This window comes from Mustelus asterias, chromosome 17 (genome assembly GCF_964213995.1).
Source record: "Mustelus asterias chromosome 17, sMusAst1.hap1.1, whole genome shotgun sequence".
NCBI lineage: Eukaryota > Metazoa > Chordata > Chondrichthyes > Carcharhiniformes > Triakidae > Mustelus > Mustelus asterias.
In genome coordinates this window covers 52,832,578-52,904,666 of record NC_135817.1, presented here as the reverse complement: position 1 = coordinate 52,904,666, position 72,089 = coordinate 52,832,578, and the positions used below count along the sequence as shown (strand labels likewise).

General features: G+C 44.9%; 1 protein-coding gene across 1 annotated transcript; it reads right to left on the bottom strand.

Annotated features, from left to right (window-relative positions):
* Nucleotides 1-16,088: 16,088 nt before the first annotated feature.
* LOC144506481 (immunoglobulin superfamily member 3-like) lies at nucleotides 16,089-64,327 on the bottom strand. Its single transcript, XM_078232660.1, has 9 exons — nucleotides 64,142-64,327; nucleotides 51,847-52,224; nucleotides 48,523-48,930; nucleotides 42,750-43,130; nucleotides 40,266-40,670; nucleotides 36,606-37,007; nucleotides 34,412-34,828; nucleotides 30,082-30,498; nucleotides 16,089-19,537 (listed from the first exon to the last, which is right to left on the bottom strand). The coding sequence occupies exons 1-9, from the start codon at nucleotides 64,215-64,217 to the stop codon at nucleotides 19,338-19,340; spliced, it is 3,084 nt and encodes a 1,027-aa protein (XP_078088786.1). The 5' UTR covers nucleotides 64,218-64,327; the 3' UTR covers nucleotides 16,089-19,337.
* Nucleotides 64,328-72,089: the final 7,762 nt, after the last annotated feature.

Here is a 72,089-nt window from a genome sequence, read left to right as displayed (position 1 = left end):
TGCAGTTGAAGCCCTCGTCCATTTTTACTCTCTTGTTATCACATCACTCCGCACATTCACTCACCTTTCACATTGTACCCAGTCTTCACTTGCTACACAGTTTATCACCTCTCCATTTGTTCAATTGCTGTTCAGGTCAATCCTAAAGCAAAATGATCCATTTGACTCATAGTTAAGGAGGAGCAAAATGCAAAGCAGAGGATGAGTACTGGCCTCAGGGACTCCAAAATCCAAAGGAAGACAGCAAAGGGCAGTTCAAAAGTCAGAGCAAGGATCGGAGCTGCCTGCCATTATCTCTGACAAAGTTGCATTATTTTGCGCCAAGAAGAATGGCTGGGAACCATAATTTAAGAAATTATAATTTACCAAAGTGTTTGACAAAGGTTTACATTGTTAAGCTTCCTTTTGTATAATGCCAAATAAAATAGATTGATTCATGTTACTTCTACAAATTGCTCTTTATTGCATCCTGAGTGCTAACTGGCCCTTTCACATGTTTCATGTTAAATGTCCACACCTGAAAAGACTCCCTGGGTGGATGTTCAGTGGATGAAGGATTGTTTAGTGCAAAGTGGGGGGCAGGTCCTGGTTGTGGGAGCAGACAACAGAATTTAATTTCTTCACTTTCAATCTAATGTTAGTGAATCTCTTTTTCACCTTGTCCAGTGCCTCTATATTCTTTGTGTATTACGGAGACTGGATCTACTCACAGTACACCGTGTGGTCTAACCAAGTTTCTATACAAGTTCAATATAGCTTCTCCGCTTTTCTATATTAATCCCTCTGAGATGAAACCTAGATCTTTATCTGTTTTTTTAATATGTCCTTATCAACTTCTACTTTTAGTGACTTGCGTATCTGTTTCCCTTGGTCTCTCAGTTACTCTACCCCATTTAGATGCTTATTTTCTGAAACACATAAGGCCTTTGGCAAAAAAATATATTAGCTCACACTCATCTATGTTAAAGTTCATTTGGCTATCGCAGGCCCATTCTACAAGCTTACTAACGTCGCAACTCTTTCCTATTTAAAGTATACCCCCGGCCCCAATTTGGTGTCATCAATATTGTGCCAAGTCTCTAACACAAGACCTGTGTCAAGGAGTACATGTTACCGTGAGGGCAGTGCCCCCAACACATGCCTGCCATTTCAGATTAATGTTGAGGGGGGGGATTGGGTTAACTCTGAGTGGATTTCAGACAGTTTGGTGGGCAGGAGGAATTATGAGAAGGAGTTGCAAGATAATCATCAAACTCATCCCAACGTCTAATATTTGAGGCCAGGATTATTTTAACCATTTTTCATCCCACTGACCTGCCGCTTAACTGACAGGGGTAGAAAGAAGCAACAGGTTGATGTAGACTTGTTATAAACATATAGCTTGGATGATATATGCCTGGAGGCAAATTAAGTAAAGGGTTCAATAGGATCTTGCAATAGGGGAGTGGAAGGGAACCTGAGGCCACAACAACACCAAGTTTCATTTATATAGCAGCTTCAACATAATAATACATCCATGCTGCTTCACATGCATTATCAAACACAAATCCAACACCAAAGTACAAATAGAGCTTTTCAAGCAGATAGCCAGAAATATATGTCAAAGAAATAGGTTTTAAGGAGTGCCTTAGAATGAGGGGTAGGGAGGTGAAGAAATTTATTGAGTAAATTAAAGAGCTGGGCGGCACGGTAGCACAGTGGTTAGCACTGCTGCTTCACAGCTCCAGGGTCCCGGGTTCGATTCCCGGCTCAGGTCACTGTCTGTGTGGAGTTTGCACATTCTCCTCGTGTCTGCGTGGGTTTCCTCCGGGTGCTCCGGTTTCCTCCCACAGTCCAAAGATGTGCGGGTTAGGTTGATTGGCCAGGTTAAAAATTGCCCCTTAGAGTCCTGGGATGTGTAGGTTAGAGGGATTAGCGGGTAAGGTGTGTGGGGGTAGGGCCTGGGTGGGATTGTGGTCGGTGCAGACTCGATGGGCCGCTGTGGGGTTTCTATGATTTCTATGAGCTCAGGGCCTAAGCAGTTGGAGGCACAGCCACCGAGTGATTAAAATCAGGAAAGTTCAGGACTCAAGGTTAGAGATTTCAGAGGATTGTGTGGCTGTGAAGTTAGAGCTGGGAAGGGTAAAGGGTTTTGAAAACAAGGGTGAGAATGTTAAAGTCAAGGCATATGTTTCAACAAATTAGAAAGGGGAATTAAAGCTGGAGTACTTCTGTTCCTCCTGACCCCACAAAGAAAGGTTCAACACGTTGGATGGGATTTTCCAGCCCTTCCCCCCGGCGGAATCTCCCAGTCCCGCTGGAGATTTTCCAGCGACAGGAGGGGGTGAACCATACAAAACGCTGTAGACATTGGTGGGACTGGAACATCCTGCCGGCGGCCAATGGCAAGCTGCCTCCGCTTCCAGAAAACCGCTGCGAGAGGTCTGGAAAATCCCACACATTGGGATTTGCCTCTTCAACTTTTATGGGTGTGAGTGCTACAGCAAATTTCCTGCTCAGAAGTTCAGTGGAGTCCTATTAACGCAGTGGCAATGAATAGCTTGATTTAGGCGAGTGTCTCATCCACTGTCAGAACAATAGCTTTAATTTCCCTGCACGTAACTCACCACCTCCTCTTTAACCGACTCGAGTTAAAATTCCACCAGTAAAAATTGCCATTAGTGTTGACAGGATGGCCACCGGAGTTTTGACCATGTTATAGTAGGTTCCAATCTGTACCAAAAGCACTCTCACTACTGAACTGTTAAAGCATGATGTCAATGGTTGGATGGTGCATGTTTCACTCAGAAGCAAAATCCAGTCACTGCCAGGGGGTGTGCTAATGCTATTAGCTTTTTAAAGGATGATTGCCATGTGCTTTCATGTTATATGGTAGGCTATGTTACATGTCAGACCAGCATGTGTACTTACCTGTTCTGCTGTAACTTCTGAGGAGTTAAGTGCTACTTTTTGGCACATTGCACAGAAATCCCAAAGGATTAGATAGGGATTTGTCTGCTTAAAAACGCTGAAAAACAGCTGGCCCAATGGGTAAGAATATTGCCAGGTGTGCTGTTGTTACATAGACCATTAATCCTTGTTTGCACTAAGAAAGCTAATATAAAATAGGACAATCATTGTAATTGCTCTCGACACCTCTGACCAGGAGAGGAAAATCAGCCAGCATTCCCCTAATTGATGCCCATTAATGGCTATTGGAAAGTGTGCAGATACCTGGTGTAGACTACAGACATAACAATCAGAATTTATAATGACAACAACTGCAAAGAACAAGAACAAAGAAAATTACAGCACAGGAACACACCCTTTGGTCCTTCAAGCCTGCACCGACCATGATGCCCGACTGAACTAAAACCCCCTACCTTTCCAGGGACCATATCCCTCTATTCCCATCCTATTCATGTATTTGTCCAGATGCCCCTTAAAACTCACCATCATATCTGCTTCCACTACCTCCCCCGGCAGCGAGTTCCAAGCACCCACCATCCTCTGTGTAAAAAAGCTTGCCTCATACATCTCCTTTAAACCTTGCCCCTTGCACCTTAAAACCTATGCCCACTAGTAATTAACTCTTCCACACTGAGAAAAAGCTTCTGACCCTGTCCATGCCCACTCTGTCCATGCCCCTCATAATCTTGTAGGCTTCTGTCAGGTCGCCCCTTAACCTCCGTCGTTCCAGTGAGAATGAACCAAGTTTCTCCAACCTCTCCTCATAGCTAATGCTCTCCATATTAGGCAACATCCTGGTAAATCTTTTCTGTATCTCTAAAGCCTCCACACCTTTCTGGTAGTGTGGCCACCAGAATTGAACACAATATTCCAAATGCGGCCTAACTAAGGTTCTATAAAGCTGCAACATGACTTACCAATTTTTAAACTCAATGCCCCGGCCAATGAAGGCAAGCATGCCGTATGCCTTCTTGACTATCTTCTCCACCTGCATTGACACTTTCAGTGGCCTGTGTACCTGTACATCCAGATCCCTCTGCCTATCAATACACTTAAGGGTTCTGCCATTTACTGTATGGTGAATGATAACAATGTATAACGACCTGTATTATACAGCACCACAGGGGAGGTGTTGGCATAGTGGTATAGTCACTGGACCAGAAACCCAAGGGAGTGCTCTGGGGACCTGGATTCAAATACCACTCAATGGTGACCATGAAACCATTGTCGATTGTTATAAAATCCCACCTGGTTTACTAATAGCCTTCAGGGAAGGAAATCTGCCACCATAACTTGGTTTGGCCTACAGGTGACTGCAGATCCACAGAAATATGGTTGACTCTTAAAATGGCCTGGAAAGTTCAAGGGCAATTAGGAATGGGCAATAAATGCTGGCCCAGCCATCAATGCCCACATCCCATGAAAGAATTTTAAAAATGTAATAAAATGTCCCAGCAAGCTTCACAAAACATTATTAAACAAAGCCACATATGGTTAGATGGCCAAAGAGTCATAAAGAAGGAATGACCACTGAAGACTTTGCCACCAATGATGAGCGATTAAAATCAGGAATGGACAAGAGGTTAGAATGAGAGGAATGTAGATATTTTGGAAGATTGTGAGGAGATCACAAAGATAGGGAGGGGCTAAGTCATGTGGGGATTTGAAAATTAGGATGAGAATTTTACTATCAAGATCAAGGGTGGCACAATGGTTAGCACTGCTGCCTCACAGATTCCCGGCTTGGGTCACTGTCTTTGTGGAGTCCACACGTTCTCCCCATGTCTGTGTGGGTTTCCTCCGGGTGCTCTGGTTTCCTCCCACAGTCCAAAGATGTGCGGGTTAGGTTGATTGGCCATGCTAAATTGACCCTAGTGTCAGGGGGATTAGCAGTGTGAATTCGTGGGGATAGGGGCTGGGTAGGATTGTTGTCGGTACAGAGTTGATGGGCTAAATGGCCTCCTCCTGCACTATAGGGATTCTATAAAGATGCTGCTTGACCAATATAGTCTATGCGAATGATAAGGGAACAAGACTTGGTGTAAGTTAAGATGTGGACAGCTGAGGTCCTCAGGTTTACAACAGGGGAGACCAGCCAGGTGCTCAGTGGAATAATCAAGTCTATTTGTAAAGAAGGTATGAATGAAGGTTTCAGCAGCAGATGAGCTGAGACAGGGGCAAAGATAGTGGTGTTATGGAGATAGAAATAGCCAGTCTTGGTGATAGCATGAATAGAAAGCCAGAAGCTCATTTCAGGATCAAATGTGACACCAAGGTTTCAAACAGACTGGCTTAATCTCAGATTATTGCCAGAGAGAGGGATAGTGTTGGTAGCTAGGGAACAGGACTGATGGGGAACTGAAAACAATGTTTTTGCAGTGTTCAATGCGATTAAATTTGTGCTCATCTAGTACTGGATGTTGGATAAGCAATTTGATAGTTCAACATTTGGGCAGAAAATTAATTACTAACATTAATGCAGTGGGCAGAACTTGATGGGCCCACATTGGTGGGTTTGCAGGCAGTGGGGTGGGGGGGAGGCAATCTGAAAAAAATCACCTGGTGGCCTTCCCACTAGCCTCCCGCCTGCTCCCGACTTGTTTGTAATTTTATTGGGAAGGGGTGAGGCCTAGGGTGGCCACTCATCCTCTGTCCAATTGAGGCCTTTAAGCTGCCAGTTAATCATAGAGAGAGATGGCTACTTAATGGCCGCGTCCCATCCAGCAATATTGTGCTCAGGCCTCATGTGGGAACAGAGGCCTTTTATCCCTCATGTGGGATACCCCCTCGCTCACAATGAGGACTTTCCTCTCCTCCCCTGGCCTCAGTCCTCCCTCCCCTCACCAGACCTCTCCATCATTAACCTCCCCCCACAGGCCTCCTCTCAAAACCCCACTGCAATACCCCACAGCACTTAACTCCAAGTTGACTGCAGCATTTAGACTGATGGAATTAGGTGCAGTTCCAACATTGGCCACTGCTTCTGTTGACGCTGCTGGGATTACAATCAATTAACGCTTCCTGGAATGTTAAATTAGTAAGGAGCAGCCAGCATTGGCGGGAGCGTGTTTCCCGCCAACTCTATGGGTGAAATTCTGTCTAGTGGAGGATTCTAGAGTGATGGTACTGAGGGGGAACTGGGTGATATTAGCATACATATGATAATGAATATGTGATAACGAGCATTCCTTTTTTGGACTAATGTAGCAAAATGTCCTGTCACAGAAGCATTGTTAAACAAAAAGCCTGGCCAAGATATTACTGCCTCACCATGAGCATTTCCTCTCCCTCTACCCCTGCCATTTAAATGGCTGTTTGCTTTGGTGGGATTGTATATCCCACCAGGTGGGTGGGGCTGCAGAATTCTGGCCCCTGTGTCAGAAGGAAATATAAAATGATGTCTTAAATGCTCAGTCAAAGAGATAGGTTATGGGGTGAGTCTCAAATGAGGTAGGAAATGATGCTTGAAAGCAATCCTTTCTTACTCTGGCCAATCTTACAAAATGGTGACCAGAAGGCAGTAAAAGATGCAGTGGTAGTTTAAAGAAAGTTGAGGTGTGAATATCAGAGTCAGAAACTAAAGACTTGCGAGACAAATGTGCTCAGCAGCAAATGTTTGCTATTTACCTACCAATTGTATAAGCAACTAAGAAAGACAGATGAGAAATGAATGTCTGAAACTCACTGTGACTTGCCCCGAAGGCAGCTCAGTTGAAAATGTTGTCCAGTGTCCCTGGCGCTCAGTTGAAAATGTTGTCCAGTGTCCCTGGCGCTCAGTTGAAAATGTTGTCCAGTGTCCCTGGCGCTCAGTTGAAAATGTTGTCCAGTGTCCCTGGCAACAGCTCAGGACCGCAGTTTAACATCCCAAGTGGTCAGATGGCACCTTCACGGTGGATAAGGGAACCTGGACAATTTGAGAATAAAGAATCATAGAATCCCTGCTGTGCAGAAGAGGCCATTCTGTCCATTGAGTCTGCAACGACTCTCTGACAAGAATATCTTAGCCAGGTTTTCAGCAGGCAATTTGAGTTAGCATTACCCCCAGAGAACTTTTCATGCAATGAACTATTTTCTATGTTCCTTTGGGCACTGTAAGGGGTAAAATTGGTCAACAATAATAGTACAGAACAGGCTTATTAGTATCAAGTTACATTTGAATTTCACGATTCCAATGGAAAGTTGCTTGTGGTGGTGAAATTCGCTGTCAAATTGATAGCTGGTCATTTCTAATGGTGGTGACCTATTCAGAATCTAGTGATCATTCCGATAGCTTGTCTCTGCCTCTAAAGCTTGAATGTTTCCCTCTTTAACCTTCTCTCTCAGTCTATTTTAGTATGGTTTGTGAAGTAAATATAGCATCCATTTGTCTTCAGAAGTAAGCGATGCACCTTCCAGACCGACTTCATAGCCTCGGGTTTTCTGTTATTCTCACCAAACCGCACAGCTTTCACAGCAACAGAGGAGAGCTTTCTGCCTGCATATATTTTCCTAAATTAGGTCAGTTTCTTGACAAGGATCAGACATTTCCAATTAATGGCATATTTCTTTTCTTATTTAAACTTCTTTTTGTGAATATGGAGTGAAAATCAAGAATACTGTTGAGACAATGCCAATAATATTATCATATTTTGCTAATAGTAAAATACCCACATATTTTTGGCTTGTTTCATTAATTGCAGAGACATGCATATTCCCTGTTTGTCTGACTGTGTACAGCTTACAATGTCACAGTTTTAAAAACTGTTCGCCCTTTGAATCAACAACAAGTGAGATATTAAGGCACATCTTACTTCCATACCATCTCCCCATGGCTGAATCTGCCTCACCAGCTTCCCCAATCTAACTGCCTGCCTCCACCGTTACCGTGGGGTGACAGGCTGCTCGACTGTGTTCATGCCACTTTCTGCTCTTCTGCTCCACACCTTTCCAGTAGTCCCGCTTCCACTCCACCACCTCCATATTTAGTGGATCATCCTCTGCAATTTCTCCACCTCCATTGCGATGCCACCTACAGACAAAGCTTCCCCTTCTCTTTCAACATTCTGAAGCTAGGCACCGTACCCTCCATGGCACTGTGATCCTCCAACACTCCCTTCCCCATTACACAGAACCTTCCTATGCAAGCTCAGGAGATGCAACATCCCAACCTTAAACCTCCTCCCTTTCCTCCATCCAGATTCCTAAATATTCCTTCCAAGTCAAACAGGCAATTTACTTGCACTTCTTTCAATTTAGTACACCGTATTTGCTGCTTGTGGAGCTGTGTCCTCAGCCTCCTGCATAGCTCTAATGAAGGTCAATGATAGCTCAAGAAACAGCATCACATTTTTCAAGAGGCACTTTTCACCTTCCTACTCAACATTAGAATGATAGAATCCCTACAGTGCAGAAGGAGGCCACTCGGCCCATCGAGTCTGCACTGTCCACAATCTCATCCTGACCCTATCCCCATAACCCCATGCATTTATCCTAGCTAGTACCCCAAGGGATACCATGGCCAATTTAGCATGGCCAATGCACCTAACCCGCACGTCTTTCGGACTGTGGGAGGAAACCGGAGCACCCGGAGGAAACCCACGCAGAGAATGTGCAAATTCCACACAGACAGTAACCCAAGCCGGGAATCGAACCTGGATCCCTGGCACTGTGAGGCAGCAGTGCTAACCACTGTGCCACCGTGCCACCATTGAGTATAATCATTTCAGGTCGTAGCCGCTGCTCCCATTTTTACTTTTTGGAAAGTAGTTACTGGTCCTGATTTTGCTTTCTATCATTTTTGGCTTCTCTAACCCTATCTTTTTGGTTTCTTTACTTGTCTCGTTACCACCCTCTTTTGCTTTGCACTATCATTCTTTTTGTCATTTATATTATAAGATTCCACCTCTGACACCATGATGTATGTTGGCTGCGACTGGCAAAGGAACAGCTGCACAGGCATAGATGTTCCTGAACAATAACTGCTTCAATGGATGAATACTACCAGGTACAGATATACCAGACTGTGGGTGGGATTTTATGGGCCTGTTGTGGTGAAGGCGGGGCTAGAAAATCCAGTGAGCCTTTCAAAATGCCATTGACTTGAGAGGTGGGAGGGACAGTAAAATTCCACCCAATTGATGTCACTCTGTCTAACCATAAGCTTTCTTCTCCTCGACTCCTAGTCAGTGCCTCTCTCTTACATAATCATGTTTCGCCAGTCCCAAACATTAACCCTTTCAGCCCCAAACATTACAATTTAATGTCTCCAGCCTACACCTTATCCCAGATTTTCTCTTTTGTTCTTTCCTTCCTCCCCGAGTTGCTTAAAAAAGTTTTATCTCTAACATTTTCCAGATCAGACACAATGTCTTCAGCCTGCAATCATAGAATCCTACAGTGCAGAAAGAGGCCATTCGGCCTATCAAGTCTGCACTGACCACAATCCCAACCAGGCCCTATCACCATAACTCTATGCATTTTCCTAGCTAGTCCCCCTGACATTAAGAAGCAATTTAGCATGGCCAATCCACCTAACCTGCACATCTTTGGACTGTGGGAGGAAACTAGAGCACCCAGAGGAAACCCACGCAGATAGCGGAAAAATGTGCAAACTCCATACAGTGACCCAAGCCGGGAATCAAACCCAGGTCCCTGGCGCTGTGAGGCAGCAGTGCCAACTACTTGCCACCCATTCTCAAAGTTAAATCTATTTCTTCTTTCACAGATACTGCCTGACTTGTTGAGTATTTCTAGCATTTTCGGTTTTAATCCCTGTCACTAAGTAACTCATCTTTCTCTATATAAAGAAATTCCTGAATATGGGGGTATTAATCCCCCAAAATGATGGATTTGGTTTGGGTGGCAAGTTAAAAAGGTAAACAGCAGTGGAAGCACTGCTTAAGAATGCCAATTGTTTGTTCAATCATGTTTCATGGGCCTCATTGTCGACCAGCTTTGTAACTGTGCCCAAGTTTCTAACAAGAGTCATGTCCAAAGGAAATATTCCTTGTAATCTAAAAGCTTCCTGGAAGCTTAGCATTGTATTGGAACAAAGATGGTACTGGGGGCTGGCACAGGATGAGAGTCATGATTGCTGCCAGGATGCAGTGCCCAATGTTGCAAATTAACTGCATGTTGAGGAGTGAAATTCATTTCAACTGCCAAATTGGGTGATCACTCAAGACAATATAGGTGCAGTCTATGTCACCTTGCACCCTGGAGAAGTCTATCTTGCAGGCAACGACTAGTGTTCCCTTGTCCTAATTTGCTCTGCCCATGGGGAGAAAGAGATGTCAAGTGTTTCTCCTAGCTTGGAGGACCTTGCTGACCTTAATTGATACAGCATTGGCCTGTGATATGTTGATGCAGCCCAAAAGGAATCCATGGCATAAAGGTTATGGGTAAGGGGGACCTTGACAGTTACAGGGTGCCCCAGTCCTAGTCTGAGGGTGGAGTTGCGCCAGCACCAAATGGCACAGCTCGCGGACAGCTTCCTTTCTGCTGTGAAGCCGTCTCACATGTTTGTTAGTGAAGTTTATATAGGTGAAATGACGCACTTTCAGAGACTTCATTCGTGAACAAAAAGGAATTAATTTAGTGACCTTCAAGAGCAGCAGCATTTTTGCAGCTAGCTCTAAAATACTTCTGCTAGGAGAACTCCTCCCCCTGGGGAGGTTCCCCACTCGGAGTCCCAATTGCTCACTCATAGGGCCCTATTTTACCATTTGGAGTCTAAGGGCCGGATCCGGGCGTAATAGAGATCCGAGCCCAGAATCCTCTTTGCAGCCCGCCCATACACTTTTTGCCGGCTCCGGTCCGATCCGTGCAGTGGGCGGGGCTTAGCGCTGCCGGAACGATCGGAGCTCTGAACTGCGCATGCGCAGTTCGAAAAAAATCTGAAGCAGCGCGCCCGGGCGCGAAAGAAAAAAAACAGCAGAGAGCAGAGAGGGGGCGAGGATGGGGGGGGGGGGGGGGGGGGGATGGACTTGGGAGAATCTTGCAAACTGAAAATAATGTAGCATCTTGGGAAGATGTTTTTTTCCTGACGTCAGCCAGTAGCGCGCGGAAGGTTTAAAAAGCAGGCCGCACTATCCAGCGGGCAGCGTCGTTAGCGGGCAGTGGAGTGAGCAGGTAGCAGAGTGAAGGCTGAAGGGCTTTGGCTCAACGGGCTTAGGCGGAAACGGTCGAGGCAGGGTAGGTTTAGTTCTTAGTTGTTTCCTGTGTTATTTGAAGAAAGGGGAATTATGAGTGTGAGGCCAGTTTGTTGTTCTCGGTGTCGGATGTGGGAGGTCCTGGAGTCTCCTAGCCTCCCGGACGTCCATATCTGCGCCAGGTGCGTCGAGCTGCAGCTCCTAAGGGACCACATTAGGGAACTGGAGCTGCAGCTCGATGACCTTCGTCTGGTCAGGGAGAATGAGGAGGTGATAGAGAGGAGTTACAGGCAGGTGGTCACACTGGGGCCACGGGAGGCAGACAAGTGGGTCACGGTTAGGAATGGGAAGGGGAAAGGTTAGGTACTGGAGAGTACCCCAGTGGCTGTGCCCCTTAACAATAAGTACTCCTGTTTGAGTGCTGTTGGGGGGGACAGCCTACCTGGGGGAAGCAACAATGGCCGTGCCTCCGGCACAGAGTCCGGCCCTGTAGCTCAGAAGGGTAGGGAAAGGAGGAGGAAGGCAGTAGTGATAGGGGACTCTATAGTGAGGGGGTCGGACAGGCGATTCTGTGGACGCAGACAATAAACTCGGAGGTTCCCCTGCAGAATAGAACTCCGCTTCGGATTTTTATTCTGCAGGTCGCTTACAGCGCGGATCCGGAACGGGCCAGAAGACGGTAAAGTGGGATTTGGCAGTAGGGTTGGGCACGCGGTTCATTAAGTCGATTTAAATGCATGCTAATGCCCAACTTTACCGCGATTTCACGCCCGAAAACGGGCCTTGAATTTTTGGTAAAATAGGGCCCATAGAGTCGTAGATGTATACAGCACACCAAAGGTTCAGGTGACTCTTTGCTGTGTTACCTTTAGAGGAACAATCACCACAGCAGAGGAAGTGCTTGCTGAGTACACACTATAGATAAAGGGCCTGATTTTACCATTTCGAGTCTAAGGGCGGGATCCGGGCGTAAAACGGATCCGAGCCCGAAATCCTCTTTCCAGCGCGCCCATGTGCTTTTTGTCGGCTCCGGTCCGATCCGCGCTGTGGGCGGGGCTTAGCGCTGCTGGAACGATTGGAGCTGCGAACTGCGCATGCACAGTTCGAAAAAAATCCGAAGCAGCGCGCCCGTGAAAGAAAAAAAACAGCAGAGACAGCGGGCTCTCTGACACAGACCATCTGGTGGCGCGGGGGACCCAGATCACCCTCTGGGGGGTGGGATGGGAGGGGGAGTGACGTGTCATCCTCTGGGCGGGGTGGGATCCGTGCCAGTCTGCGGCCGATCCTCCTCCCCATCGGAGGAACGAATCCGTCCGCCGGAACCCCCTGCCTCCTCCCTCCCCACCGATTGGCCGCAGACTGGCACGGAACCACCCCCCCCCCCCCCTCCGAGGATGACACGTCACTCCCCCTCTCATCCCACCTCCCCTCCAGAGGGTGATCTGGGTACCCCCCCCCCCCATCCTCCCCAACCAGAGATCCATCAGGGAAAGGCAGAGGAAGGCGCTGCAGGATCTCAACGGACTGCAGGTCGGAAGGATGGTGGACGGAGACAAGCAATCGAGGTAGGTCGGGGGTGTGCTCTGCCGAGGGGGGCCTGCCTGCCAGGGGGGTCTGATTCCAAGGGGGGGGGGCTGCTGGGGTGGTTAGTGGTGGGGGGTCTGCGAAGGATGGTCGAGGAGTATGCGCTTCGGAGGTTCCCCTGCAGAATAGAACTCCATTTCGGATTTTTATTCTGCAGGTCGCTTACAGCGTGGATCCGGAACGGGCCAGAAGACGGTAAAGTGGCGTTCGGAGGTAAGGTTGGGCGCGCGGTTCATTCATTCGATTTAAATGCATGCTAATGCATTTAAATCGTCGCGCCGTCTGGTCGGGGCGCGGACTGGGCCTGCACCGGGATCGGCTGCCGGTAAAGGAGCGATCTGCTTGAAGTCGGGTGCAGATCACGTTTTAGGCCCGATGCCCGACTTTACCGCAATTTTGCGCCCGAAAACGGACGCGAAGTTTTGGTAAAATCGGGCCCAAAGTCTGCTCTTGAGGTATCCTTCTGCTCTTCCTTCTTATTGTGGTTACTCTTACTTCCTTCATTCCTTGTTCCTGTTCCCCCCCCAGACCACATATGGTGGTAGTCAATTTGTCTCCCATAGAAGGCGTCCAAAAACAATGCAACACCAACAAATAATCTTCTCAGTTATCAAACTTGACTTCTCTGGATTAGAAAACTAACAGCCTAAAATGTGAAAAAAACCAATGAACTTGTAAATACCTACATGGCCCCTCGAATTAACACTGTCGGGATTTCCTGGCCAAAAAGAATCATGGAAACCCTACAGTACAGAAAGAGGCCATTTGGCCCATCGAGTCTGCACCGACCACAATCCCACCCAGGCCCTACCCCCATATCCCTACATATTTTACCCACTAATCCCTCTAACCTACGCATCTCAGGACACTAAGGGGCAATTTTTTTACCATGGCCAATCAACCTAACCCGCACATCTTTGGACTGTGGGAGGAAACCGGAGCACCCGGAGGAAACCCACGCAGACACGAGGAGAATGTGCAGACTCCACAAAGACAGGGACCCGAGCCGGGAATCGAACCCAGGTCCCTGGAGCTGTGAAGCAGCAGTGCTAACCACTGTGCTACCGTGCCGCCCCAAAAGCTAGTGTCATATTGCCCTATTGAAATGCAATCTTTGCTTTTGAAACGGATGTGTGTTTGATTTGTCATTATGTTACGCTGTTCTCATGTTATATCTTGCCCAGGTCATCAGATGATATACCCCGGTGATAAATGTATTAATCACGCTTCTTGTTGCATGCTGCCTGAAGCTTCTGTTCAGTGTTATGGTCATGATTAAAAACCACAAACACTTCTGAAAAAACCCGATGGCCTGAATAAGAGGTTGTGTGATCTCATTTCTGTTCAGCTGAAGAACTCAAAACGGCAGATGTCGGTTACACCAACTATACCGCAACTAGCAACTGCATGATTTCAGACTAAATCTAACAACACGAAGGAAGAGGTTTTCTGCACAAGTTAAAATACAATACCAAACCAAAACGCAGAGAACATAACGGGTCAGTTTCTCTCTCCGTGGATAGAAGGGATTGCAATTGATATAAATTGTGCCTTTTCTTTCTCATTGGTTATTTTCATCCTGTGGTATTTAACAGATTAGAATATAGAAATGGCCAATTTGTGTGCAGATGCTATTTAGATCACCACTGAATATATAAGAGTCAGAGGTCGTTCTGAACTGGAATTGGGAGTTGGGCTAATGCTGCCCCCTTTACTGCTCTTTAAATGTACGGCTGGAAATCTGTCAATTTATTTTTACAGTACTTAGAGAACATGAACATGAAGGGAACATTGTGAAGTATTTTTTAACTGCTTCCATTGGTTAATAAAACATTGTCTGCTGAAAATTGGATATGATCCATTTATTGCAGCACGTAATTGCACCTTTTGACCAGGGGGATGCAGACAGCATGCAAACTATATGCTGCCTGCTCCTCTCCATGTTTGCGTTATGCCATCTAATGTTACATGCATTAGCGGGATGCCCACGTTTGTGCAATACTAGCATGAGCACAGGTTAGTTTTAAGAAATGTAGCACAGTGGTTAGCACTGCTGCCTCACAGCACCAGGGACCTGGGTTCAATTCCAGCCACGGGTGTCTGTGTGGAGTTTGCATGTTCTCCCCATGTCCCCGTGGGTTTCCTTCAAATGCTCCGGTTTCCTCCCACAGTCCAAGATATGCAGGTTATGTGGATTGATCATGCTAAATTTGCCCTTAGTGTTCCAAGATGTGTAGGTTAGGGGGATTATTGGAATAAATTAAGTTATGGGGATAAAGCCTGGGTAAGATGCTCTGTTGAGGAGTTGGTGCAGATTCGATGGGCTGAATGGCCTCCTTCTGCATTGTAGGGATTTTATGATGAGATTAGCTTTAAAGCCAACCATTGCCTGTTAGAGAAGAGGTGCATTTTGGATGCAGCGGGTTTTGGAATTAGACCTGAGAGTGTTTCTCAAACGAAAGAGAGAATAACGGGACAACAAACCGGAGAAGAAGCTACCGAGACCCATCATTTCCATTGCACTGCTGGCCTTAGTGAAGGAGGCAGAAGGGGGGAGGGAAGGTATTTTTCTTCAAGGGGCCATGAGACATAAGGGAATCTGAGGTCATTGCAAGGAGTCTGGGCTGGAGGCTCTGACTACAGTGCTGGGTGGTCACTGAAGCTCTTTCAACAGGCATCGCTGCAACCAGCTGAGATGGAAGTATGTTCCTGCCTTACGCACTCTCTCAAATCCCACTATGCCCCCAGCTATAATCTGGTATAGATTACAAGCTGCAGATGGTGTAACCATCTCACCTCATGTTCTAAACCACATCACCAGAAAATCCCACGCTGATGCCATGTGGGGTAATGCTTATGGATTTGAACAGATGCTCATGTGTGTGTGTGTGTGTGTGTGTGTGTGCGCGCGCGTGCACGTTTCAGAGTCAGTAATGCTAATTTGTTTGTACGTGTTTCAGAGTCAGGCCCAAAATGGCAGGTCAGGCATAAAATGAGTAATAGACTGATTGACATCACAGTCTGCCCACTCCACATGCTTCTGGTGCAGGCACAGGCTGGTCTCACCATCACCGTTGGTGATCGGCCTGGGTCAAGTTGCTGCGAGCAAACACCCCATTGTGGCTCCTATAACACTGAAAGCAGTGATGCTTTGGAGTTGTAATTTGCAGTCTACGCTGTGTTTAAGGGATTTGACAATAGGTGCTGGCACTGCAGCATTTCAGCCTGGATGTAGCACTCAGGTACTCCATCATAGTCATTCTATCATAATATAATTAGGCACATTTCACATAAAAGTAGCTGATCTGAGAGTCTAAATTGGAATGATGTTCCATTGAGAATGTTCCTTAATATATGCCCCTTCTCACTTGCCTTCCTTCAGGTAATGTAAAGCCATCCTCTCCAAAGTCAGTGACAATAATCAAATACCATCTTATTTTTACTTTATTTCTTTGTAGGATACAATTTTCAGCATTTTTCTTAGAAAACACAAAGAAGATTTGTAAATTTTAAATTAAAAGACATACAGAATGGAAAGCTTTCCATTAGAAGTTAACTTGTCAGAGTAAAGTGGTTTCGCTATATCTATATATAATATAGATTTTTAAAAATCTGATTTTACACACATGAAGCCAGACAAAAATAATAATAGCAGGAGATTATTTAATACAGCTTAATTCCACCATGGCAGTAATTATTTTTTTTCCCTCTCTATTTCTTCTGACAACAATGACTTTTGCAGACTTACAAGGGTTAATTTTAACTACTGGCAAAAGGCCACACTTTGACACACATGCCTCTTTTTGTGCAATCAGTTGGTGCGCTGCAGGTACCACATGTATAAAACCCTGTTTCAACTCAGCAGTTCAGAAGGGACAGGAAACTGACCAGCTTCTACACTGCCACTCAGAGGCTGGTGGGTGGATAAGAGGCCTTGAATGGGCTGGCAACAATCCAGAATTTGTTTTGTGTGAGAGAACCCAGGAAATCTCACAAAATGGAGATTAAACATTTCCCGGATAGTTTGGTGAGCAGCTTTCGACAATCTCCTGAAAGACCATTGGTAAGGCCACCTACAAAAAGGAGCATGTGTCATTCAGCCTCTGCCCATTTTTAAAAGTGAGGTCTTTCTTGCTTGCTGTGAAGGTCAAAAAGTGCCAGGTGGGATGTGCGAATGAAGCTCCATGCCCATAATTTGGGTCAATTTAAAATCTACCCAAAGATTTCATAAACACTGCAGCTCTCCCAATACCTAACTGACTTAGTGGTAATTGATTGTGGTAATGTCAATGGACTACTGACCCAAAGGCCCGGGTTAATGCTCTGGGGATGCAGGTCCAAGTCCCAAATGTGAATCCAATCAATAAAATCTGAAATTGAAAGCTAATCTCAGTAATAGTGTCCATTAAACTATTATTGATTGTCATAAAAATCCATCTGGTTCACTAACATCCTTTAGGGAAGGAAATCTGACTTTCTTACCCGGTCTAGTCTCTATGTGACTCCAGATCCGCAGCAATGTGGTTGACACTTAACTGCCCTCTGAAGTGGGAAGTCACTCAGTGCAAGGGTAATTAGGAATGAGCAAAAAAACCACACCTCATGAAAGATTTTTTTAAAAATTCAGTACGTATGAATTTGGACAGCACGTGTCAGAGGACTAACTGATCAAATCTATGTCTAATCCTGTTCTCATCAATTGTCTGTAGTAGGAATCATGAGAAACTACAGATGGTTCTGGTGCTAGCCTGGAAAGGGGTGACCATAAAAACATTAACGGTGTTAGTGATCTTCAATGCCATTCATTATACAGATTAGCTGTCGATGTCTTCTAGCAGATGGTGTATCTTTGAAACTGTCTCTCTGCCAGCCTGCAGCCTGAACAGACAGTGGTCCTCAGTCTATGCCATGCCCACACAGAGTTAGTAACATGATGGGCCTCCAGACAGTTGAATTTTAATACCAGCCTAGCTACTTGGCATGCCTTCTTTCATCTAAGAGTAATTTATAGCTGACATAGTACATTTTGAGCACTTTAAAAGCAACTCCCCATCATTGATTTTCCAGTGAAATGGCAACTGGCAGCGAATTCTGTAACCTTACTGCTCCTGGGCTACTGTGAAAGCTGTGAGAAAGCCCCTTTCCTATCCTCCTTTGTTAATTTTGTTTCTTGTTTCACTGTACTCTTGTAACTGGTTCAACTTTAGTTAAAGGGCTGGTAATTCTGTGCACAATATTTTATTTTACACACACATTCCCTACTTGTACAAATGACAAAAAAAAGGCTAATAAGGTATTCAAAACAATGAAAATAAGAAAAAGCTTATTCAGAAAACCCTTTGATATATCCAATCAAAATCTTGAAATAAATTGAAGATTCTGAATGGCCCATTCATTCCACCATATACACCTAAAATAAGATTTATAAAAAAAACCTACTTCTTTATGCGTGGTGAGATAAATGTCATCAGAGCGCATAAACACTCTGACTCCAACTGCACAAATATACAAACTGTCACACATAATACTGTCTCAGTAAAGGCTATTCCTGGTCCCAGAATATTTGCCACATAATTAAACTACAATTTCCAAGGATTGCTGAATGGCCTTGCCCTCACCACAACACATGTAAGGCCTTTAGCGCAATGCATATAGAAAATAATCCCCACTCCAGTCATATCCCAATCTGATGTTTCAGAAACAAACAAATTAAACTTGCCTGTCTTCTATCCGCCAACACAATCATCTTTCTGTCTGACATCACAAGATGCACACAAAACGTGAAGGCCATTTTCACCCATCTCCAGTATTCCATCCAGATCCCTGCTACCATCATTCCTTGCCCCAGCATTTGACTAGCATTTACTCTATCCGAGATTTCATTGCAAGTGTTGACCGTTCTTTGCAATGACCTCCTATGTTCCATCCCAAATTTGTCAGCACTTTTAGCATACATTTTACTGTCTTACACACTTAAGTGAGGACCCCTTTCAGCCACCTCCTTCAAGACTGAACTATAAAAGTTAATTCCGTCTCCTGTGCATCAGCTTTGTGGCCCTTCTTCGCACGACCTCCAGGATTTGAATGATTGCTTTGTATCCCAGTAACAAAACTGACCACTGTACCAAATGATGTGGTCTGACCATGCATCTTGTAAATGCTGAATAATATCCAGCAACTTAGTTCTCTGCTGATTGAGCAATTTGGTTCAGCATCGATAGGCAAAGGATTTCAAAACACAGAAAGGATTGGGAAACAAAATTGGTTGTGGAAAGTTATTTGTACATTTGAGGTTTCAATTTTGGAACTGTAAGGTACTGGGAAGAAGGACGTGCGCAAAAATTAAATGCTGGCAAACATAAGAAGCAAAGCAACAGTTGGGCTGTTTGAACCAGCAGAGAAGCTGAGCGTTCCACTATTTGTGGTATCCAGTGAATAACGTAGCTACAAGTTTCTTCCTAGTCAAGGTTCACGAATGCTAATTTAAAAGAAAATGATCATCACTCTGCAAAATTGAGTCAAGGCCCTCAAATTTTTGTTTTAACATTTTGTTTGGCTGGGAAACAATGTGAACATGTTCTTAACCGCAAGTGATGTTTTGCTGCTATTTGTGACAGTTCCTATAGCAACAACAGTGAGTTACAAAAATAAGGAACTATATATTACATTGTCTTCTTATTCACCCTTAGGATCATCAATGAATGTTTCGATTGGTGTCCAAAGACTCTTTTCATTAGGGATTTTCTGCGGTTTCTTTGGCCTTAGGAAAAAATAAAGTCCAACACTGATCAGAACTATGAAGACTATAAACGGGTAGACAAATAAGAAGTAGAAGAGAGACGCTGATGCACAGGCCTTTGAGTGAAGAGTAGCAACTAGAAAAAAAAACACAAAACGAGTTAGAAATGATAACATTCTTTGAAACATTGGAAACATAATCACAGACACATTCAATCTGGAATGGAGGTTGGAACTTTTGAACAAGTTTTTCCACCTGGCTAACTTTGAGCTGCAACTCCAGGATTTTCAACTGTACAGCAAAAACATCAATCAGAATATAACCCAAGTTATATCAGGACATGTTGTTCAATGGGAAAGTGTAAGCCACTAGGTTTATTATAAAAATGAAGGCAACTTTCCAGTTTTGAAATACTGCAGTTAAAACCACACATCAAGATCATCCTTGTCCCAGAGAGGAAGATTTTAGTTTTCAATACCAAATAAGAATTTGGACTATACAGAATATGTATTATTCTAATTTGCTGTTAAGCATTCAGTTTGCACACGTTGACTCAAGTTAGGTAACACCTTCCATATTCTAGTTCACTATTAAAAATTCCCAATAGGCCCTGCATTTTAATCTATCATTAAATATTAAAGGTTGCTCACACAGGGTGGCACAGTGCCAGAGACCCGGGTTTGATTCTCGGCTTGGGTCACTGTCCGTGCAGAGTCTGCATGTTCTCCCCATGCCCGTGTGGAGTTTGCACGTTCTCCCAGTGTCTGTGTGGCTTTCCTCCGGGTGCTCCTGTTTCCTTCCACAGTCCGAAAAGATGTGCTGGTTAGGTGCATTGGGCATGCTAAATTCTCCCTCAGTGTACCTGAACTGACACCAGAGTGTGGCAACTCGGGGATTTTCACAGTAACTTCATTGCAGTGTTAATGTAAGCCTACTTGTGACACTATAAAATAAACTTTAAACATTCTATATCACAGCGCTTCATATGTTAAGGATGAAAAGATTTCCATTTATAAAGTACTTTACCACATCCAAACAATCAATTTGTTTGAAGTTCTGTGCCAGTAATGGAGAGGTTATTTGGTGGATCTTCTTGTTCAGTGAAGGAAAAGAACTGGAGCAGCTACTTAAAATGTACCTGCACTTCCTGTTCTTTAATTTCATATGGTCTTGGTGACAAATGGTGGTAAATTTAGTGAAGAATAAGCGGGGGGAAAAATGTTCCTTTTCCTGAGAGAATCCTCAGGTGATATGGAGAGGACGTCGGCTTATCTAGATTTGCACTCCCTTCAGCAACTACATCAAGAAGTCGAGAAAGACATCGGGGTCTTAATAGACTCGACATTTAACATTTCCAACCAATGCAGAACAGCAGTCAGTAATAATCACAAATATATAAACCACACTTTCAGTACTATGCCTGATTTTAATAACTGAGGAATAAGGGAAGTATTTCTGCAGTAGGGGTAGGTCAAGAGCCACAAAGCTGATCCCCATTCTGGGGGTCTTGAGTGGAGAAAAGATTAGAGAAACATGGGCTTTTCTGTCTCAGTAAGCGATATAGAAAATTGAAGGTTAGGAAAAGTTCAGCTTACATATCAAGTCTGTCCCTTACCGCCCATCTAAGTACCATGACAAATTTCTCATTGAGACATCTACGTTGCTTTTCCCCCTCATTCTCTACACCAAACAATGTTTCTTCCTTCGTAATTCCATTCATCACTATCCTCCAAAATCGCTGCCCTCTGATCCACCCTTAATTTCTCTCCCCATATAAACTCTCCAACCCCTGTTTATGGCCAATTAGAAGCCTTACAGCTTGAGAGGAGAAACAGGCTGCAAGAGAAGGTAAGTTAGAGAGAGGACACATTGAGATTCTTGCACCCTCTCTCCAACTTCTTTCAGTGATTAAAAAATAGGTTCAATAGCCAGACCACCATAGTCTGTGGAGGTTGGAGGGGGTGGGGGCGGAGGGTGGGTGGGGGTGTGATTTTGGGAAGGGGTCTGGTGGTGGAGAGGCATTGTGGAGAGGACCCCCTCCTCCTCAGGGTAGCCACCAGTTGCTTCAGGCAGACAGACTGGGCCTCTAGACCTATCTAAAAAGTGTTGGCTCTCTCAGCCTGCCATCCCTTCCAAGTGCCTAAACCAATCCCTGCCAGTTGACCTTCTTTGATTAGCGTCATAATGAGCCTGCTCAGCTCCAGTCACCTGTGGCAGGTAGTCCCAGTGGCCTTTTATGTGGAGGTGAGATGGAGCTTGCGGGGCTTATTTATGGTCTTGTCTGCCTCTGACCCCAGGAGGGGCCAAAATTCCATCCCAGTTTTTCCCCTCAACAACTAACATGTGATGTCTTCTTATCTGATCCTTCACCTTTCCAGGAAATCTCTAATGACAAGTTGGGGCATTAAAAACATTTCAATATCCAATTACATAGCTGAATGGCCTTGTACCTTTTCAAATGGCCAATCACCTAGGCTCAGTTATCATTTCATCCTTGTTTCATGATTGCAGGCACCAAAGTTATTAATAGAAGGGAGAGGCTCAAAACTGGAGAAGCTGACCCTATGTATGTGTCCTCTAGCTGAAAATATGCCAGTGATGGAGGGTATAAAACTTCCCCTGTCTTTTAAGACTCTGGAAAAATCACGGGTTTGCAACTGTGTGGTAATGTTTGAGCAATGTGCATTCTGGAATATCTGCTTTTTCCAGGGGAGCGCAGAGCTCCCTCTATTAAAGATCCTAACTGCTGCTGTGGCCTCTTCAGAAGTACCACAGCTATGGTTCAAAGATCCATTAGTATGATCTTCAGGGAGTTTCCATGCTGGTGGGCCATCAGAGCAAACATCTGATGCAGAGCTGACACAATCCCAAAGCAGCCACGTGATCTGTTGACAGAGGCCATGGCAGGAGCAAGATGATAAAGAGGGTTTCTCAGGATGACTCAATGCTTGTGCTATTCAGTTGCATCAATCAAAGTACACCAGAGCCTGGGCCATCATAGAGACATATCACATTTGCATTTGCCTGCACCAGGATCTTTTAGAGGTACATGTTCCTTTAATTTGAATCTGCTGCTAGAATTTCTCCTTGTCCCTCTGGTCTTGCTTCTTGCTGAGTTCAAAGGGCAGCTATTTATAATTACTTAAATGAGTTGAAGTTGCAAGGACCACTAAAACCTCAACTGCACCAGGAGGGGATTTTGAGTCTCATGTTCTAACCACAATGCAAAATCCAGATAAGAAATGATAAAACTCCATCTTCCTGATTTAACATAAAGACAAGCAATAAAGTGCCACAAACATTCATTTTAGCTGAAATGCACAACAGATGTACTCCTCAAATACTGCTACCCGAAAAAATATAACTCTTTCTGGTTTCAATGATTCCATTGCACCTCATTGAATTATGTTGTTACTAGAATAGGAACAGAGTGATGATTAAAGCAGAATGTGACTGCTGTAGTAATGATACATAGCGTGTAATAAACACAGCTCTTCGAATCATTTTGTGCTCTCCCAGATGATATTATGGCAGAACTACTTTAATCATGCGACAAAAGCCAATCAGCACAGCAGGCTAAGCTTTGGTTCATGTTTTTGGAGCCCTGAGGCAATCTCTGTGTTGCCTACATCTCAATCTCACCATGTCGTGAATTAGATGTCACTAATATGGCCATGCACTAATGAAATCACAACCAGCTCTTGATGTAAATTTAGTAAACATTCATTTACTTTTTCCAAAAATCCATTTTAAAGACTTCTGAATTTTGAAAAATATATTTTTTTCCATTCAGGGTATACCTTTAGGGTTAATAACAGTTATTTAACCAGTACTTGATTATTGTTACAGTCTATTAAAAAGGGGCAGAGTAAGACACTTAGGGGAAAATGCTACGACATTCATGGAACTGGAATTAATGTTGAAGTTGATGACAAAAAAGAATGTTCATTATTATTGCGGAAAATGCTGGAAAATCTCAGCAGATCTGACAGCATCTGTGGAGAGAGAGTAGAGCCAAAATTCCAAGTCTGGATGACCCTTCGAGAGAGCTGCACTGATGAAGGGTCATCAAGACTCGACATGTTGGTTCTATTCTCTTTCCACACATGCTGTCAGACCTGCTGAAACTTTCCAGCATTTTCGGTTTTTGTTTCAGATCTCAGCATCCGCAGTCTTTTGTTTTCTTCATAATTATTGCACTTTGCAGGACTTCAGAACATCCTTAAGTGCTTTACAACCAATTAAATATTTTTGAAGCTGGATATTGTTGTTATTTAGGAAAATAAATCTTTTATCCTTCTCATGGGCAATTAAGAGTGGACAATAAATGCTGGCCTTGCCAGTGATACTTGCATCATATTCCCACGAACAAATGATAAAGACGCCATCTACGACAGAACCCGGAATCATTCTTGTATGAAATTCCATATTTCATCTGTGTGAATGTTAGCGAGGCACATTAGACTCAAACCTTAGACTGCCTTTCATTATTGATCTCACTTTCACCACTGGGTTTCAAATAGACTCTGAAAAGCTCAGTTTCCACTTCCACGTACAATCTTACTTTCCTTTCAATGACCCTAGCTTGCCTCAAGGATACCTCAAATATGAATCTGAAGCGACTCCTAGAGCGACTCCCTCACACACTCCAGAACACAGGAAAGTGCATTTCTGTCTAGTAGGCAGTGGATCCACGTTTCACCTCCAGTTTTCAACCTCAATCTCCCTCTATAATTAGACATAACTAAACAAGTGTCTGTGGTAAAGCAAACATCTTGCACATCCTTGAAATTCTGCTCTGGAAATATTATCTGCTGATGACAATATTGGGTTGCCCTGCCAGGGTATTTCTTTGTCATTTTCCAGTTAAAGAAGTCAAGTGCAGGAAAATGGAAAATCCATGCATTGTGGCGACTGGTTGCAAATCTTCTGACTCCATCATCATAATACAGTGGTTCACTTGGTAACAGTGTGAATCGACAAAACCCAGACAGTCTGCAGCTTTCAGAACATGCAGCCAACTGACCTAACCTTAACCGTGAGCCTGGTAAACTGAAGCTCTAGGGGAACCTTTAACACTAACCACTCAGCGGAAACCAGCTAGATCAGCAGAGAACAATACTGGCCACGGTCTGTATCTGCCCAATGCTGCAAGCAGCTGAGGAAAGTAGCTGCCTCAGATGAGTGGAAGACAGTAAGGCATGGAGCCAAGGCCAGAAGAATCCCTCACAGCTAAGGGTTTTTATTTTCCCCTTTAAGATAGGAGCAACAACATCGCTTCTCCAGAGGTCACAAGGAAAACGTTGGCCTTCTTGCCAAATTGATGGTTTTTCCCCCCACTTCCCAACCTTGGGATTCCCTGCTACAAAATCCCCAAAGCTGAATCAGACCACTGATTTTCTGCTGCTTTCTGCTGACTCCCTGCCAATTATAGGCCGGTAAGTTAGCCAGTGAGATTTAAATAAGGCTGGGGAGTTAAAACAGATGCATTTCTGTGCCAGCAGGTAAGCATCCAAATCACCTTCCTATGCCCCCAACCAAAGTCCTTCTTACTAACATCAGGGGGCTTGTGCTAAAATTGGGAGAGCTACCTGCTCAAGCTACCCTGGCACCGCCATCACTATTCCTGGGTATGTCCTGCCTCACCGGCTGGACAGACCCAGCAGAGGTGGCAGCACAGTGGTGTACAGTCGGGAAGGAGTTGCCCTGGGAATCCTCAACATCAACTCTGGACCCCATGAAATCTCATGGCACCAGATCAACTATCGGCAAGGAAATCTCCTGCTGATTACCACGTACCATTCCCCCCTTAGCTAATGAATCAGTATTCCTCCACGTTGAACACCACTTGGCAAGGGCACAGAATGTGCTCTGGGTGGGGACTTCAATGTCCATCATCAACAGCGGCTTGGTAGTACCACCACAGATTGAGCTGGCCAGGTCCTAAAGGACACAGCTGTTAGACTGGGATTGTGGCAGGTGCTGAGAGAACCAAGCGGGAAAAACCTAGTTGACCGCATCCTCACCAACTTGCCTGCCACAGAGGCAACTGTCCATGACAGATTTGGTAGGAATGACCGTCACACAGTCACATTGAAGATATCCTCCATTGTATTGTGTGGCCCTACCACTGTGCTAAATGGGATAGACTTGGAACAGATCGAGCAACTCAAAACTGGGCATCCATGAGTCACTGTGAGCCATCAGCAGCAGTGGAATAATGCTCAGCCACAATGTACAACCTCATGGCCCCACATATCCCCCACTCTATCATTACCACCAAGCCAGGGGATCAACCCTGATTCAATTAAGAGCGCAGGAGGGCATGCCAGGAGCAGCACCAGGTGTACCTAAAAATTAGGTGTCAACCTGGTGAAGCTACAAAACAGGACTACTTGCATGCCAAACAACATAAGCAGAAAGTAATAGACAGAGTTAAGTGATTAAGTTAAGGGGCGGCATGGTTATGCAGTGTTTAGCACTGCTGCCTCACAGAGACAGGGACCTGGATTCAATTCCAGCTTGGGTCACTGTGCGGAGTTTGCATATTTGCCACGTCTCTATGTGGGTTTCCTTCGGGTACTCCAGTTTCTTCCCACAGTCCAAAGATGTGCAGGTTAGGTGGATTGGCCATGCTAAATTGCCCCTTAGTTTCCAAAGGTATGTAGGTTAGGGGGATGAGCCATAGTAAATGTGAGGGGTTACGGGGCTAGGGTTCGGGGTGGGCATGGCTGGAGACAGTGCCAAATGACCTCCTTCTTCACTGTAGCGATTCTATGATTCCATAACCAATGGCTCAGGTCTAAGCTCTGCAGTCCAACCGCATCCAATCATGAATGGTGGTGGATAATAAACAACTCATTGAAGGAGGAGGCCCCACAAATATTTCCATCATTAAATGATGGGGGAGCCCAGCATATCAGTGCAAAAGATAAGGCTGAAGCATTCACAACTATCTTCAGCCAGAAGTGCCGAGTGGATGATCCATCTCTGCCTCCTCCGAAGGTCCTCAGAATCATAGATACCAGTCTTCAGCCAATTTGATTCACTCCATATGATAGCAAGAAATGGCTGAAGGCACTGGATACTGCAAAGGCTATGGGCCTTGTCAATTATCCAGCAATAATCCTAAAGACTTGTTCCAGAACTTGATGTGCCCCTAGCCAAGCTGTTCCAGTACAGCTACAACATTGACATCTGCCCGGCAATGTGGAAAATTGCCCAGGTATGTCCCGTACACAAAAAGCAGGACAAATACAACCCAGCCAATTACCGCCCCATCAGTCTACTGTCGATCATCAGGGAAGGGATCATCAACAGTGTGGTCATCAAGAGGTACAGTACTTGCTTAGCAATAACCTGCTTACTAATTGTTTGAGTTCTGCCAGGGTCACTCAGCTCCCAACCTCATTACAGCCTTGGTTCAAACATGGACAGAAGAACTGAATGCCAGAGGTGAAGTGAGAGTGACTACCCTTGGCATCAAGGCAACATTTGACTGAGTGCGGTATCAAGGAGCCCTAGCAAAACTGGAGTCAATGGGAATCAGGGGAAAGCTCTCCATTGGTTGGAGTCATACCTGACACAAAGGAAGATGGATGTAGCTGTTGAAAATCAAACATCTCAGCTCCAGGACATCATTGCAGGGATTGCTCAGGTTAGCGTCCTAGGCCCAACAATCTTCAGTTGCTTCATTCATGACCTTCCTTCCATCATATGGTCAAAAGTTGGGATGTTTGCTGATGACTGCATAATGTTCAACACCATTCACAACTCCTCAGATGCTGAAGCAGTCCATATCCAAATGCAGCAAGACCTGGACAATATCCAGGCTTAGGCTGACAAGTGGCAAGTTAACATTTGTACCACACAAGTGCCAGGCAATGACCATCTCCAGCAGGAAATGATCTAACCATCACTCCTTGACACTTAATGCTGCACTGCAGCAATTCATCAAAGATCCTTAGACAGCACCTTCCAAACCCACAACCATTTCCATCTAGAAGGACAAGGGCAGCAGATATATGGGAACACCACCATCTGCAAGTTCCCCTCCAAGTCACTCACCACCCTGACTTACAGTTCCTTCGCAGTTGCTGGGTCAAAATCCTGGAATTCCCGCCCTAAGGGCATTGTGGATCAACCCACAGCATGTGGACTGCAACAATTCAAGGCGGCGGCTCACCATCACCTTCTCAAGGGCAACTCGGGATGGGCAATAAATGCTGGTCAGCCAGCGACACCCATGTCCCATGAAAAAATGAAAAAAAATAATCTTCATTGAAACCCTTATTATCAACATCCTGGGAATTACCATTGACCAGAACCTGAACTGGACCAGCCATATAAATATTGTGACTACCAGAGAAGGTCAAAGGCTAGGAACCCCGTGGTTAGTAACTCACCTCCTGACTTCCCAAAGCCTGTTCACCATCTACAAGGCACAAGTCAGGACGTGATGGAATGCTCTCCACTTGCCTGGATGAGTGCAGCTCCAACAAAACTCAAGATGCTCAACACCATCAAGGACAAAGCAGCCCACTTGACTGTTACCCCTTCCACAATCATTCAATACCTCCACCACCAATGAGCAGTGGTAGCCCTGTGTACCACTTACAAGATGCACTGCAGGAACTCACCAAGGTTCCAATTCATGACCATTACCATCTAAAAGTACAAGAGCAAACGTCACCTGGGAACACCATCACCTGGAGGGTCCCCCAAATCACTCACCATCCTGACTTGGAAATATATCGCCGTTTCTTCAAGTCGCTGGGTCAAAATCCTGGAACACCCTTCCTAATAGCACTGTGGGTGCATCTACACCTCAGCGACTGCAAGAAGGCAGCTCACAACTACCTTCTGAAGGGCAACTAGGGATAAGCAATAAATGCTGACCTAGCCAGTGACACCAACATCCCATAAAATGAAATATTAAAATCCACCTCCAGTTTAAAGTCTAGGTTTCACCATCAAGTCAATATATTACAGTCAAAAGCAGAATAAAGCTCACTCTATCATGATCTGCAAAGTGAATTCAGTATGACCTCGGGAAGGTACCTTTTACAACATTAGTGCGCCATTTCTCTCCTGTGAAAGCAAGATTACTGATTTAAAGTCAATTAGTGGTGAATTATATGAAGCTCTGTGCGTTGAGCCCAAAGGCACTCAGAACTGAATTGAGCCTGTCTGTGTTCTCTGTTGATTTTATGACAGGCCCTTAAAGCCAAAAGACAGAGGAGCCTTTATTCCTATTAACTTCAGCTAAATTCAAACCAATTTCCCAGAGATGAAAGGCAGTATGCTAACTCAGTTCTTCAATATTATATATTCCTCATTAGGGCAAGTTTCTATCATCAATTTACATTCTCTCTGAACTATTTGAGCATTATTACTTCAGTGTTCTTGTCAAGTATCAGAGCAGAAACCTTAGCTTCCTGTCTAGATATTAGCTGTCAACTTGGATCAAAGAGATAAGAAGATAATGTTCCATCACACTGCTCCCTAAACAACTCAGTGTGTTGTACATTGGGTTTGAGCTTAGTATCAATGGAGAGAAAGAAAACATAGAAACTAGAAGCAGGAGTAGGTCATTCACCCCCTCGAGCCTGCTCCACCATTCATCATGATCATGGCTGATCATCAAATTCAATGTCCTGATCACACCTTCCTCCCCATATCCCTAGATTCCTTTAGCCCCAAGAGCTATATCTAATTTCTTCTTGAAATCTCACAACGTTTTAGCCTCAACTACTTTCTGTGATAGTGAACTCCACACATTTACCGCTCTCTGGGTGAAGAAATTTCTCCTCACCTCCGTTCTAAAAGGTTTACCTCGTATCCTCAAACTATGACCTTTAGTTCTGGACTCCACCACGTCGGGAACATTCTTTCTGAATCTACCCTGTCTAACCCTGTTAGAATTTTATAGGTTTCGATGAGATTCCCTCCCATTCTTCTGAACTCCAGTGAATATAATCCTAACCAATTTAGCCTCTCATCACATGACGGACCTGCCACCCCAGGTATTAGCCTGGTAAACCTTCACTATACTCCCTCTATAGTAAGGACACCCTTCCTCAGATAAGGACATCAAAACTGTACACAATGCTCCAGGTGTGGCCTCACCAACACCCTATACAATTGCAGCAAAACGTCCCTATCCCTATGCTCAAATCCTCTTGTTATGAAGGCCAACATACCATTTGCCTTCTTTACTGCCTGCTGTACCTGCGCGCTTACTTTCAGCGACTGATGCATGAGGACACCAAGGTCTCGCTGAGTATCCACCTCTCTCAGTTTACACCTTTTCAGGTAATAATCTGTCTCCCTTTTCTTGCTACCATAGTGGGTTAACCTCATATTTATCCACATTATACTGCATCTGCCCACACACTGAGCCTGTCCAAATCACACTGAAACATCTCTGCATCCTCCTGACAGCTCACCCTCCTACCCAACTTTGTATCGTCTGAAAATTTGAAGATAATACATCGAGTTCCACCTTCCAAATCATTAATATATAATGTGAACAGGTTCTAGCACAGATCCCTGTGGAACCCCTGTGGATCAGCAAGGTAAATGCGTGGTGTTATGGGAATCGGGCCTAAGTGGGATTTTTGAGAGTGCAGACTCAATGGGCCTCCTCTGCACTGTAGGGATGCTATGATTCTATCTTACCTGGTGACTGGACTTGAAGAATTGTTGACCCCGAGCGAGCATGTCCTTGTATAACCCATTCATTCTGGGGGCTTGAGACCCATTCCTCTACGTTGCAAAAGTAAACACCGCTGTCACTTAGTGCTGCCTTCTGTATTATCAACTTGTACATGTTATAGGAGGCCTTCACACTTTGGAATTTCATCTTTTTCTGAGGATCTGTAAGCAAGTCTCCATAGTACTGGACGATATTATGTCGATCGGTTTTGAGGAGCGCGGTCTCCTTGGCCTTTGGATCCTCTTCGTGTTGAACATACCACATAACTGAAAATTGTGATTGCGTCTGTGTCTGGTTGGTAATATGACATTCAAGTTCAACAACATCATCTGCACTGCTCGATACAGTTACATTATTATCCCCGAGCTGTAGGTTTGCATCTGTAGAAGTGACACAAGACAAAAGAAAGATAATGAGGCTTTATTTGGAAGTGAGGAAGATTGCCGTGCATGTTGGTGTTAGACTTGGGGAGAACATACACATTACAAGAAGTTAGAATAGTATTTTCTTCAGGGTTCAACAGTAAATTCTGCTTTGACCTAATTATCACATTACCATTGCTTCCCAAAAAGGTGATAGCCACCTGGACACTACAGCCAGTTTAGAGACTGTTGCTTTAGAAACTAGAAGCAGGAATACATCATTTGGCCCTTCGAACTTTCTTTCCACCAGGCCAGTGATTTGGATAATAATGCCAGGAAAATTGATGTTTTTTCATAATTAGGTAAGAGACTTGGTTGAAAGAGGGACAGGACTGGCAGCTGAATATTCCGGGGTACAAGTGTTTTAGGCGAGACAGAGGTGGGGGAGTAGCAGTATTAGTTAGAGAACATATTACAGCGGTGCAGAGGGAGGACAATTCAGAGGGGTCGTATAACGAGTCACTGTGGGTGGAGCTCAGAAACATGAAGGGCGCAGTCACTATGTTGGGGGTATACAACAGGCCCCCCAACAGCCCAAGGGAAGTGGAAGAACGGATATGTCAGGAGATAATGGATAGGTGCAGGAAAAATAGGGTTGTTGTAGTGGGAGACTTCAATTTCCCTGGTATAGACTGGAAATCGCTTAGAGCTGGGACTCTGAACGGGGAGGAATTTGTAAAATGCATGCAGGAAGGTTCTTTGGAACAATATGTAGATAGCCTAACTAGAGAGGGGGCTATACTGGACCGAGTACTGGGGAATGAACCCGGTCAGGTCTTCAAAGTTTCGGTAGGGGAACATGTGGCAAATAGTGACCACAATTCTGTTAGCTTTAGGATAGCGATGGAAAAGGATGAGTGGTGTCCCAAGGGTAAGGTGTTGGATTGGGGGAAGGCTAACTTTAGTGGGATTAGGCAGAATTTGGCAGCTGTTGATTGGGAGAGGCTGTTTGAGGGTAAATCCACATCTGGCATGTGGGAGTCTTTTAAGGAACAGTTGTTAGGGCTGCAGGACAGGCATGTGCCTGTAAAAAAGGATAGGAAGGGTAGGATTCAAGAACCGTGGATAACCAGGGAAATTGAGGGACTGGTCAAAAAGAAAAGAGAGGCGTATGTTAGGACCAGGCAGCTAAAAACAGAGGGAGCTCTGGAGGAATACAAAGAAAGTAGGAAAGAACTCAAACGAGGAATTAGAAGGGCAAAAAGGGGTCACGAAACGTCCTTGGCAGACAGGATTAAGGAGAATCCCAAGGCATTTTATTCTTACGTTAGGAACAAAAGGGTTGTCAGGGAAAAAAATCGGACCTCTCAGGGACAAAAGTGGGGAATTATGCTTAGAACCCAAAGAAGTAGGGGAGATCCTAAATGAATACTTTGCGTCGGTATTCACAAAGGAGGGGGATGTGTTGACTGGGAGTGTCTCGGAGGGGAGTGTTGAACAGTTAGAGAAAATCTCCATTACAAGGGAGGAAGTGTTAGGTTTTTTAGAGAATATAAAGACCGACAAATCCCCAGGGCCTGATGGAATCTATCCAAGGCTGCTCAGGGAGATGAGAGATGAAATCGCTGGGCCTCTGACGCAAATCTTTGTCTCGTCACTGGACACAGGTGAGGTCCCAGAGGATTGGAGGATAGCTAATGTGGTCCCGTTATTTAAGAAGAGTAGGAAGGATAACCTGGGTAATTATAGGCCGGTGAGCTTGACGTCCGGTAGGGAAGTTGTTGGAGAGGATTCTTAGAGATAGAATGTATGCGCATTTAGAATGGAATAAACTCATTAACGATAGTCAGCATGGTTTTGTGAGAGGGAGGTCATGCCTCACTAACCTGGAGGAGTTTTTTGAAGTGACTAGAATGGTTGACGAGGGAAGGGCCGTGGATGTCGTCTATATGAACTTTAGTAAAGCGTTTGACAAAGTACCTCATGGTGGGTTGGTGCAAAAGGTTGGATTTCATGGGATAAAGGGGGAGGTGGCTAGATGGGTGGAGAACTGGCTTGGTCACAGAAGACAGAGGGTGGTAGTGGAAGGGTCTCTTTCCAGCAGGAGGCCTGTGACTAGTGGTGTTCCGCAGGGCTCTGTATTGGGACCTCTGCTGTTTATGATTTATATAAATGATCTGGAAGAAGGTGTAACTGGGGTGATCAGTAAGTTTGCGGACGACACGAAATTGGCTGGACTTGCAGATAGTGAGGAGCATTGTCAGAGGCTACAGAAGGATATAGATAGGCTGGAAATTTGGGCAAAGAAATGGCAGATGGAGTTCAATCCTGATAAATGCGAAGTGATGCATTTTGGTAGAGCTAATGTAGGGGGGAGCTGTACGATAAATGGCAGAACCATAAAGGGTGTAGATACGCAGAGGGACCTGGGTGTGCAAGTCCACAGATCCTTGAAGGTGACTTCACAGGTAGAGAAGGTGGTGAAGAAGGCATATGGCATGCTTGCCTTTATAGGACGGGGCACAGAGTATAAAAGTTGGGGTCTGACGTTGCAGATGTATCGAACGTTGGTTCGGCCGCATTTGGAATACTGCGTCCAGTTCTGGTCGCCACACTACCAGTAGGACGTGGAGGCTTTAGAGAGAGTGCAGAGGTGGTTTACCAGGATGTTGCCTGGTATGGAGGGGCTTAGTTATGAGGAGAGATTGGGTAAACTGGGGTTGTTCTCACTGGAAAGACGGAGGATGAGGGGAGACCTAATAGAGATGTATAAAATTATGAAAGGCATAGATAGGGTGAACGGTGGGAAGCTTTTTCCCAGGTCGGTGGTGACGTTCACGAGGGGTCATAGGTTCAAGGTGAGGGAAGGGGAGAGGGAAGGTTTAACATGGATATCAGAAGGACGTATTTTACACAGAGGGTGGTGGGGGCTTGGAATGCACTGCCGGGCAAGGTGATGGAGGCGGGCACAATGGGAAGGTTTAAGACTTATCTAGATAGCCACATGAACGGAGTGGGCATGGAGGGATACAAAAGAATGGTCTAGTTTGGACCAGGGAGCGGCGCGGGCTTGGAGGGCTGAAGGGCCTGTTCCTGTGCTGTATTGTTCTTTGTTCACCCTCTCCAACCCCCACTAGACTAACCAGCTAATTAATATATATAAAATATCAGTCACAGTATTGATTCTAGAATTTCAATCTGTTGAATAAGGACACATGATTAACAGTACTGCTTATGTGGGGGTGAACCCCAACACATACTGGGCAGGAATCGATGCTGAAGAATTGAATAGCTTGCTGCAGGCGGTACTTAAAGGAGTGCAGACATGTTTGGGGCTGAAAGCTATATTCCGGTGAACTCAGAGTTGCCAGCTGCTGAGAAAGATATTTGTTGGTTTCAGTTTGACTGTCCAGTGACCACTGCCACCAAGCAGAGCAGCAGCAGCAGCAGCAATTTCACAGCAGCACCATCACTTCAAGTTTCCATTCAAGTCACGCACATCTCAAGTTGGACACATACCACATCCCTTTGTTGTCACTACACACTGCCTACAATTGTCATTTATCCTAGTCCTATACGAGGCGGCACGGTGGCACAGTGGTTACCACTGCTGCCTCACAGCTCCAGGGATTCTCGACTTGGATCACTGTGTGCAGAGTCTGCACATTCTCCCTGTGTCTGTGTGGGCTTCCTCCGAGTGCTCTGGTTTCCTCCTGCAGTCCAAAGATGTGTGCATTAGGTGGATTGGCCATGCTAAATTGCCCCTTAGCCTCAAGGGGACTAGCTAAGGTAAATGCATGGGATTATGGGGATAGGGCCTGGGTGGGATTGTGGTCGGTGCAGACCCGATGGGCTGAATGGTCTCCTTCTGCACTGTAGGGATTCTATGATCTTCTACAATTTGTATGAACTATTTAAGAAACATGTTTACCTGCTGTGTGCACCTGAAGAATTGTTCTTGCCGATGTACTCTCTCCCACTTTATACCAGATGTTGTTGGGATCCAAAAGCCATTCCTTTACATGACAATAGTAACTTCCGCTGTCATTTACATCCGTTTTTTGTATAATCAGCTTGTATACATCATTGGAGGGCTTCTCATTCTGGAATTTCATTTTCTTTTGAGAATCAGTTAGCAATTCTCCATAGTACTGGATAACATCATTGCCATCGATATTTAGAAGATTTTCCCCTTTCACATGAGGCCCCTGTGTCTTATTGAAGAGCCACGTCACTGAGAATCGAGAATCGTTTTGAGTTCGAGCCAAAATTCTACATTCAAGTTCAGTGACGTCTTCAACCCTTTTCTGTATCTTTGCAACTCGCTCGGTAAGTTTCAAAAGACTTGCTACACAAGTAGAAAAGACAGCATGTCAAAATAATTTCACAGTATTTCTTCACAACATTTAGGTTCAAGGTGAAGTGTGACAAGAGATCAGCCAATACCTAGCGATTACTTGAGTAGTATGAACTCATCTAATGATTTAAGAGAACACTCACTAATGAGTATGCTGTACAGTTGAACTCATGGTACTAATGATGTTTTTATTGTAACTTTACACCTTAATTTTCATCCAGTTCTTTTACATAGCGATCTTACATTGACATTGGGTAAGAGGTTGAACCGTGTGTGTTTAATCCTAAAATAATGTATTTGCCTAAAGGACATCAGATAAATACATGCAATCTAATTTACACAAGAATTTTTCTGTAGTTGGTTACATGTGAGTGAGCAGAAGTAATTGATTTGTGCTAATGATCAAAAGTCTTTTTATTGACTTTCTTTTGAAATCTATTTAAAACCAACTTTATTTCCTTGTGTTTAATTATAGTCAATTTATTTTGTTTGCCGCAGATTCACATCTTCCTTTCCTCTCGTCAGATATTTTTCCTTCCCACAAAGGTGCTGACTCCTGCTGAGATATGACTCAACAGATGCCTGCGGCTTTCCAGTACCATGCTGAAGGCACCGTTTTCCATGTGTGTTCCCAGCCACTAAGTGTCTGCAGGCTATTGAGGTACTGACTGAGGACCCTGCAGCATGAGATAGATACTGGGGGCAATTTTCCAGCCCTGGTTGCCGCGGACGCAAACTCCATTACGGCAGTGGCAACCAATGTGCTGGGAAGATCTCAGAATGAGATTCTTTCACCCTCCCCTCTGCTGGTGACAGATTTCCTTAAATTTAAATATATTATTAAATAATACATAAACGGCATTCTGCTATAGCTTCCAGGTTCCCCATATATTCCCCCTCCCCACCGCCAGTGTGACTGCACACCAATGGGAATCACTACTTGTTTCCACAAATGGAAACCAGTCATGATGACCTCACTGGGAGCTTGGAGGCGCCAACCTGGCAGTGCCAAGGGAGGGCCTTTGCGGATCCCCATTGGGGGCTTCCCATGATATGGGATTAGTGATGGTTGGGGGGAGGGGAAGAGATGCCTGCATTGTGGTAGGTGTCCGGCACTGCTGCAGGAAGCGCAGTAGGATCTGATGCCCCGATGCTGTGGTAGTGGCCTCTTTAACTTCAATGCAAGATTGAGTGCTCCATCTTGGTGGAGCCGGGATTGCCAGCGTCTTAAGACCCTGCCCCTCAGGAATGATGGTGCAAACATGACCCCCCCCCCCAACATTTTTTAAAAATGACAAAATATCAGAAGATCTGGAGTGAAAACTTGTCCCTCTCTCTGGGGAAAAACACACAAGTTTTCAGGCACTTTGCCATTTTTTGGGAAAATTCTGCCCACCATCTTTCTCCGATGTCCACACACTTCTCCAGTAAGGGTCACTGCAGATACCCTGGCACATTTTTTTCCCCTTCCCCAGTCCAGAGTCACCGAGCTCATTTTCTTTTCCCACACAGAGCTATAATTGGAAGTGCCACCTTTTGGTCCATTTGGTTTAACTTCTGTCCTGCTCTTACCAACTGGACATGATGTGGAGATGCCGGCGTTGGACTGGGGTAAACTGTGCTTACCAACTGGAGCCATTATCTCAATTTCCTTCTTTCTTTTTTAGAAGGCAGGTTAATATTGCTCATATTGCACACAGCAGCCTGTCCGTCCACTTTAATTCATCATCGATCCTATAAATACAAAGAAATTAACCTACAACCTTACCTGGAGGTCTAACTTTCACTTCCAGGATGTTTGATGTTGCACTGGCTTTCCTGACCCACTGGTTTGAATGATGCCTCCCCCATAACTCTGCGAGACATAGAAACTTCCCAGCTTCCAGCTTGCTGGCTCGAGAGACACTCAGCCGGACAGTATTGGTCACAGTTTTCACTACAATCATTTTTCCTTTGAAGTTCTCCACCATGTCCCCCCACTTAATCGCAGTATCATAGGTGAAAGTGACTAGGTGGTAGCTGTCATTGGAATTTGCTGGTTGAAATTTCCAGGATACAGATGCTGGCACATGGGTAAGACTTTGAGGTCCAATGATACACCGAAGTTCAAATGTACCATAGTAATTCACGGTTGGTGTCCGGGTTATTGCTGTGACTGCAAAGCTACTTTCTGTGAATATGAAAAAGAAAGATGAATTGATATCAGCAACTCTCCTGTGGCTCCTTTAACCAATTTAAAAGCTTTTTGTACGCAGAGACCACCGTTTCCGCCCTGGACAGATTCAGATATGCAACTTGTCTGAGGACTCAAGAGGCCCTTTAGGGAATTCTAAAACTTTCCTTTGCTGAGCCAGGAAAAGCAGGAACGCTCCTCCTGGTTCTACAGGGAATTCTGCAGCCTCCCCTTTCCCCGGGATCCAACATCACTTCCCTCCCTCTGGCACTCAGCCAAAAGTGCAGAGTGGTGGTGGTGGCAAGACCCCCCTCCCTCCTCGCCTAGAGGCCCCAACCTCCATCAGACCCTGCCTCGGCACTGCCCCATGCCCAGTAGGGTGTGTCTAGATGCCTCCTGGACATTGGAATTTTACCAGCTTGGGCAGTGCCAGGGGGCCCAAGCTGGCAATGCCCAGGGGGCACCCCCAAGTGCCCTACCCTTTGATTGACCCCCCCCCTTCACTCCAGCAGGGTCAGGCCGCTAGTTCCCTGCAAGTGGGGAGCTTTATTAAACCCTGCTGGAGTGAAATACTTCTGGCGGTGGGGGAGAGGCTTGTGGGCCCGAAGATTTCAGTCCCAAGCCCGCTAGTGATATTTAAAGTATATTTAAATTAGAGTTTGAATATATTAGGCAGCTCCGCGCCGATTTCTGGTGCAGAGCTGACGGGAGCCAGAGATCTGGCACCGGGAGATGTGCGGAGCCTGTGGTGCCCAGCGGGGTGCCTGCGAAACAGCCTCCGCTATAGTCTCCCGGCCCGCTGTGCTGGATCAGAGAATCACCCCCACGTTCTCTACAAAGCAATACAGTGGCTCAGTAATCAAAGGTTCCTGCATTCCCACATAGTAGGATGGAAAGATGCTTCATGATTCCCCCACTGGGTAGATTTCCTCTCTTAATGAGCTGAAAAAGGGGCTTAGGAGAGCTAGGAGGGGACATGAGAAGTCCTTGGCGGGTCGGATCAAGGAAAACCCTAAGGCTTTTTACTCTTATGTGAGGAATAAAAGAATGACCAGGGTGAGGTTAGGGCCGGTCAAGGACAGTAGTGGGAACTTGTGTATGGAGTCAGTAGAGATAGGCGAGGTGATGAATGAATACTTTTCTTCAGTGTTCACCAAGGAGAGGGGCCATGTTTTTGAGGAAGAGAAGGTGTTACAGGCTAATAGGCTGGAGGAAATAGATGTTCGGAGGGAGGATGTCTTGGCAGTTTTGAATAAACTGAAGGTCGATAAGTCCCCTGGGCCTGATGAAATGTATCCTAGGATTCTTTGGGAGGCAAGGGATGAGATTGCAGAGCCTTTGGCGTTGATCTTTGGGTCCTCGCTGTCCACGGGGATGGTGCCAGAGGACTGGAGAATGGCGAATGTTGTTCCTCTGTTTAAGAAAGGGAATAGAAATGACCCTGGTAATTATAGACCGGTTAGTCTTACTTCGGTGGTTGGTAAATTGATGGAAAGGGTCCTTAGGGATGGGATTTACGACCATTTAGAAAGATGCGGATTAATCCGAGATAGTCAGCACGGATTCGTGAAGGGCAAGTCGTGCCTCACAAATTTGATAGAATTTTTTGAGGAGGTAACTAAGTGTGTTGATGAAGGTAGGGCAGTTGATGTCATATACATGGATTTTAGTAAGGCGTTTGATAAGGTCCCCCATGGTCGGCTTATGATGAAAGTGAGGAGGTGTGGGATAGAGGGAAAGTTGGCCGATTGGATAGGCAACTGGCTGTCTGACCGAAGACAGAGGGTGGTGGTCGATGGAAAATTTTCGGATTGGAGGCAGGTTGCTAGCGGTGTGCCGCAGGGATCAGTGCTTGGTCCTCTGCTCTTTGTGATTTTTATTAATGACTTAGAGGAGGGGGCTGAAGGGTGGATCAGTAAATTTGCTGATGACACCAAGATTGGTGGAGTAGTGGATGAGGTGGAGGGCTGTTGTAGGCTGCAAAGAGACATAGATAGGATGCAAAGCTGGGCTGAAAAATGGCAAATGGAGTTTAACCCTGATAAATGTGAGGTGATTCATTTTGGTAGGACAAATTTAAATGTGGATTACAGGGTCAAAGGTAGGGTTCTGAAGACTGTGGAGGAACAGAGAGATCTTGGGGTCCATATCCACAGATCTCTAAAGGTTGCCACTCAAGTGGATAGAGCTGTGAAGAAGGCCTGTAGTGTGTTAGCTTTTATTAACAGGGGGTTGGAGTTTAAGAGCCGTGGGGTTATGCTGCAACTGTACAGGACCTTGGTGAGACCACATTTGGAATATTGTGTGCAGTTCTGGTCACCTCACTATAGGAAGGATGTGGAAGCGCTGGAAGGAGTGCAGAGGAGATTTACCAGGATGCTGCCTGGTTTGGAGGGTAGGTCATATGAGGAAAGGTTGAGGGAGCTAGGGCTATTCTCTCTGGAGCGGAGGAGGCTGAGGGGAGACTTAATAGAGGTGTATAAAATGATGAAGGGGATAGATAGAGTGAACGTTCAAAGACTATTTCCTCGGGTGGATGGAGCTATTACAAGGGGGCATAACTATAGGGTTCGTGGTGGGAGATACAGGACGGATATCAGAGGTAGGTTCTTTACGCAGAGAGTGGTTGGGGTGTGGAATGGACTGCCTGCAGTGATAGTGGAGTCAGACACTTTAGAAACATTTAAGCGGTTATTGGATAGGCACATGGAGCACACCAGGATGATAGGGAGTGGGATAGCTTGATCTTGGTTTCAGATAAAGCTCGGCACAACATCGTGGGCCGAAGGGCCTGTTCTGTGCTGTACTGTTCTATGTTCTATGTTCTATGTTAGTCATCCAGAGCACAAAAGGCCACCCCGTGGTCTTTAGGCATTTTTTCACTGACGTGTGGGATAATGAGAGACGCATTCACACCTCCCGAAGATTTTCATGCACCACTTCAGCAGTTAGTCACAATCCACCTACCCATTCGATCAATTGAGAATGATGCAAGGGGCAAAATGACCCAGAGGAGAGTTTATTTTTTATGAGAAATTTATTAATGGAAAAGCAAACAAAAAAATGGGTTCATTTTCTGCCCATAATCCACTTTAAGTTGACAGTAAAATGCACCAAAATTAGTGAAGCTAATGAAAGGTTCACTTGTGTCTGTGTATGAGAACCATCCTATTAAAAACGCAATCTATGTCCAATTGAGAAACCTGAAATTGCTTAAATCGAGGTTTCGTAGATATTCAACACTGAATTGCTTACCAAGGGGTTTGATAGTCACTGCCTTATTGTCGCTGACATATTCTCCAATTAGCCGCCAGTTTCCATTAGATTCTGCTCCCCATTCCATCACTTTGCAAGTGTACGTTCCTTGATCTGAAGTCAGGGCATTATAAATACCCAACGTGAAGGAATCCGACTTCACTCTTGCCATTCTTACATCGCTGTTAATGACACGCCCCTGGTAAGGTGGATAAGTAACCTGGATACCATCTCGGTCCATTCCAATGATATCACTGTTTTGTTTCTGTTCATTTATAAACTGCCAGGTAATAGAGAGCTGACCATAGCCCGCAGTTTCGGAATGAATATCGCAGGAAAACTGAAGATGATCACCTTCCAAAACCTCAGCACTATTACTGTCGATTATCACTTTAAGGTTGGCTTCTGTGAAATGACAAGAAATTACTATATTGTGAGAAATATATGGGGGCCTTGAATGTTTGGCAGAGAGAAAGTTCTGTGTTTAATCAAGCATGCTACTGACATAACAACAAAGGTTTGTGAACATCAGCAGAGCAATAGCAACTTCCATTTCTATAATATATTTAACACGGCAAAAGGAGCATCTCAAAAGAAGACAGGCAGAGAGGTTTATGGAGGAAATTCCAGAGCTAGCTGAAAGCAAGGCTTCAATAGTGGAGCAATTAAAATCAGGAATTCACAACAGGCTCGAATTGGAGAAGCACAGGGATCTCAGAGGTTTGTTGGGCTGGAGAGGTTACACAGATAGGGAAGGGGCAAGACCATGGGAGCCATAACGTCCTGGCTCTTCAGCGTTGGATTTGGGGGATACCCTAAAGATCTGCTGGGGATTCCCTCTCTGAAGTTCCAGGAATTGTACAGAAGTGCTAACTTCCCCTGGCCAATTTTAGTTGGGCTGGGAACCATGTGACTTAAGAAGGCTCTGTCACTGTTACACTAATAGCTACTCCGAAAGAGTTAGAAGAAATAGAAGCACTTCTAACATCAGCATAACTGAAGACCCAGACCAGTCCCACATGGGACTCACCCCACTTTCCACAGGGGATTCCCCCACAGTATTCCTCATCCTGACTTCCCTCGCCAGTCCGGGATTGCCTACTGTGCCCTGACCGGAACCCCGACCCGTTTCCACCCCCCTCCCCACTAACAGCCCCCACCCCCCACCTGAGCTGACCTGATCTGACCCCAGCCCAATCCAACCTAGCTGGATAACTCCCTCCCACCCCCAGAGCTGACTGTCTGACCCAAACCCAACTGGCTGGAATTCCCTCCACTGACCTGACCCCCCCCCCCCCCCCATCCTGACCCAGCTGGACACCCCCACTACCTGACCTGACCATCCCGCCAACCTGACCCAAACCAGCTGGACCCCCCCTCCCCCTACCCGACCTGACCTAAACCAACTGGAGCCAGAAAGGTCGGGCGAGACGGACACTGAGAAATCTAGCAGAGGTGAGTGGATATGGAGTGGCTGGTTGCTATTCTGAGGAAGTTATGGCCCATGGAGGAATTTAAAACAAGGATAGATATTTAAAATTGCAGTGTTGTCAATTGTTGAGCCAAGTGTAGGGTGACGGGTGAATGAGGTATTATCATAGAAGGGTTCCAGTGCAGAAGGTGGACATTCAACCTTTCATGTCTGCGCCAGCTCTCTGCTAGTCCCACACCATCATCCTTTCCGTCATGGGCTGCGTTGATTCAAATCCCTTTTGAAAGCCATAATTGAATCTGCACACTGCCCAGATCCTAACCACTTTCCATGTTAAGGTTGCTGCTACTACAGTGACCCCTGCCTCTTAACCCCTCCACCAATGGGAATAGCTGCATCCTATACCTACTTTGTCTAGACACCTGGGTGATTGAAAATCCAGCCAATTGCCGATGTACATTAGGATAGGAATTGGTCATGGGCAGCGACAGAAGTGCTGGTGAATCTTTCAGTCTGTTTTAGGTTCAGCCTGCTTTTTTTCTTTCCTACTGGCTTTAATGGACAATATAAATCAGGCCAAATGTACACCTGGTCGCCATTTTGTTCCTCTGCCCAAGATCTATCCCATTGTGTCCGAGATTTCCACAGTTCATGCAGGAGCTGACCAGATAACCTGTCAGAACCAAAATGCAAAACTGCTCCTAATATCTTAATCACTATCAAGGGCACAGTGATTAGCACTGCTGCCTCACAGCGCCAGGGACATGGGTTCGATTCCTGGCTTGAGTCACTGTCTGTGCGGAGTCTGCACATTCTCCCAGTGTCTGCATAGGTTTCCTCCGGGTGCTCCGGTTTCCTCCCACAGTCCAAAAGATGTGCTGGTTAGGTGCATTGGCCATGCTAAGTTCTCCCTCAGTGTACCCGAACAGGCACCGGAATGTGGCGACTAAGGGATTTTCACAGTAACTTCAATGCAGTGTTAATGTAAGCCTACTTGTGACACTAATAAGAACAAACTTTAAAAGAATAAAGTCAATTTGAATGTTTCTTACGTGGGCGCTGAACAGTGACCGTCACCTCCTTGGATTCGTTGGTAGAGAATGCTGTGGACGAAATTTTCACACTCTCGCCCACCTGACAGTGATATGTACCGTCATCCTCCACTTGAACCTGATACATTTTCAGCACATAGTCTCTCTCGGTTTTCTTACTGACCATGACCTTTCCCTGGCTCTCTCTCATTTTATATCCGCTGTGAAAGGCTGGTACTGCATTTGGTTCAATGCGAACTATCTCATTTCTGTTCAAGAACCAGGCAACAGAGAAGAAGCGTTCCGCAAAATTCTGAGCTTCAACCGTGCAGCTTATTTCCAGCGAGCCTCCGACAGTAACGTTGACTGCAGTGGCTTTAATCAGCGCAAGAAACACATTACCTGCATTGAAACAAAATGAATATTATTACTGTGCCAGTCAGTATATGGGATTAAATCAAATGCCAAGTGAGAAAATTTGCTAAAATGTTAACCTGATGGAAGACAACTATTTCAATGCCAACTATGATGTAGTGTAGAAAAAACAGGGCGGTGTACAAATTAAATAGAAATGTGGCCCGTCCTGCAATGGAATGGCTCCTGCTCTGCCAAAGACTGCAAGAAACTACAAAGGGTCGTGAATGAAGCCCAATCCATCACGCAATCTCTGTCTACACTTCCTGCTGCCTCGGAAAAGCAGCCAGCATAATTAAGGACCCCACGCACACCAGGCATACTCTCTTCTACCTTTTCCATCGGGAAAAAAATACAAAAGTCTGAGGTCACGTTCCAACCAACTCAAGAACAACTTCTTCCCTGCTGCCATCAGATTTTTGAATGGACCTATCTCGCACTAAGTTATGACTGCAACACTACATTTTGCACTCTTTCTTTTCCTTCTCTATGAACGGTATGCTTTGTCTGTACAGTGCGCAAGAAACAATACTTTTCACTGTATGTTAATACATGTGACAATAATAAATCAAATCAATTTGCTTTAGTGACAAGAATGTACTAAAGTTGGCACAGTGATTAGCACTGCTTCCACACAGCACTAGGGACCCGGGTTCAATGCCCGGCTTGGGTCACTGTCTGTGTGGAGTTTGCACATTCTCTCCGTGTTTGTGTGGGTTTCCTCCGGGTGCTCCGGTTTCCTCCCAGAGTCTGAAAGATGTGCTGGTTAGGTGCATTGACCATGCTAAATTCTCCTTCAGTGTACCCGAACAGGCGCTGGAATGTGGCGACTAGGGGAATTTCGCAGTAACTTCATTGCAGTGTGAATGTAAGCCTACTTGTGACTAATAAATAAATAAACTTTATAAACTAAAGTCCTGATAACCCAAGGAGGTGCTCCTTACTCACTCTGCTTCCTGTTTGAAACACGAGCTGTGAAATTGCACAAAGTTGCTGGTCCGTTACTAAATTATAATGAATTCAAATCGTATTTCCTACTTGACTAGAGGTCCCGAGGGCACAGAGCAGCGTACTCTCATGACTGAAGAGGGAGAGTGGAATGTGGAGGGAGATTAACAGAACAAAATGGGATGGAAGTAAATGGATGTAAAACTCAAAACATTAGAAATTTCTGTCATGCCTCCTTATCAAAATTCAGAGACTGTCACCAGCTTGGTATTGGCAGTTTTCCAAAGCGAGTCAACAAGTTTAATTAGTACACTTGCCTTTAAGTGGTGTACCCTGGACCATAAAGGTTACTTTTAAATTGTAACACGCTCTCTCTGGTGTAAACTGGAGAGGGCCATTGAAGCTGAAATTGATCACATCAGCAATTGAAGTCTGCTGAAGGTTAAGAGCAGTGATTCACTCTGTGCATTAACATAATACTGCTGCTCATCAAAAGGTCAGTGATTCAAACTTCAACAAAAGAGCTTCAGTTTATATATCTCAGACTGTTTTCACTATAATTAACCTGTCTGGTGCATTATTATCTGTTATGATCTCCTGTCACCACCACTAATAGTCAGAGTCGTTCCAAACCATTCAATGCTTGTCATGCAAAGTTTAACTGAGACCGGGGTAAAATAGGAAAGTTTAAAAATCTAACTGTTTATGGTACCTGCAATTTGTCCCCAAAAGATCACACAATATAACTGCACACATGTAAATCCTTATTTATAGCCATTTTTTTTGCTGTATTTGAATAATCGGAAGCTAAAGTTTGATTTGGTTCAATTGAATTGTGGAATCTGAATGTGCTCAGCTCTTTGACCTCACTCAGGGTTTTATTCCAGATAAAAGGTACTATTTGATCCATTTGCTAATGCCTAAGACCCAGTGTCTACGGTTCTCAATTGGTTCAATCTGAAAAATAGGTACATGTTGAGTGGAACTTGTAGAATGTTTATTCATGTATATATTGCCAAAACCTGCACACAGGAAGTGTTGGTCGCGTGGGAGTTCTCACCAGTGTGGCTACAGACATGGCGTGCAAAAGTTGCTGAAGATCTTATAGCAAACCATTTAAGCTGTAGCCTGCCGAGAGAGGGTCTGCCCTTGCCAGCACAGAGAATGTTCACCAGATGCACCAGAACCATGTTCTCTGTTGCCAAGGCCCTGTTGCAACCCAAAGTGGAAACAAATGTGAGTGAAGCCTCATGAAATGGTGACAAAGAGGGGAAAGATACTCTCACTGTAATACCCGCAGACTCTGCACTCTGGAGCCGGGCCAGACAGTCAGAATGCAAACCACATGCGGCTATGACAAACTGGCAGTAGTCCACAACGATGGCCCCCAACCAAACAGTTACGTGGACACCTCAGATAGTGCCCTGCATGTCAGGAACCGGTAGTACCATAACCAGCACCGCCAACTGCCACAGAGGTTGAGCCACCGAGTCCACGATCTGCGTTCCCTGCACCGGTGGAGATGGAGCCCCTTCCCACTTCTGCCACTGTGCATACCCCAGGCACACCTGCTGCCTTGTGGACAATAACCCGGGTGCATCCCAAACACAGCTAACTGGTGTAATTATACGCTTGGAAAGCTGAGCAGACCAAACCCAAGCTCAAGGACTTTGTACTGACTTAAGTGTATATATGTGCTGTTTTCTTCCAGGGGGTGGGACACACTTGGCTTTGCACCAGGTTTTGTGGCCTAAGCTCATGCTCCGTACAATTTAAATATTCAATAGTTTGTTGATGTATTCAACATTGATCTTTACATGCGGGTAATAGATTGTCCCCACTAAATGGGGAAGATGTAGAATGTGTATTCATATATGTATTGCCATGACCTGTACACAGGAAGTGACGTGTTGGCCTCTTTTTAGGAACATGGGAGTTCTCACCAGTGTGGCTCCAGGCATGGTGTGTAAGAGCTGCTGAAGCTCTTATGGTGAACTGTTTAAGTTGTAGTTCATTGTTATCATTCCTAAACATCCCAGCAACTTTACAGAACTGATTGAAATGTGGACTGCAGAACTGTTACACAGGTTCTGCAGTATCGAGATCAGTGAAGCTCTTTCCCAAAACTGCCTGTAGTTTATCCCAGTGCCTTTCAAACTGGATTAAATAATCCATTCAACCCTGGAATACCATGCTTTTCTGACTACAGTCTGGACATCCATGAGAGAAGCATCCCTGTCCTTGGACGTGGAGGTTTCATGGTAGATCTGTCTGGGGAAAAGTGTCCAAAAGATTTAACAAACAGGTTTACTGAACAGTAATGACACACTGCTCCTTGTTACCATTGAGTGTTAACTTTTACGCTATGCTTGATTTTATCTGTTCATGGAGTGTCTCCCTGTCATCTCCTGACACCTTCAAATGGATCACACAAAACCAGCTCAAAAATAGCTTTTAGAAATATGGCTGGACCATCTCAAACTCAGCAAAAGGTTGCCAATCAACCAAAATATAGATAAACAAATCCAAAGGATGTTTGTATGTAGGGGGTGGCACGGTGGCACAGTGGTTATCACTGCTGCCTCACAGCACCAGGAACCCGGGTTCAATTCCCAGCTTGGGTCACTGTCTGTGTGGAGTTTGCACATTCTCTCCGTGTCCGAGTGGGTTTCCTCCGGGTGCTCCGGTTTCCTCCCACGTTCTGAAAGATGTGCTGGTTAGGTGCATTGACCCGAACAGGTGCTGGAGTGTGGCGACTAGGGGAATTTCACAATGACTTCATTGCAGTGTTAATGTAAGCCATACTTGTGACTAATAAATAAACTTTAACTTATTTGAATTGAACGCCTTTTCACTGCTGTTATGACAAGAGGTGCAGAATAGGCAGGTGGATTTTTCAGATTGGGTGAATCCCGCAGGAGGAATCACCCACAGCCCGTGCTGATCCCTGGTTTTCTCTGATCAGCCTCATTTAAATAATTCAGACAAATTTCCAGTGAATTTCCATCTGCTTCAGGGGTCCAGCCTCCGAGCCCAGTGAGGAAAGCCCTACTTTCCTTCGAGGGGCCGAAGAAAAAATAAACCTGTTTCCCCTGCCCCGCCCCCTCCAATTTTTACAGTTGCTGGGCAGAGGATATAATCAATTACCCAGACCTCTCGGGAGAATTTACGTTTTCAGTCTCCCACCCCTCTCCATTATTCACGCGACCACCTTGCTTTATTTACTTTGTTAATGACAAAAAAAAACCTTTTACCACAATTAACAAGCTCTTTGAATAGGCAAAGCCGTGGGGGCGGCACGTGGCACAGTGTTAGCACTGCTGCCTCACAGCTCCAGGGACCTGGGTTCAATTCCAGCCTCAGGTCACTGTGTGTACATTCTCCCCATGTCTGCGTGGGGTTCCTCCGGGTGCTCTGGTTTCCTCCCACAGTCCAAAGATGTGCGGGTTAGGTGGATTGGCCATGATAAATTGCCCCTTAGTGTCGGGGGAATTAACAGAGTAAATACATGGTGTCATGGGGATAGGGCCTGGGTGGGATTGTTGTCAGTGCAGACTCAATGGGCCGAATGGCCTCCTTCTGCACTATAGGGATGCTATGATTCTATGTTTGAATGGACATATTCAGTATCTGCTGGTTAATCATATTGGAAATAGGAGCAGACCACGGAGAGGCGGGAGAATAATTCACAGCCCGAATTTACATCCTCCCTGCCTGTCCCTGAGGTACCCAAACCGAAAGATCAGCTTACATTCTAAAAACTATCCAGGTTGTGAGTGTCAAAACGAGCTTCAACATTGCGACGATACACCGGTGACCAGAATGTTCCAAATCTGCCACACACACCTCGGGACTGTGGTGTCCACTGCACTGCAGTGTATATTCTCTCCCAGATGGAACCAGCAGCTGCCATGTGGCCTCAGCTAAAGTTCGGGGCATTTTCTGTGCTTTAACAGTTCTTCCAGGTACTGTCAACCTATGAAGGAACTTGCTACCTTGAAAAGCCCACAAAAGCAAGGGGGCTAATCCTTCAAGTTGCTGCAGGACTTCAATCCTGTAGCAGCACTCGAGTTCTTGGATTGCCGAGCTGCCTGTAATCAGAGGCATGTCCAAGGGCAGAAGTTCACCTCCATAATACTGATGGGGCTGACCTCAAGCAAAGTTTTGTTCTCACGTGACCTGAACAAACTTCGACCTGATTGTAGAATCTTTACCCGAGGGCCTATATTTCCTTTTCTAAATCTTGCTGTAGTGTATGGAGAGTAAAAAGAGTGAATTTCCAGCTAAAGAGTCTTTTTCAACATCACCGCAAACTGCTGAAATGCATCTTACAAATTCAGTCGCATGCTGCACATGATTTTCTCACCACAATGCGTGAAGCAGACACATTGTGAAACTGTAGCTGTATAAATTTTGTGCTTATGAGTCTTACCTATGCTTTTAACATTCACCGTGGTCCTTTCAGTACGTTTATTAGTCAGGTCATGCCAGGATTTGTCCAAGTCTTGAATCCACTCAGTGCCTTCACAATAAAACTCTCCCTGGTCTGACATCTGCAGTTTGGAGATGGAGAGTTTGAATGAAGTCACTCCAATCCTATCCAGTCGAACATCTCCTGATGCCTGTCTCTGCTTATATGACTCTCCTGGGCGTAGGATGAAATCTCTTGATAGAGAGATCACCTCGAGACTCTGATTCCCCTTCTGTAGGTACCATATGACAGCCACATGCGTGTGCTGTGATGTTTGCTTGGATACTTCACAGATCAATTCCAAGGAGTCACCTTCAACTTTATCCAGGGTCTGGGGTGCCGATATTACACTAAGCGTGTCGGGAATGACTGTAAGAACATATGTTTTGAGCATGTTTTTCAGGATACACAATGGATAATCATACTTTGTATACAAGAATGCAATATTTCCATAATTTTAAAGGTACCTCAACTCATCACATATCAGGCCTTCAGCGCTTTCATAATATGACATTGTGAATAACACCATGGAAAAATAAAACTCTGAAGGGGCAATCCTACCAAAATAATTCTAAGCCCAGACCAGACGGGAAAACGGGAAAGTTTCAGATTCATTTTTTTAGCGAGGCCACAAGTCCAATCTTATTCATTCTATGCAAAAACAAGTCCTCAATCTCATTTCTCCCTGTAAGGCAGGGGGGGGTGGCAGGGTCTAAATCACCAGAAAGCCAGCAGATAGCAGCAAAGGGCACAATTATGCGTGTGCAGGTCTCAGCCTCTGCTGCTATAGCTGGCCTCCATGGCCTGGTAGCCCCACCCCCCCCTCTACTGTGGGGGCCCCGTGGCCGTTCGTGACCCCCCTCCGCTGGAATGATTGCTCCCCTTGCCCGGTGGGCAGTGCCACAGTGCCAGGCTGGTACTGCCCAAGGAGCACCTCCCCTTCTCCCCGATCTCCCGGGGGTGGGGGCCTCAATGGCCTCCAGTTCTATCGGCGAGGCGATCACGTCTGGTCCCCATTGGTGGGGTCTAGACGTCACGCGCGCCGTAGAGAAACTCTCCCGGCAAGGCCACACAGGCAAGTGAGCCCGGACGATACTGTCCCCGGCTCGTTAATTCCATTTAAAAGATATTAAAATTGAACTTAAATGATTTGTTCAGCCTTGCACCCATTTCCCGGATATCCAGTGCCAGTAAGATCGCGAGAGGTGAGAAATCGGGCATGAACCTGATTTCTCAGCTCTCTCATGGCTCACCCCACTCATTGACTGGCGGGGCACAATGACCCTCAAGACTCCATGGGACCAGTTGCTATGGTGAATTACAGTCTCTCCCTCTATTATTTTGACTTGTGCTTAAATCCATTTGAGATAGAGGTGGTTACACTGTATCTTAATATATTAACATACCCTACCTCTTGGGCATTTCCAATGGCTCAAGGGATTCAAATCTAATGTTGTAATGTATATACCTGACCATCCATAGTCACAAATGTCCTCAGCAACCTTTGGCTAGAATGGGAGTAGCCAGGATGGGATTCTCATTTTTTTCCTTCTTTCATGGGATGTGGGCAGTGCTGGCTAGGCCTGCATTTATTGCCCATCCCCAATTGCCCCCGAGAAGATGGTGGTGAGCTGCTATCCTGAGACCTATCGAGCGACCCTTGTTGCAAAGTGTATGGATGCGGGTAAGAATTAGCTTGTGCTTAAGGACATCTGAAGTTTGTGTAGTCTGCCAGTATCTGCTGAGCCAACTGATTCACTAATGATCTTTAGGGAAGGAAACCTGACTTTCTGAAATGATCCTGCCTATATGTGACCCTAGTCCCACACCAATGGGACTCTCTTAAATGCCATTTAAACCGCGAGAATGGTGCCAGGGATGAAAGACTTCACAGACGGGGGGAGACTGGAGAAACAGATTTCTCTCCTTAGATCAGCATAGATTAAAGAGAGATTTGATGGAATTATTCAAAGCCTTGAAGGTATTTGATAGGCTAAGGAGAAACTATTCCCAGAGGCAGAAGATCAGTTACCAGAGGACAGAGAAGTTGGGTAATTGGCAATAAGAACCAGAGGTGACATGAATAAGCTTTTTTAAAAATTGGAACAAGTTGTTATGTTCTGGAATTTACTGCTTGGAAGGTGGTGGAAGCAGATTCAATTATAACTTTCTAACGGGAATTGGAGAAACACTTCAGAGCGGCACGGTGGCACAGTGTTAGCACTGCTGTCGCACAGCTCCAGGGACCTGGGTTCGATTCCCAGCTTGGGTCACTGTCTGTGTGGAGTTTGCACATTCTCCCCGTGTCTGCATGGGTTTCTTCCAACAGTCCAAAGATGTGCGGGTTAGGTGCATTGGCCATTCTCCCGGGATGCGTAGGTTAGAGGGATTAGTGGGGTAAATAGGTGGGATTGTTGTCGGTGCAGACTCAATGAGCCAAATGGCCTCCTTCTACACTGTAGGGTTTCTATGATACTTGATAAGTAGCAAATTACAGGGCTCTGAGGAAAGAGCAGAGGATGGGTCTAATTGGATAACTCTTTAAAGAGCCTGGAGTCAAATGGCCTTCTTTTGTATTGTATCATTCTCTGATTCTACAAACTGAGCCTCGTGATCTCTGGAGCTCAGTACAACAATTTGATTATTACAAATAACTTGGAACACAGCAGAAGCAGCCAATTCAACCCCTCGAGCCTACTCCGCCATTTAATCAGATCATGGCTGATCTCTTCAAACAACGATATGCTTTTGTATTACACAATACATCTGATCTGGTTGATAGTGAATGTGTTCCCCATTCTATTCACTCTTCCCAGCAGATCACAAAGACATTTGCCTACCTATAAATAAGCAAATTGCATGTGCAGGAAATGTATTTGATGCATTAAGTCATGTTTAATTGGATTTTAAAATAAACAAATCAGTATGTTTAACAATAGTGTGTTTCTACATGTTGGTAAATTTTGTAATGTGATCTGTGAGCTCATCAGGACTTAATATTTGTGCCCTGATCTATAATTAGATTTCATAATGTTCCATTATGTTCAAAAAAGGTATACAGTTGTGCATTTATTTGTGCATGATAAGATTCACAATGATGTGTTGAAATTTGGATAGGATTGCTGGTACCTTTTTGCTGCATTTTAAATAAATTGCAATTGCACACAGTCGCCTGTTCAATTGGGTGCAAGCGTCTTTCTGCGTACTTTCAATAAGAATGATGGTCAGGTATATTAAAGCCCAGAAAACAGAAACAGAACAGGTGAGAATGTTTGAATAACCCACCTGTTAAGTTCATCATGGCATGGTAGGACCCCCAGTAATAGCTATCCGTGTTGGGGGTGAAGCACTCATATTTCCCTTCATCTGTTTTCTGCAGCTTTGTGATGTGTAACAGCGCCGAGTCTGCTTTAACCCTCTCTATGTAGATCTCATTATTCTGCACCCTCTTTCCATACACGGCATAAGAGAAATCCGAATTAACCGTGCTGATAATCTGGATTTTGAGTGTAGGCTCAGACTGTCGAAAGACGGACCACTCGAAGTTCTGTTCTGAAGACCCCTGGTAGCCACTCACATCACACTGAATTGTTGTGTGACTCCCCTCAGCCCGGACTAGGGGTCCTTTTGGTAACTTCACTTCTCTCTGAGCAGCACACGAATCTATAATCAAGATAGAAAGACAAAAAAATATTTCAACTCATTTTTCTCGGAGTGAAAATAAAACATTCCGAAAGAACAAGTCTGAATTTTATCCCAAATAACAGGAAACGTTTAAACCTCGTATTCAGTTTGAGATGGAACGCAGAAAGAAAGATGCACGCCCTAAATGGCTCACAGAGTTCTCTGGTGAAATTACCAATGCGGACAATTGTTTTACAGCTGGTCACTAAACATTTGCTTCATGTGCAATAATGTTGCTGAACAAATCCAAAAAAAAAAGCAACCTTAAGCTAGAGTGAATGAATAATGGTTTTCAATGGAACGTGATTGAACTAGAGATGATGTGAAGGAACATTTTTAATGCAATAGTGTTTGGACTGCACTGCCTGAGTGGGAGCCGATTACAGAGTACAGTGATCTTCAAATGGAACCTGGATAAATCAGCTAAATGGCTTCCTTCTGTCAGTAACATTCCATGAATCTATTTGTGTGTTATTTCAGCAAAAGTTTTAGCTTATTTATTTCATAACACAAGGATCAGAATTTTAAGTATAAAATTTGGGCACAAACCCAACCCTCAGAATCGCACAAGTGGACATGGGGCATGTGTCCTGATGTCATTGTGTCCTTGGGCCTTATTTTGGGCACGAGTCAGAAGCGCGTCCGTCGACAATCAAGAAACCAACTTAAATTAATTAAAGCACAATTGACTGGGATTTTATATTGCCCACCTATATTTACATTGATTACTAGGCAGCCTTTAGGTTTCAGCTGAAACCTCAATTCAGGGCGGGATAATCGGTCAGGGCTCAAATAAAAATTTAAGTTAAGTTTATTATTTGTTAGTCACAAGTCAGCTTACATTAACACTGCAATGAAGTAATTGTGAAAATCCTCCAGTAGCCACACTCCGGTGCCTGTACGTTACACTGAGGGAGCATTTAGCATGGCAAATGCACCTAATCAGTACATCTTTCAGACTGTGGGAGGAAACCGGAGCACCCGGGTGGAAGCCCACGCAGACACGGGGGGAAATGTGCAAACTCAACACAGACAGTGAGCAAAGCCGGGAATTGAACCCAGGTCCCTGGCGCTGTGAGGTAGTAGTGCTAACCACTGTGCCACCTGAAGTCTACGTATGATTGTGGCCTGGACACTGGTGGCACCGTTCTTCCACTGATTTGTTTCTGCAGTCCACAGCACTTGTACCCCTGAAAGAGCACATTAGAACCAACAGCCCACACATTCCCTTTTCTTGGTGCCTGCCCTCTTCCTGCCCTCCCAGGCAGCATTCAGCCTTTCACACAGCATATTTCACACTACATGACCAATAATTTGCCATCCAGCTTAATATCATGTTAACAATGCCATATCAAGCGGGTGTGGTTTCACATCCACCTGCACCGACTTCAGGCCTGCCCTCAATGTAAAATTCAGGCTGAGATAATTGTTAAAATAGTTGAGACAAAAATTTGGCACAAATGCATTAATTAATAGGCAGAAAATAGCACACGAGAACCTGAAGGTTTCTCATCATCAGGTGACATGGAGGAAAGCTTGTGTTGTGGTTAGACAACTGGCCTATAGATACAGGGGCTAAATTGGATAGCCCTGAAATCGGTGTGCATGGATCATGATGTGCAAGTTCAATGTAGTGCAGACTATATGTAAACCTTTGTATATAACCTGATGGATATTCATAAAGACACCAGCAAATTGAAGACATCAACAAAGCCTGATGGTTAAAAGGGCATCAGGCTAAGGATTGTGGGAGCAGCAAAGAACAGGATGCACAGTTATGGAATAAACATGGGAATTGATTGGACAGTGGCTGGTGTAACATCTTGAACTGACAGTGATTGAACACAGATTCGTGTGTTGTGTTGCTGAGAGAATTATGACCCTCTGACGGGGGCACAACTCTGTATTCATGACCAAAAAGACAGTGGTTGATTCCTGTCTGCCCTTGGAGTATCTGACTGGAAGCATGACCAGTACCAGCAGGATCTCTTTAAGAAGGGCAGACATAGAGACATCAACAACAGTAACACGGGATTAACCACTGTAGAAGCAGTGCCATTATACTCATTACAAACAATGTGGGCTTAGGAAGCAAATGGACGTTTTTGAGAATTCACACTTTCATTAAGTGTCTGGTCTCCTTGTAGATGGTTCAGAACCTCAGGCCGTCTTCCACGGCAGATGCACCATGGACCAGGATGTCATCCATGTGACATGTCACAGCTTTGAGGTCCTGTGTAACGGTAAGTAATTTCAGGTGCCGAGGTTATACCAAACGGTAAACAATTAGAGCAAAAATCTGTTGAATGAAGGTCATTTGTAATTTCAATTTTTCACTGAACGGCACCTGCCAAGAGTTGCTAGTGGTATCAAATTTTGTGAACCTTGTACTGTTGGACAGCTTCATCAAGCTGACATCCACTGAGGACATTGAGTGCATTTCTCTCACTACGATCTTAAGCTGAGCCGAGTCCACACAAATGCAAAGGGATCCATTAGGTTTCGGAACGAGAATTATTCGGGAGCAACACTCTTTAGGCTTAGTGACCAGAGAGAGGTGACTCCCACCCTGATCAACTCTTCCAGCTGTAGTTAGATCTATTTCATCATTGGATATAGCATCATTCTGGGTGGGAAACAGAACAGGTTTAGCACCTTTTTGCAAAGTAATGCTATATTTAGTCTTAAGTCTTCCCAGGTCAGTAAATAGTATCGGAAAGTCCTTTCTGAACTCAGACCTATGTCCATGCTGATTGACTTCCTCCACCTTTATGATTGAGGTCTACACAGACTTTTTGACTTAGAAGAGATTATTCCTGATTCTATGAAACATATAATGTTTCCAGTACCTGTTTGCCCCTGTACTGGAGCACTGCTGCAACATTTGCTTGACTTGTAATTTGATGCCTCCTCAACTGTATAACTGGGTTTATGTCAGCTTCAGGCAGTGTGTTAATAACCATGGCTCTTTGTCTGATAAGACCATTACATACGCTCTGATATCCAGTTTAAATCTGGCAATTTGTCCATTGACATAAACATCTGCATTCTAGAATGTGTTCTTGGGGGTCACTGATCTCAGAATCTAGACTCATAAACTACAGTGCAGACAGAGACCATTCGGCCCATCAAGTCTGCACTGACCCTAATCCCACCTAGGCCCCATTCCCGTAATCCTTCATATTGACCTGACACTAGGGTTAATTTAGTATGGCCAATCATCCAAACCCGCACATCTTTGAACTGTGGGAGGAAACCGCAGCACTCAGAGGAAAACCACGCAGACATTGGGAGAACGTGTAAATTCCACACATACAGTGCCCAAGGCTGAAATTGAACCCGGATCCCTGGCACTGTGAGGCAGCAATGCTAACCACTGTGCCATCGTGCCGTCAATCAGGAAACATTTTTGTCCCTCTTGTTGAACTTCCCCGACCTCATTAATAGCCTTGTGGATGAAGATTTTTTCCTTAACATCTGTAAAGTTAGCAACTTTACTTCAGCATATTGTCCCAAAACGTTTGTTTGTTCCTTTTGCAGAGTAAACATTCTGCAGTGCTTGCAGGACACCGTGCCTATGAGTCTGGCATCACAGCGCTGGCATGGTTTGATGTCTTGTCATTTCCCTCCAAACTCTTCCTTCTTTCACATTCCTGGACTTAATAATCAATATAGTCACTGGTTTCCTGAGGCAAGGTTTCTCTTCACCTCTCAGTATTGTCCTGTTCTATTTAACTCACCAGCTGTACTGTTGGGACAACATGGAGTAAAAATTTGATGGGCATCCATACAAGACTTACTTGGTGCCAGAAAGTCTGTTGTCAAGGGTCATGGAGGAGATTGGCTCCAATTTGGCACAGGGCTTTGCACAAGAGCTTGGAGCAATGGCCAATTCTGTGGCACCAGTACCCCCTCTGCCTTTGGCAACATCCCTCAACCAACACCGGGGTCTGTCTGACCGACCCTGACACAACCAGGTAAGTGGAGTCCAGGGGCCAGTGTACTTTATCCTCTTCCTCCAGATGCAACTCCAGCAATGGCCACATCCCCCAGTGGCACTGCTGAGCTGCCAACTCTCCAATTGGTACAGCAGCTATTTGGGGCAGGACCCCATCTTTAATAGGCTATATATGATAAATATACACACACAATTTCCTTTTAAAATTACTTTTGCACTGTGGCACAGTGGTTAACACAGCTGCCTCAGTGCTAGATACCTGGGTTCGATTCTGGCCTGTGTGAAGTCTGCACGTTCTCCCTGCATCTGTGGGGGTTTCCTCTGGGTGCTCCGGTTTCCTCCCACAGTCCAAAGACATGCAGGTTAAATGGATTGGCCATGCTAAATTGCCCCTTAGTGTCCAAAGATGTCAGGGGGCTTAGTGGAGCAAATGCGTGAGGTTACGGGAATAGTACAAGGGTGAGCCTGGGTAAGATACTTTGTACCTTACAAAAAGTAAGAGTCGGTGCAGATTCGATGGGCCAAATGGCCTCCTTCTGCACTGTAGGGATTCTATGATATCTATGATTCATACAACGATCTGGGATATTTACTGCAGGGTTGACAACATTATGGTTTGTAACTGCTGGGCTCCCAGGGATCATGTCAGAACAAGGGTCGAGGGTGTTGCCATGGTAAATTCACAAACAAATGGAACAGGTGGTGCTAAACATACAAGAAATGGTTCAAAGATATTAAACACAAACTTCCTCCTTTTCTGGCCATCAATGGAATTCATTTATTACAATTCTTCTTTATATACTGATCTATATTCCCAGTGAACATTTTGTGGAGTGCAAAGTCCTGGCCCACAATGTAGTGTTTGCTGGCCAATGCCTCAGTTTTCACTGCAGCACAAGCAGAAGCCACCGAACGTCTGCGTGCCACAGTGAAAGCTCAGACTGAGGTGGTGCAAGCCCAGCTTGGTGCCAGGCAGGTTTGGACTGCGGCCATCATGGCTGCGGATGCCAGTAATCAAAGGGGCTGGCAGGCTCTGACAGCCGTCTGTCCTCTTATTGCTGAGGAAGCAGCCCAGAGGAGCGGCAACGGCTCCATGGAGCAGGAATCTGCTGTCCATTCTCAAGTTGACACCACCCAGCACTGTCACTATGCCAGTCCCTTTGGAACATCTTGTTATCCAGCCAGCCCAGGCAGCCGCCACACATACACCCGAGGCTGAGCCTCCCACACCCCAAGTTGCTCGGGGTCATCCTGCATGAACCATCCGCTGAGAGTCAGCAGTTTTACACCAGCCACACTGCAGCCACTAGAGCAGCACTGTGTAGGAGCACAAAGTCAGGCAAAGGCCCCCACAAGACAAACACAAGAATGCACAAGGGTGCATGGTTGAATTTTGTCTAGATTATTTGATGCTTTGTTGGATAAAGTCTGCATGGAATGATTGTTTTGTTGTTTCTTACAGGATTGGTGCCAAGAGGAATGTGTAGCTCTGTCAAGATGGATAGTAAAATGGAGAACCATGAAGAACAGGGAATCTGGGGGTTTATTTATGGGAACTGAAGTCAAATGAAACACTCACAGGCAGCCCATCTTGAATTTGAACATACCGGCTGCCTTCTTCCTTTCCCCTTCTCCTCCACCACTTCCTCTCGAGGTTCTCGCTGAACCTTGGTAGGAAGGACTCCAACATCACGATGGTCAGGTGTTGGAGGATATAACGGAGCACCAGGAATTGGAGTACCCACTCTGGCTCCTCCAGAGAGATTGAGTCATCAGAACCATTGCTAGTTCTTCATGGCAGCTTGGTTCTCATTTTGCGAGTGGGCCATATGAGGCCGAGTTGCAGACAGTAGTCATTAGCCTGGTGTTGGGCCGATAGCATTCAACACAGAGCAGCCCCCCTCTGGTTTGTCATGCTGGCTGACACATTGCTGGAACAGCCAAATGGTGAATGAACCATGGCTTCCAGGAGTGCATGCACTCACAAGCATGGGGTTCTGGGTGTGGCCACACGACAACTTCACATTTAGCGGTAGGTAATCTTTACTGTTTCCACCCAACTCAGCATTGCAATACACTGCCACAAAGCAAGGACAGTATCCAGGAAACCACTTGCTACACCTCCTGCCTCTCTGTATTCACAGAGGACACCATCCTCTCCTGGCCTCCAGAACCTCCATCACTTCTCTGATGCAGTGATAGATGTCGAATTTGGAGATGTTAGCTAGATATCGCCTGTTCCAGCCTGGAAGGATCCAGTCACGTAGAAATTAAGGGCCAGGGCATTGACCTTGCCCTGTGTTTAGGCTACAGATCTGGCTCCGAGAGGTAGCAGAGTTCTGTGACCTTCTCCTTTATGAATCACTACCACTGAACACTCACTCAGCTCCTGGTTTAGGTATGGGAGGACCTGCCGGAAAACCTCAAGTGGTTTTTCTGCTGAGAACTCATCTTTCCTTTGGAGAAAATGGTGTACTTAGAACTCTCACAGTCACAAGCAGCATCTTCCCCACATAACCTACAATTTGTTCATGATCTTTTTAAAAGAATGCTGGTGGTGGAGTCCCTCACATTACTCACAGCTTCAGCTGTGTGCGTTTAAGAAAAAGGCATCAACTAGAGCGGTGACACCCAAAATAGCAGGTCTGCCTCAGTGGTAGACATTGACTGACGCCTGATCTGCCCACTCTGCAAACTTTAAACATTTTTTTTTACTCCATTAGAATCCCTACAGTGCAGGAGGTCGTCATTTGGCCCATTGAGCCTGCACCAACAACAACCCTACCCAGGCCCTATCCCCGTAGCCCCACATATTTACCCTACTAATCCCCTTGACATTAATTGGCAATTTAGTCAATCAACCTAACCCACACATCTTTGGACTATGAGAGGAAACCGGAGCAACTGGAGGAATCCCACGCAGACACGGGGAAAACGTGCAAAATCCACACAGATAGTGGTCCGAAGCTGGAATTGAACCTGGGTCTCTAGTTCAATGAGGCAGCAGTGCTAACCACTGTGCCACCCATTCTTAAAGTTACAAAGCCAATGCTCAGAGTGGACTGGTCAGATTCAAATACATTCCTTGCTTGCTCCAAAAGCCAAATTGAAAATCCAATTGAATCCAATTCAAGATCCCCATTGGAGAGACAAACAAGATTCAAGCTTACAAGGTAAGGGATTGCACCCCACCTTGGGCTTGATTTTAGCCAACAGGCCCCCCACTCTGCATCCTTCCAACCAATGCATGTAATGGCTGAACACCTTCACCAAGAAGGCATTCAGTGTGGGTTACACCAAGAGCTGACACCACAATGTTACACAACCAGCACCAAGAGCACAGAATTTTTTCAGCTACAAGAGCTTACAAAATCTGAAAGGACCATTTCTGTTTAAATCAGAATGAGATAATTCATGACTTTATTGTGCGGAGGAGGCTGTTGAAACAGGGAGAGCTTATTGAAAGAGCAGATTGGTTGATGTGACAGTTATGGTTGGGGAAGGAAGTGGCAGTAGAGGAATAAATACTTCATTCATTTGCATTTTGTCATGTGCTCTCTTTCCGATTAAAGTCAGAAAATTCTGAAATGCGTGTAGTGAACAGGCACAGCTGAAAACATATAAAGGCAAAAATAGTGATGTATATCCCTACTTTATGAGTAGACAGTAAATAAACTGGCATCAACACTACCATTCCAACAACAAATACTGTAATATAGTCCCAGAGGCCTTTTTGTTTTCATTTAGACCTGATTTTTCCCCACTTACATCCTACATACTAAATTTTAAACTACATAATAAATATTAAGTACAGATCATTGCCTTAATAGAGTTAAATTCAACTTTGAATTGATTACACTTAGATTGACTTCCCTGGGTGGGCATGCATGGACTTGATTTTGTAATATAGTACTTCTCTCAATTATTCTACTAATCCAAGGTAGGGGTGAGATCATTTGAACACAGGAGAGGTTCGATATTTGATCTGATTTTAAAGTGCCGCTCATTTATTCTACACCCCATGCTGCCAATCATTAGCTTGACAAGTCCATTTAACAACTCCAGTTGTTTAATATGCATTCAAGGGATGCGGGTGTCACTGACTGGGCCAACATTTATTGCCCATCCCTAATTGCCCTTGAACTGAATGATTTGATAGGCCATTTTAGAGGGCATTTAAGAGTCAACCACATTGCTGTGGGTTTGGAGTCTCATGTGAGGCCAGACTGGGTAACGACGCTAGTGAACCAGATGGATTTATGACAATCAACAATGGTCTCCTGGTCATCGTTAGACTTTTAATTCCAGATTTTTATTGTATTGAAATTTCACCATCTGTCGTGGTGGGAATCAGTTACGCTGGGTCTCTGGATTACTAGTCCAGTGATAATACCACGGTGGCTTAGTGGTACAGTCACTGGACTAATTATCTAAAGACCCAGATTTGAATCACACCACAGCAGATGAGGAAAATTGAATTCAATAAAAAAAATCTGTAATTGAAATCATTGATGATTGTCATTAGAAAAATTAGAAGTGAAAGTGTCAGTTGCAGGGGAAGTTGTGTCTATTGAGAGTTCCTGGGGATTATAGGCTATATCCTTAAGAATTGATAGGCACAGAGGGAGGCCATTCGGCCGATTGTATCTGCACCCACTCTCCAAATGAACAATTCACTTTGTGCCATTATCCCACTTTTTCCCATAACCCTGCACATTGTTCCTTTTCAAATAACAGTCTAACTCCCCTCTGAATGCTTCAATTGAACCTGCCTCCACCACACTTTCAGGCAGTGCATTCCAAACCTTAACCACTCACTGTGTCAAAAAGATCAGTCTTCCTGTCACTTTGGCTCCTTTTGCCAATTACTTTAAAGCTGTGCCCTCCATTCTTGATCCTTTCATTAGTGGGAACCATTTCCCTTGTCCAGACCCCTCGTGATTTTGAATGCCTTATTGAAGCTCCCCTCAGCCTTCTCTTCTCGAAGGAAAACAGCCCTAGCTTCTCCAATCTATCTTTGTAACTGAAGTTCCTCATCCTTGGAACCATTCTCGTGAATCTTTTCTGCACTCTCTCCTACGCCTTTGAATCTCTCCTAAAGTGTGGCAGGCAGAATGGGACACAATGCTCCAGCTGAGGCTGAACAAGCCCTGATCTACAACCTGCGCCTCAGCCATGAGCAAGCTGGCCATCCCCACCATGACTATTCTGCTGGCAGGCTGTCATCAAATTTGTCAGCACCTCCATGACCCCAGCCTTCTCACGTTCTTCAGCTTCATTTGGCCTCCCCTGCTCCCTCCCAGTCTCCCCATAACAATTAGGGCTCCTTTCGTACAATTGAACCATAGAATCTTTACAGTGCAGAAGGACCATTGAGTCTGCACCACCTCTCCAAAAGAGCTTCGCAGGAGCATTACATAAAACAATGAAATATCAGGTCAGCTGATCAAAAGCTTAGAGAAAAGGTAGGTTTTAAGGAGTGTCTTAAAGGAAGAATGCAAGGTAGAGACACAGAGGTGTAGGGAGGGAATTCCAGAGCTTGGGGCCTGGGCAATAGTCACCAATGGTGGAGCAAGTATAGCTAGAAATGCACAAGAGGCTGAACTGCAGGCATCTTGGAGGGTTGTGGGACTGGAAGGGATTATGGAAATGGAGCGAGGCAAGACCATTGAGGGATATTAACATCCATCCTTTGATTGACTGGGTGCCAATGGAGGTCAGCGAGTGCAAAACTGGACTTGCTGCGAGACAGCTAAGATTTAGTTGACCTCAAGTTTACAGAAGGTAGAATGTGGAAGACCTGTCAGGAGTGTTGGAATAGTCAAGTCTAAAGGCGATGAAGGCAGGAATGAGGGTTTCAGCAGATAAGCTTAGACAGAGGTGAAGTCAGGCTGTCTTACGGAGGTGGAAGCTGGTAGTCTTAGAGATGGCACAAATATGAGGTCAGAAGGTCATCTCCGGATCAAATGTGACATCAGGATCAGGAACAGACTGGCTTAATCTGAGACTGTTACTCGAGAGAGGGATGGAGTCAGTAGGTAGGAAACAGGAATGAACAGCACTATATAAATACAAGCATTCTTTCTTAAACCAGAGATCTTATCTCAATCTAGAAATGGTTCCCCATATGGTAATTTTGTTCATGATATGTGGGAACTTCCTGTCAGTTTTGGTCGGACAACAGCACAAAGAATAATTGTCCGTTTTGTCATCCGATGTGCAACGTTATTCAAACAAGACAGTTAATAATTGCAGTGTCAAATTCACTGCCAGTTCAATGAGGCCTAATCCATACATAATTACTGAAAGGTCAATACTGAATATGTATAATATGTCTGCACCTAACAAGTGTGACTTGTAACCTGAAGATGTATTATACCTATTCAGCATTGCCTTTTATTTCAACAGGTTTAGTTCCAGATTTCAGGAATTGGCCATTCTCACTCAGACAGTTATAGGGTTATTTTCCTAGGTCTGGGCACAGTGAACATGGGAACAAATCAGGTATGTCGAGAATAGAGTACAAGGGAACCTGTCTGATTTCTATTCTTGCAGAATACAGACATACCAAAGCTGAGAATGGGATTTCTAATTGTACTGCTAACAAAAGGTCCTCAAATGTTAATTCTGGTTTCCTCTTTACAAATACTGCTTAACCCATTGAGTGTTTTGCAGAATTTGCTGTTTTTATTTACAAATCGCACACATTTGGTAATGTCGCCATTGTGCAGGAGGGTCACCGCCATCCATTGCACAGATTATGGAACGCGAAATGTCTCTGGACTGCAATGTGATAGTCCAAATGATCTTTTCCAATGCTTCAGAGAGAAGCACTCTCACCTGAATCAAAGGTAAAGACTTCCAATCCCACGGAAGAGATCTGAACATGCAATCTGAGCTGTCACCTCAGTGCCCTACTGAGGGAGAAACATTGAAACTAGAAGCAGGAGTCGGCCATTCAGCCCTTTAAGACTGCTCCGCCATTCATTATGATCACGGCTGATCATCGAATTCAATATCCTGATCCCCCCCCCCCCATATCCCTTGATCCCTTTACAACCCCCTACCCCCCCCCCCACCCCAGCCCCCACCCTAACCAGAGCTATATCTAATTAATTCTTTAAATCACACAACGTTTTGTCCTCAACTACTTTCTATGGTAGTGAACTCCACACATTCACCACTCTCCGGGTAAAGAAATTTCTCCTAACCTCAGTCCTAAAAGGTTTACTCAACTATGACCCCTACTTCTGGTCTTCCCCACCATCGGAAACATTCTTTCTGAATCTACCCTGTCTAACCCTGTTAAAATTTTATAAGTTTCTATAAGTTCCCCTCTTACTCTTCTAAACTCCAATTAATGTAATCCTAACCGACTTAATCTCTCCTCATATGATAGACCTGCCATCCCTGGTAACCCTTCGCCGCTCTCCCTCTAAAGCAAGGACACCCTTCCTCAGAGTGCTGCAATGTAGAGGGTGTGGTTTTTTTCAAATAGACTCTGCCCTCTCAGGTGGATGGCCGAAGAAGGGAGTTCTTCCCATTGTCCTGACTCATTCTTATGTCGCAATCGTGTTCACTGAAACTGATTACTAGTCAATATCATGCTACCGCTTGTGGAATCTTGCTATGTACATTCTACACCTCATTCAATGTGAAGCACATTGGAGTCTTGAGATCAAGAACAATGCTATATAATTGCAAATCTTTCTTTTCTGAAGTATTAAACAATGATCAGGACAGGAAGCTTTCACCTTTATTGCGCTCGTTCACAACTGCGGTTAAGTTAATCATTTCTAGTTGAGCAATTGAGAGACGGGGAGCGGCTTTTACAGCCAGCAATTCTGGAACAGATTTAAGAGTCAGGTGTGACATTTTGTAACAGGGAAATTGATAGCATCGAGTCCATATAGCAACAAAACAAAACTGATTACTCACCAAATGAAAGAATCAATGACAATACAAGCAACACTCCAATCTTCGGAGACTTCTCTTTAAAACTGGGCTGCTCCATCGCATTGCAAGCTCAGACAGCAATTTGACCAGAACACAGGATAAAAGCAAATTACTGCCGATGCTGGAATCTGAAACCAAAAGAGAAAACGCTGGAAAATCTCAGCAGGTCTGGCAGCATCTGTAAGGACAGAAAAGAACTGATATTTCGAGTCCAGATGACCCTTTGTCAAAGTTATTTTGACCAGAACACAGCTGTAGACGAGCTTTATCAAGTCAGCTAACTGGGAAACACAAACCGCAGCCTTCAGCAGAATTGCGATCAAAATGGTTCAAACCACCAACAGTAGCAGAAGTGGTTTAGGTTCACTCTTAACATTTGCAATGGTCTGACATTGGGAGAAATCAGCCGGGGCACAGAAACTTCATGCAACGTGCCGAATATAGAGCATGTAAATTCACATAGCGAAAACAGCATGCACGCAGCAAGGCTCTTCTGAGTGTGTGTGAATTGTTGTCACGTTTGCCCTCGTTCTACTTAGAGCTCTACGTAAATGGGTCACAATATCCCGGCTACAGTGGGTGTCTGCTCACTGTGTGTCAGTGAAGAATTTCGATACAGGAAGTTTCTCAAAATAAGGAGCGGCTGTTTGGGAAAGTCGATTGTGATAGGGAGTGTGTATGAAGTTATGAGCAGACTCCGTGTGTCTAAAAGAGAGAGAGAGAGCATGAATTGTTTGTGTGGGGAGAGAGGCGGGAAAGGGTGTAATGAATAATGCAGTGAGGGGGGAAAGGGGGAGTAAACACTGAAGGGGAAAGGGTAATGAACAGGACAAGGGGAGGAGCATCAATGAACAATGAGAGGGGAATGGACAGCAGGGGAATGAATGGATAGTCAGGTTTTAATCACTGTCTGAAATAGTTGAACAGGTTTATTTGGAATCATGAGCTTTCGGAGCGCTGCTTTTCTGTCACCTGATGAAGGAGCAGTGCTCCAAAAGCTCGTGATTCCAAATAAACCTGTTGGACTTTAACCTGGTGCTGTGAGACTTCTTACTGTGCTTACCCGACACGAAAATGGCTGGACTTGCAGATAGTGAGGAACATTGTCAGAGGCTACAGATGGATATAGATAGGCTGGAAATTTGGGCAAAGAAATGGCAGATGGAGTTCAATCCAGATAATTGTGAAGTGGTGCATTTTGGTAGAACTAACATAGGGGGAGCTATACGATAAATGGCAGAACCATGAAGGGTGCAGATACGCAGAGGGACCTGGGTGTGCAAGTCCACAGATCCTTGAAGGTGACGTCACAGGTGGAGAAGGTAGTGAAGAAGGCATATGGCATGCTTGTCTTTATAGGACGGGGCATAGAGTATAAAAGTTGGGGTCTGATGTTGCAGTTGTATAGAACGTCGGTTCGGCCGCATTTGGAATACTGCGCCCAGTTCTGGTCGCCACACTACCAGAAGGACGTGGAGGCTTTAGAGAGAGTGCAGAGGAGGTTTACCAGGATGTTGCTTGGTATGGAAGGGCTTAGTTATGAGGAGAGATTGGGTAAACTGGGGTTGTTCTCACTGGAAAGACTGAGGATGAGGGGGTGACCTAATAGAGGTGTATAAAATTATGAAAGGCATAGATAGGGTGAACGGTGGGAAGCTTTTTCCCAGGTCGGTGATGACGTTCACGAGGGGTCATAGGTTCAAGGTGAGAGGGGGGAGGTTTAACACGGATATCAGAAGGACGTATTTTACACAGAGGGTGGTGGGGGCCTGGAATGCGCTGCCGGGCAAGGTGGTGGAGGCGGACACACTGGAACGTTTAAGACTTATCTTGATAGCCACATGAACGGAGTGGGAATGGAAGGATACAAAAGAATGGTCTAGTTTGGACCAGGGAGCGGCGCGGGCTTGGAGGGCCGAAGGGCCTGTTCCTGTGCTGTATTGTTCTTTGTTCACCCCAGTCCAACGCCGGCATCCCCACATCATGAAATAGTTGAAACTTCTAATATGAAGTTTGTATTACGTTGGTTGACCATAATATCAGTACTTCAATGGTTTCCATTTGATCCTTAAATTTCTCTCAAGTTGTTCTTCTGGTTTCTTTCAATCAATATTTTGAATGCCTTCTTGAATGGTACATGATTTTAGTTGTTTTTCCTTTAGTTACTATGTTAAGAGCTGTTTGCTGTGACAAACTGATTTCAAATGGCCTCTCTTCTTGAAGCAATGGCACTCCACATTATCAATGGAACATTCTTCACATTGATGCTGCCTTTTTTTATTAGTGTCACAAGTAGGCTTACATTAACACTGCAATGAAGTTACTGTGAAAATCCCCTAGTAGCCACACTCCACCTGTTTGGGTACACTGAGGGAGAATTTAACATGGCCAATGCACCTAACCAGCATATCTTTCAGACTGTGGGAGGAAACCGGAGCACCCGGAGGAAACGCATGCAGAGACGGAGAGAACATGCAGACTCTGCACAGACAGTGACCCAAGCCAGGAATGGAACCCAGGTCCCTGACGCTGTGAGGCAGCAGTGCTAACCATTGTGCCACCTGGTTCATGCCACAATAGGAACACAATAATGGTGGTTATCTTCTCTCTTCCTCTGTTTCGGGTTAGGTGCACTGTTACTTCTATGTGCCACCAAGTACCTTTGGCTGTGTTAAATCTTCCCTTGATTGCAAAAAAATTGATAACATCTCTTCTAACACTCCTGTAACCATATGATCCTGAACTTGTCTTTCAGGGCTCCATATTTGCAAATTTCAGCTGATCAATAGAACTTCTTAATCAAGGAATCTATACTCTCAGTTTCTGGATGCACCTATTAAAATCTTGCTTTCTCTTTAATTGTATTCTTCTGAAGGTTAAAGTAAGTATCAAAGGCTTTAGTAACTTTTTATATTGTGTGTCAACTTTGAAAAAAACAATGAAGAATAAACAAAAAACACTCCAGCTCTTATTCCTCATGCTCCCTCACCCTCCTGTCCCATCCATGCCCCTCTGCCCTCATATCTTCCATATCATCATATTTTCCTCTACCCATCCCCCAAGGCTCCTCCATGCCAACCTGTGCCCCTCCAGCCATCCCCATGATCCTTTATAGCCCCTATGCCAAATCATGTCCAACCCTTTGCCTTTACAGCTTCCACGCCAACTCGCCCCGTATCCACTATGAGCATTGTTCTGAATCTATGCTGAGATTAAATAAAGTTCTGAAGTGTCTATTGATGAATTACCCATTCTTTAAAAAAATGATTAAAAACTCATTCACTACATTTAACTTCCTTAAAGTACTTATTCCCTCATAACAAACAGTTGTGTTCATCGTCCTATTTCAGAGATTTTTATGAACATTTGAAGCTGTCAAATAGTGAACTGACAAGTAGCTCAGTGTGATAATGATAGGTTGTGAAATCAGTCATACAGCACTAGTGCTATAATGCTAACCTCCAGGCTTATGACAAGGGACAGAGTGAAATAGCGAGCACTTTTTTAAAACACTGCTGACAGTTTTGTCAAATACTTAAAAGATAGGAGATTTAAATGACTATACACTTCTCAATTCAAATGGGTTTATCCCCTTTTTTCATGTCTTCTTTTAACAATTCCAAATGGCACCTTTCTTTCTCAAAGGTGTTTTGGGACCAGATCAAAAAGTGTATGCTGCCTTTTCTCAGGATACTCTATCTCTCCAAAGAACTTTGGACTTTTTTTCCAAGCTTGTCTACAGAGCACAAATTATGTCTTGGACATCCCACTAGCCAAAATTAAATCAACTTGAAGGCAACTGTACTTCAATATGTGGAGTTGCCTCCATGGACCACAAATGTATAAAGTGTGACCCTGTTTCCAAACCCCTTTATGAAATGGTGGAGGAGAGACTTACAAATGCAGGCCTCCGCAGCCAGTTTTGCCAAGATGGAAAGCCTCTCTGTCTGCGTGAAAACTCAGGCATGTGCGTGTGGATGAGAGAGGGGTGAACCGTGCGTGTGAAAGAGAGAATCATCTGTGTGTATGAGAGGGATGAACAGTTTGTGTGCCTGAGAGCGAGAAAAGTCTGTGTACGCATGCAAGAGAGTCAACAATGTGTGTGGGAGAAAGGGAGAGAGACTGACTGAGTGCATTATGTGTAAGACAGAGAACGGGAGACACAGACAGAGTGAGTGAAGTGTGTGTGTGAGAGGGAGAGAGACAGTGAGTGAACAGTGTGAGAGGGGGGAGACAGAAACAGACAGAGTGAGTGGACAGTGTGTGTGAGAGAGAAACAGTCTGCCTGTGTGAGGAAATGAACACTGTTTGGAGTGGGGGAACCAATATGGGGTGGGGATTCCAGGCTCTGCAGATGGACATGTTGGACATGTTGGTGTATGGTGTATGGGGTGCAGATTTCTTCTGCAACACCAGCATAAAGGGGAAATCTATTGAAGAGCCAGCTTTTGCCAGAGATAGTTCTGGAAAGGAGCAAAAGTATCAAACAAAGAGATTGCAGATCGGTATACTTATTGTAACCATTAAATCAGCTCCTACCACAGCTGATCATTGTACAATAGGGGATGAATATTTCATATGCAATCACCAAACTATGTTAAAGAATGGTCCTTGCCTCTCATGCACACTTAATAAAGCCCTGCCTGTTGTAGACATGTCATCTTATTGTCTATGTCCCCACCACAAGCAATGTGTAATATCAGAAATGTAACAGAAATGATTGGCTTTTTCAACTTGAAATGTAAATTGAATTGTGAGTTGCGTTTGTTAGACCTATGAGCCAATAGGGACACTCAGTGTGTATCTGTAGAACAATGGTTGCTAAACACGTTATAGTTTGATTTGAAATCAAGGCAGATCTGCTAGATTAGAGCTTGCTATCTTGGAGAACTTCCACCTGAATCAATTGCCTCAAAGCTCAGGGAGAAGGGAATTTTTTTGAAATGATTGTTGTGAAATTCCTATTAGCTCACAGTGGCTGCAAATTTGATCTTAGCACCTCTATTAGCACCTTGAAATTTAGTACCTGTAATTTCTGTGCTAAGGGTTTTGTTCTGATATTAAAATAGTATTCAAGTCTCATGCAAACACTTCCAGCACAGTACGACTCAAACACCACTGTGAAGAGGGTGCTAATGCAGGCATTAGAAACATAAGCTGAAGTACACAATGTAGACTGATAGAAACATAGAAATATGCAAAGTTCACAGCACAAAAGGAGGCCATTCAGTCCATCTGACCTGTAGGATCAGAATCCCCATCCAACCGAGAAATTTATGGAATTACAAAATGGATCTGCTTTAATGTCATGTTTAGAACTATAAAATGCAAAGCCCAGCTGCAGAGATGGACAGCAAGAGGTTAATATAGAGGTTTAGTAAAAGAGCAGTGTCTCATCAAAACGGTTTGGATATTGACTGATTGCTATCAGAGTGTTTCTGCTACTAGGGAAATGCTATTACCTGCCATTGACTAACGCAATTAAGTGTCTGATTATCAGTACAATGGTACAGAACATATTATCAGTTTAGTACACTAAAGGAACTGTGATTCCACTAAGCTATGCACCACAAACAATTGTACTGGAATCTGGCATCGCAACTACAATTGGCTTGTCTTGAGAAGAGGAATTTGGTCATTCACTAACCTTGGAGCCAAGTGCTATTACTGTGTTACCCGTAACCCCATTTATTTACCGTGCTAATCCCCCGACACTAAGGGGCAATTTATCATGGCCAATCAACCCAACAAACATCTTAGGAGTGTGGGAGGAAACCGGAGCACCCGGAGGAAAACCACGCAGATACAGGGAGAATGAGGGGCAGCACAGTGGTTATCACTGCTGCCTCACAGCTCCAGGGACCCGGGTTCGATTCCCAGCTTGAGTCACTGTCTGCGTGGAGTTTGCACATTCTCCCCGTGTCTGTGTGGGTTTCCTCCGGGTGCTCCGGTTTCCTCCCACTGTCCAAAGATATGCAGGTTAGGTGCATTGGCCATGCTAAATTGTCACTTGGTGTCCCGGGATGCATAGCTTACTGGGGTAAATATGTGTTGTTATGGGTGGAATTGTGGTTGGTGCAGACTCGATGGGTCGAATGACTTCCTTCTGCACTGTATGATTCTATGAATATGCAAACTCCACACAGACAATCACCCAAGGCTGGAATTAAACCTACGCCCTGGTGCTGTGCTAAGCACTGTGCCACCCATCATTCAATGAGAACTGACAATATTCAATATCTCCCAGGGGAAAAACCTATATTGTCTCAACCAGTATGAGCTGATCACATTCGTCTGGACTAAACAAAGAGTGCTAACTACCTGACACTAGAACAACAGGAAATATGTTTGATGTGTCTGAGTTGAATTATTGTAGCAAGAGCAGTATTTCAGAGTGTGGTTGCTGCAGTCGGAAGAAGGGTCAAGGCTGGTTATCTTGACTCTACAATCAACACCGGACAAAGCTGTCATGTGGGGATATTGTAAGCGGCTTCACCGAAATCGTAGTGATATTGGTGTGCCGGCTTTGTATAGGTTTGTTTTAGCCAGTAAATTGTAAGTTTTTTCAGCCATATCGTTGTGATATTTGTCTGAGAGTTGTAGGGATAAGATGTAATGTTTTGTCTGTATTTTTGAAAGTTATAAACATGATGAAGTCAAATTGGGTTAGCTGGGAATTGGGGTGTCCATTTCAGCCAGCCATGGGAGGTTTCGTACTGAGGATGGGTAGTTTTAATTTTGGGGTTTTCCTGCATTATTTTAACAAATCATAGAAGAATCTGCGTCAGAGACATTAGTGGGTTGAATAAAACATCAAGATCTTGGTTGAGCCAAACACTGTGCAGTTTTGTTCCTTATAATTCTAAAGTCCAAGAACAGTTTAAAAGGGGGCAGTGGAAACCCCACTGGGCCAGGAAGGAGCGATCAATCCAAATATCACCTTCTAACTCCTGTTAGCCGTCCTCCAGTCCCCAGGTACGACACCTGTAACCAGAAAGAATTGGAAAATGATGGTCTGAACCTGCATGAATTCTTCTCCTGCTTCTCTTAGCAGCCTAGAGATGTTTCATCTGGGCCTGGAGGTTTATCCACTTGTAAGGACCTTAGAAATTTCCTCCCTCACTATGATTTATCTCCGCCAATATTTCACACTCATCTACCTTATTAATAATGTCCATTCCCTTTCCCTTTATTGGGAAAACAAATCAACAATGTCAATCAGCCCTTATTGATGATTTGATACCAGCTGTGCCATTTATTTTACCTTGTCGCTCCAGTTAACAACTTCTCTCTTAAATATCCTCAGCTGAACGCAGCAGGAAGGAACCCTCCCCATCCCCACCAGAAATATTTAAAGGAATCATAGAATCCATACAGTACAGAAGGGGGCCATTTGGCCCGTCAAGTCTGTACCAAACACAATCCCACCCAGGCCCTATCCCCGTAACCCCACATATTTACCCTGCTAATACCACTGACACTAGGGTCAATTTAGTATGGCCAATCAACCTAACCCACACATCTTTGGACTGTGGGAGGAAACCGGAGCACCCGGAGGAAACCCACGCAGACATGGGGAGAAAGTGAAAATTCCACACAGACAGTGACCCAAGCCGGGTTTCGAACCTGGGACCCTGGTGCTGTGAAGCAGCAATGCTAACCACTGTGCTATCATGCCGAATCATCAACTGCTCCCAGTTTGAGATGCTGGTTAATTTCTGCCAGCTCTTGTTTTAGTTTGTGACAGTGCTTGGAAGTTTGTCGGATTATTTAATGTGGTTCTGCATAGGGAGTAGGCCTTCAAATTACACTTCCAGGTCTCTTATCAACCATTTTTCCAGTGTTGGGTGCTGTAGATGCATCTCCTGCCTCTCTCTCTCTCCTCCCCCCGCCCCCCCCCCCCCACCCCCCCCCCCCCCCCCCCCCCCCC

What these genes read in the sequence shown, in the direction of transcription:
- LOC144506481 (XM_078232660.1), bottom strand. Translation starts at nt 64,217, where the DNA reads ATGGAGCAGCCCAGTTTTAAAGAGAAGTCTCCGAAGATTGGAGTGTTG. An exon ending in TGCCATGATGAACTTAACAG is followed by an intron (nt 48,931 to 51,846) that starts GTGGGTTATTCA and finishes ATGTTCTTACAG; the next exon opens with TCATTCCCGACACGCTTAGT. An exon ending in TCTTCAGGTGCACACAGCAG is followed by an intron (nt 30,499 to 34,411) that starts GTAAACATGTTT and finishes TCACTTCTACAG; the next exon opens with ATGCAAACCTACAGCTCGGG.